This window comes from Chiloscyllium plagiosum, unplaced genomic scaffold (genome assembly GCF_037043375.1).
Source record: "Chiloscyllium plagiosum isolate Xiang-an unplaced genomic scaffold, Cpla_swu_hap1 HiC_scaffold_46, whole genome shotgun sequence".
Classification (NCBI taxonomy): Eukaryota; Metazoa; Chordata; class Chondrichthyes; order Orectolobiformes; family Hemiscylliidae; genus Chiloscyllium; species Chiloscyllium plagiosum.
This window is the reverse complement of record NW_028270184.1, coordinates 13,087,105-13,158,572: the sequence shown is the minus strand read 5'-3', so window position 1 is coordinate 13,158,572 and position 71,468 is coordinate 13,087,105. Positions and strand designations below refer to the sequence as shown.

General features: G+C 51.6%; 2 protein-coding genes and 1 long non-coding RNA gene across 3 annotated transcripts in view; 1 reads left to right on the top strand and 2 right to left on the bottom strand.

Annotated features, from left to right (window-relative positions):
• The first annotated feature begins 10,922 nt into the window (after positions 1 to 10,922).
• LOC148136212 (uncharacterized) lies at positions 10,923 to 24,699 on the top strand. Its single transcript, XR_015754540.1, has 3 exons — positions 10,923 to 11,031; positions 15,136 to 15,272; positions 24,424 to 24,699. It is a non-coding gene; the product is annotated as an uncharacterized LOC148136212 (long non-coding RNA).
• Positions 24,700 to 30,107: 5,408 nt separating this feature from the next.
• On the bottom strand, positions 30,108 to 40,709 carry tmed10 (transmembrane p24 trafficking protein 10). Its single transcript, XM_043686727.2, has 5 exons — positions 40,477 to 40,709; positions 35,751 to 35,871; positions 34,357 to 34,430; positions 33,816 to 33,942; positions 30,108 to 32,049 (listed from the first exon to the last, which is right to left on the bottom strand). The coding sequence occupies exons 1-5, from the start codon at positions 40,666 to 40,668 to the stop codon at positions 31,928 to 31,930; spliced, it is 636 nt and encodes a 211-aa protein (XP_043542662.2). The 5' UTR covers positions 40,669 to 40,709; the 3' UTR covers positions 30,108 to 31,927.
• A 30,149-nt stretch (positions 40,710 to 70,858) lies between these two features.
• The window catches only part of LOC122548178 (uncharacterized), a 9,894-nt gene continuing 9,284 nt past the window's right edge, over positions 70,859 to 71,468 (bottom strand). Inside the window, exon 2 of the mRNA XM_043686726.2 lies at positions 70,859 to 71,468. This exon is cut by the window's right edge and continues 1,460 nt beyond it. The gene's annotated coding sequence lies outside the window, so the exon portion shown is untranslated.

The following is a 71,468-nucleotide window of genomic DNA, read 5'->3' as shown; positions in this document are numbered from 1 at the left end:
TCACTGTCCCTCTGTCTCACACTCACTCTCTCACTTTCTCTCTCTTGTCCCTTTCCCTCACTCTGTTGCTCCCTGCTACACTAAAGGCCCACCTTCAATCCTACCTTTTCGGTGGGAATTATGTTAGTCCTCTAACAGAGGGTCGTCTTGGTTGGACTCCGAGATGTTGAGATGAGTGGCTGGCTGGTGTGGCACGGTGGGATCGTGCTGTGTAAGGGCCTGGTGTTGCACTGTGGGATCGTGCTGTGTAAGGACCTGGTGTTACACTGTGGGATCGTGCTGTGTAAGGTCCTGGTGTTACACTGTGGGATCGTGCTGTGTAAGGGCCTGGTGTTACACTGTGGGATCGTGCTGTGTAAGGGCCTGGTGTTACACTGTGGGATCGTGCTGTGTAAGGCCCTGGTGTTGCACTGTGGGATCGTGCTGTGTAAGGCCCTAGTGTTGCACTGTTGGGTCGTGCTGTATAAGGCCCTGGTGTTGCACTGTGGGATCGTGCTGTGTAAGGCCCTGGTGTTGCACTGTGGGATCGTGCTGTGTAAGGCCCTGGTGTTACACTGTGGGATCGTGCTGTGTAAGGCCCTGGTGTTACACTGTGGGATCGTGCTGTGTAAGGCCCTGGTGTTGCACTGTGGGATCGTGCTGTGTAAGGCCCTGGTGTTACACTGTGGGATCGTGCTGTGTAAGGCCCTGGTGTTGCACTGTGGGATCGTGCTGTGTAAGGTCCTGGTGTTACACTGTGGGATCGTGCTGTGTAAGGCCCTGGTGTTGCACTGTGGGATCGTGCTGTGTAAGGCCCTGGTGTTACACTGTGGGATCGTGCTGTGTAAGGTCCTGGTGTTACATTGTGGGATCGTGCTGTGTAAGGCCCTGGTGTTACACTGTGGGATCGTGCTGTGTAAGGCCCTGGTGTTACACTGTGGGATCGTGCTGTGTAAGGCCCTGGTGTTGCACTGTGGGATCGTGCTGTGTAAAGACCTGGTGTTACACTGTGGGATCGTGCTGTGTAAGGCCCTGGTGTTACACTGTGGGATCGTGCTGTGTCAGGCCCTGGTGTTGCACTGTGGGATCGTGCTGTGTAAGGGCCTGATGTTGCACTGTGGGATGGTGTTGCTGGAAAAGCGCTGCAGGTCAGGCAGCATCCAGGGAACAGGAGAATCGACGTTTCGGGCATGAGCCCTTCTTCAGGAATGAGGAAAGTGTGTCCAGCAGGCTAAGATAAAAGGAAGGGAGGAGGGACTTGGGGGAGGGGCGTTGGAAATGTGATAGGTGGAGGGAGGTCAAGGTGAGGGTGATAGACCGGAGAGGGGGTGGGGGCGGAGAGGTCAGGAAGAAGATTGCAGGTTAGGAAGGCGGTGCTGAGTTTGAGGGATTTGACTGAGACAAGGTGGGGGGAGGGGAAATGAGGAAACTGGGGAAATCTGAGTTCATCCCTTGTGGTTGGAGGGTTCCTAGGCGGAAGATGAGGCGCTCTTCCTCCAACCGTCGTGTTGCTATGGTCTGGTGATGGAGGAGTCCAAGGACCTGCATGTCCTTGGTGGAGTGGGAGGGGGAGTTGAAGTGTTGAGCCACGGGGTGGTTGGGTTGGTTGGTCCAGGTGTCCCAGAGGTGTTCTCTGAAACGTTCCGCAAGTAGGCGGCCTGTCTCCCCAATATAGAGGAGGCCACATCGGGTGCAGAGGATGCAGTAAATGATGTGTGTGGAGGTGCAGGTGAATTTGTGGCAGATATGGAAGTTTCCTTTGGGGCCTTGGAGGGAAGTAAGGGGGGAGGTGTGGGCGCAAGTCTTGCATTTCTTGCGGTTGCAGGGGAAGGTGCCGGGAGTGGAGGTTGGGTTGGTGGGGGGTGTGGACCTGACGAGGGAGTCACGGAGGGAGTGGTCTTTTCGGAATGCTGATAGGGGAGGGGAGGGAAATATATCCCTGGTGGTGGGGTCCGTTTGGAGGTGGCGGAAATGACGACGGATGATACGATGTATATGGAGGTTGGTGGGGTGGTAGGTGAGGACCAGTGGGGTTCTGTCCTGGTGGCGGTTGGAGGGGCGGGGTTCAAGGGCGGAGGAGCGGGAAGTGGAGGAGATGCAGTGGAGGGCATCGTCGACCACGTCAGGGGGGAAATTGCGGTCGTTAAAGAAGGAGGCCATCTGGGTTGTATGGTTTTGGAACTGGTCCTCCTGGGAGCAGAGGCGGTGGAGACGAAGGAATTAGGAATATGGGATGGCGTTTTTACAGGGGGCAGGGTGGGAGGAGAGTCAGTCCATGTTGAGTCGGTCGTCCGAGATAGAAACGGAAAGGTCTAGGAAGGGGAGGGAGGAATCTGAGACTGTCCAGGTGAATTTGAGGTCGGGGTGGAAGGTGTTGGTGAAGTGGATGAACTGTTCAACCTCCTCGTGGGAGCACGAGGCGGCGCCAATACAGTCATCGATGTAGCGGAGGAAAAGGTGGGGGGTGGGGCCAGTGTAGCTGCGGAAGATGGACTGTTCCACATATCCTACGAAGAGGCAGGCGTAGCTGGGGCCCATGCGGGTGCCCATGGCTACTCCTTTGGTTTGGAGGAAGTGGGAGGATTGGAAAGAGAAGCTGTTCAGGGTGAGGACCAGTTCAGTCAGTCGAACGAGGGTGTCAGGTGAGGGTGGATTGGCTAAGCTAAATTGTCCCATAGTGCCCAGGAATGTGCAGGTTAGGGTGGATTGGTCGTGCTAAATTGTCCCATAGTGCCCAGGAATATGCAGGTTAGGGTGGATTGGCCGTGCTAAATTGTCCCATAGTGCCCAGGAATGTGCAGGTTAGGGTGCATTGGCTGTGCTAAATTGTCCCACAGTGCCCAGGGATGTGCAGGTTAGGGTGGATTGGCCGTGCTAAATTGTCCCATAGTGCCCAGGGGTGCACAGGTTAGGGTGGATTGGCTGTGCTAAATTGTCCCATAGTGCCCAGGAATGTGCAGGTAAGGGTGCATTGGCCGTGCTAAATTGTCCCATAGTGCCCAGGAATGTGCAGGTTAGGGTGGATTGGCCGTGCTAAATTGTCCCATAGTGCCCAGGGGTGCACAGGTTAGGGTGGATTGGCTGTGCTAAATTGTCCCATAGTGCCCAGGAATGTGCAGGTTAGGGTGCATTGGCTGTGCTAAATTGTCCCATAGTGCCCAGGAATATGCAGGTTAGGGTGGATTGGCCGTGCTAAATTGTCCCACAGTGTCCAGGGATGTGCAGGTTAGGGTGGATTGGCCGTGCTAAACTGTCCCTTCGTGCCCAGGGATGTGCAGGTTAGGGTGGATTGGTCGCGCTAAATTGTCCCATAGTGCCCAGGGATGTGTAGGTTAGGGTGGGTTGGCCATGCTAAATTGTCCCATAGTGCCCAGGGAAGTGCAGGTTAGGGTGGATTGGCCATGCTAAATTGTCCCATAGTGACCAGGGATGTGCATGTTAGGGTGGATTGGCCATGCTAAATTGTCCCATAGTGCCCAGGGATGTACAGGTTAGGGTGGATTGGCCGTGCTAAATTGTCTCATAGTGTCCAGGGATGTGCAGGTTAGGGTGGATTGACCGTGCTAAATTGTCCCATAGTGCCCAGGGATGTGCAGGTTAGGGTGGATTGGCTGTGCTAAACTGTCCCTTCGTGCCCAGGGATGTACAGGTTAGGGTGGATTGGCCCTGCCAAATTGTCCCATTGTGCCCAGGGATGTGCAGGTTAGGGTGGATTGGCCGTGCTAAATTGTCCCATAGTGCCCAGAGATGTGCATGTTAGGGTAGATGGCCATGCTAAACTGTCCCATAGTGCCCAGGGATGTACAGGTTAGGGTGGATTGGTCGCGCTAAATTGTCCCATAGTGCCCAGGGATGTGTAGGTTAGGGTGGATTGGCCGTGCTAAACTGTCCCATAGTACCCACGGATGTGCAGGTTAGGGTGGATTGACCGTGCTAAATTGTCCCATAGTGCCTAGGGATTTGCAGGCTAGGGTGGATTGGCCATGCTAAATTGTCCCATAGTGTCCATGGATGGGCAGGTTAGAGTGAATTGGCCGTGCTAAATTGTCCCATAGTGCCCAGGGATGCGCAGGTTGGGGTGGATTGGCCGTGCTAAATTGTGCCATAGTGCCCAGGGATGTGCAGGTTAGGGTGGATTGGCCGTGCTAAATTGTCCCATAGTGCCTAGGGATTTGCAGGCTAGGGTGGATTGGCCGTGCTAAATTGTCCCATAGTGTCCATGGATGGGCAGGTTAGAGTGAATTGGCCGTGCTAAATTGTCCCACAGTGCCCAGGGATGTGCAGGTTGGGGTGGATTGGCCGTGCTAAATTGTGCCATAGTGCCCAGGGATGTGCAGGTTAGGGTGGATTGGCCGTGCTAAATTGCCCCATAGTGCCCAGGGATGTGCAGGCTAGGGTGGATTGGCCGTGCTAAATTGTCCCATAGTGCCCAGGGATGTGCAGGTTAGGGTGGATTGGCTGTGCTAAACTGTCCCACAGTGTCCAGGGATGTGCAGGTTAGGGTGGATTGGCCGTGCCAAATTGTCCCATTGTGCCCAGGGATGTGCAGGTTAGGGTGGATTGGCCGTGCTAAATTGTCCCATAGTGCTCAGAGATGTGCATGTTAGGGTAGATTGGCCATGCTAAATTGTCCCTTCGTGCCCAGGGATGTGCAGGTTAGGGTGGATTGGCTGTGCTAAACTGTCCCTTCGTGCCCAGGGATGTACAGGTTAGGGTGGATTGGCTGTGCTAAACTGTCCCTTCGTGCCCAGGGATGTGCAGGTTAGGGTGGATTGGCTGTGATAAACTGTCCCTTCGTGCCCAGGGATGTACAGGTTAGGGTGGATTGGCTGTGCTAAACTGTCCCTTCGTGCCCAGGGATGTGCAGGTTAGGGTGGATTGGCTGTGCTAAACTGTCCCTTCGTGCCCACGGATGTACAGGTTAGGGTGGATTGGCCGTGCTAAATTGTCCCATAGTGTCCATGGATGGGCAGGTTAGAGTGAATTGGCCGTGCTAGATTGTCCCATAGTGCCCAGGGATGTGCAGGTTAGGGTGGATTGGCCGTGCTAAATTGCCCCATAGTGCACAGGGATGTGCAGGCTAGGTTGGATTGGCCGTGCTAAATTGTCCCATAGTGCCCAGGGATGTGCAGGTTAGGGTGGATTGGCTGTGCTAAACTGTCCCTTCGTGCCCAGGGATGTACAGGTTAGGGTGGATTGGCCGTGCCAAATTGTCCCATTGTGCCCAGGGATGTGCAGGTTAGGGTGGATTGACTGTGCTAAATTGTCCCATAGTGCCCAGAGATGTGCATGTTAGGGTAGATGGCCATGCTAAACTGTCCCATCGTGCCCAGGGATGTACAGGTTGGGGTGGATTGGCCGTGCTAAATTGTGCCATAGTGCCCAGGGATGTGCAGATTAGGGTGGATTGGCCGTGCTAAATTGTCCCATAGTGCCTAGGGATTTGCAGGTTAGGGTGGATTGGCCATGCTAAATTGTCCCATAGTGTCCATGGATGGGCAGGTTAGAATGAATTGGCCGTGCTAAATTGTCGCATAGTGCCCAGGGATGTGCAGGTTAGGGTGGATTGGCCGTGCTAAATTGTCCCATAGTGCCGAGGGATTTGCAGGCTAGGGTGGATTGGCCATGCTAAATTGTCCCATAGTGTCCATGGATGGGCAGGTTAGAGTGAATTGGCCGTGCTAAATTGTCCCATAGTGCCCAGGGATGTGCAGGTTGGGGTGGATTGGCCGTGCTAAATTGTGCCATAGTGCCCAGGGATGTGCAGGTTAGGGTGGATTGGCCGTGCTAAATTGTCCCATAGTGCCTAGGGATTTGCAGGTTAGGGTGGATTGGCCATGCTAAATTGTCCCATAGTGTCCATGGATGGGCAGGTTAGAATGAATTGGCCGTGCTAAATTGTCGCATAGTGCCCAGGGATGTGCAGGTTGGGGTGGATTGGCCGTGCTAAATTGTCCCATAGTGCCCAGAGATGTGCATGTTAGGGTAGATTGGCCGTGCTAAATTGTCCCATAGTGCCCAGGGATGTGCAGGTTAGGGTGGATTGGCTGTGCTAAACTGTCCCTTCGTGCCCAGGGATGTACAGGTTAGGGTGGATTGGCCGTGCCAAATTGTCCCATTGTGTCCAGGGATGTGCAGGTTAGGGTGGATTGGCCGTGCTAAATTGTCCCATAGTGCCCAGGGATGTGCAGGTTAGGGTGGATTGGCCGTGCTAAATTGTGCCATAGTGCCCAGGGATGTGCAGGTTAGGGTGGATTGGCCGTGCTAAATTGTCCCATAGTGCCGAGGGATTTGCAGGCTAGGGTGGATTGGCCATGCTAAATTGTCCCATAGTGTCCAGGGATGTGCAGCTTAGGGTGGATTGGCTGTACTAAATTGTCCCATAGTGTCCAGGGATGTGCAGGTTAGGGTGGATTGGCTGTACTAAATTGTCCCATAGTGCCCAGGGATGTGCTGGTTAGGGTGGATTGGCCGTGCTAAATTGTCCCATAGTGCCCAGGGATGTGCAAGTTAGGGTGGATTGGCTGTGCTAAACTGTCCCTTCATGCCCAGGGATGTACAGGTTAGGGTGGATTGGCCGTGCCAAATTGTCCCATTGTGCCCAGGGATGTGCAGGTTAGGGTGGATTGACTGTGCTAAATTGTCCCATAGTGCCCAGAGATGTGCATGTTAGGGTAGATGGCCATGCTAAACTGTCCCATAGTGCCCAGGGATGTACAGGTTGGGGTGGATTGGCCGTGCTAAATTGTGCCATAGTGCCCAGGGATGTGCAGGTTAGGGTGGATTGGCCGTGCTAAATTGTCCCATAGTGCCTAGGGATTTGCAGGTTAGGGTGGATTGGCCGTGCTAAATTGTCCCATAGTGCCCAGGGATGTGCAGGTTAGGGTGGATTGGCCATGCTAAATTGTCCCATAGTGTCCATGGATGGGCAGGTTAGAATGAATTGGCCGTGCTAAATTGTCGCATAGTGCCCAGGGATGTGCAGGTTAGGGTGGATTGGCCGTGCTAAATTGTCCCATAGTGCCGAGGGATTTGCAGGCTAGGGTGGATTGGCCATGCTAAATTGTCCCATAGTGTCCATGGATGGGCAGGTTAGAGTGAATTGGCCGTGCTAAATTGTCCCATAGTGCCCAGGGATGTGCAGGTTGGGGTGGATTGGCCGTGCTAAATTGTGCCATAGTGCCCAGGGATGTGCAGGTTAGGGTGGATTGGCCGTGCTAAATTGTCCCATAGTGCCTAGGGATTTGCAGGTTAGGGTGGATTGGCCATGCTAAATTGTCCCATAGTGTCCATGGATGGGCAGGTTAGAATGAATTGGCCGTGCTAAATTGTCGCATAGTGCCCAGGGATGTGCAGGTTGGGGTGGATTGGCCGTGCTAAATTGTCCCATAGTGCCCAGAGATGTGCATGTTAGGGTAGATTGGCCGTGCTAAATTGTCCCATAGTGCCCAGGGATGTGCAGGTTAGGGTGGATTGGCTGTGCTAAACTGTCCCTTCGTGCCCAGGGATGTACAGGTTAGGGTGGATTGGCCGTGCCAAATTGACCCATTGTGTCCAGGGATGTGCAGGTTAGGGTGGATTGGCCGTGCTAAATTGTCCCATAGTGCCCAGGGATGTGCAGGTTAGGGTGGATTGGCCGTGCTAAATTGTGCCATAGTGCCCAGGGATGTGCAGGTTAGGGTGGATTGGCCGTGCTAAATTGTCCCATAGTGCCGAGGGATTTGCAGGCTAGGGTGGATTGGCCATGCTAAATTGTCCCATAGTGTCCAGGGATGGGCAGGTTAGAGTGAATTGGCCGTGCTAAATTGTCCCATAGTGCCCAGGGATGTGCAGATTAGGGTGGGTTGGCCGTGCTAAATTGTCCCATAGTGCCTAGGGATTTGCAGGCTAGGGTGGATTGGCCATGCTAAATTGTCCCATAGTGTCCAGGGATGGGCAGGTTAGAGTGAATTGGCCGTGCTAAACTGTCCCGGCGTGTCCAGGGATGTGCAGGTTAGGGTGGATTGGCCGTGCTAAATTGTCCCATAGTGCCTAGGGATTTGCAGGTTAGGGTGGATTGGCCGTGCTAAATTGTCCCATAGTGCCCAGGGATGTGCAGGTTAGGGTGGATTGGCCATGCTAAATTGTCCCATAGTGTCCATGGATGGGCAGGTTAGAATGAATTGGCCGTGCTAAATTGTCGCATAGTGCCCAGGGATGTGCAGGTTAGGGTGGATTGGCCGTGCTAAATTGTCCCATAGTGCCGAGGGATTTGCAGGCTAGGGTGGATTGGCCATGCTAAATTGTCCCATAGTGTCCATGGATGGGCAGGTTAGAGTGAATTGGCCGTGCTAAATTGTCCCATAGTGCCCAGGGATGTGCAGGTTGGGGTGGATTGGCCGTGCTAAATTGTGCCATAGTGCCCAGGGATGTGCAGGTTAGGGTGGATTGGCCGTGCTAAATTGTCCCATAGTGCCTAGGGATTTGCAGGTTAGGGTGGATTGGCCATGCTAAATTGTCCCATAGTGTCCATGGATGGGCAGGTTAGAATGAATTGGCCGTGCTAAATTGTCGCATAGTGCCCAGGGATGTGCAGGTTGGGGTGGATTGGCCGTGCTAAATTGTCCCATAGTGCCCAGAGATGTGCATGTTAGGGTAGATTGGCCGTGCTAAATTGTCCCATAGTGCCCAGGGATGTGCAGGTTAGGGTGGATTGGCTGTGCTAAACTGTCCCTTCGTGCCCAGGGATGTACAGGTTAGGGTGGATTGGCCGTGCCAAATTGACCCATTGTGTCCAGGGATGTGCAGGTTAGGGTGGATTGGCCGTGCTAAATTGTCCCATAGTGCCCAGGGATGTGCAGGTTAGGGTGGATTGGCCGTGCTAAATTGTGCCATAGTGCCCAGGGATGTGCAGGTTAGGGTGGATTGGCCGTGCTAAATTGTCCCATAGTGCCGAGGGATTTGCAGGCTAGGGTGGATTGGCCATGCTAAATTGTCCCATAGTGTCCAGGGATGGGCAGGTTAGAGTGAATTGGCCGTGCTAAATTGTCCCATAGTGCCCAGGGATGTGCAGATTAGGGTGGGTTGGCCGTGCTAAATTGTCCCATAGTGCCTAGGGATTTGCAGGCTAGGGTGGATTGGCCATGCTAAATTGTCCCATAGTGTCCAGGGATGGGCAGGTTAGAGTGAATTGGCCGTGCTAAACTGTCCCGGCGTGTCCAGGGATGTGCAGGTTAGGGTGGATTGGCCGTGCTAAATTGTCCCATAGTGCCCAGGGATGTGCAGCTTAGGGTGGATTGGCCGTGCTAAATTGTCCCATAGTGCCCAGGGATGTGCAGCTTAGGGTGGATTGGCCGTGCTAAATTGTCCCATAGTGCCCAGGGATGTGCAGCTTAGGGTGGATTGGCCGTGCTAAATTGTCCCATAGTGCCCAGGGATGTGCAGGTTAGGGTGGATTGGCCGTGCTAAATTTTCCCATAGTACCCAGGGATGTGCAGCTTAGGGTGGATTGGCCGTGCTAAATTGTCCCATAGTGCCCAGGGATGTGCAGGTTAGGGTGGATTGGCTGTACTAAATTGTCCCATAGAGTCCAGGGATGTGCAGGTTAGGGTGGATTGGCTGTACTAAATTGTCCCATAGTGCCCAGGGATGTGCTGGTTAGGGTGGATTGGCCGTGCTAAATTGTCCCATAGTGCCCAGGGATGTACAGGTTAGGGTGGATTGGCCGTGCTAAATTGTCCCATAGTGCCCAGGGATGTGCAGGTTCGGGTGGATTGGCCGTGCTAAATTGTCCCATAGTGCCCAGGGATGTGCAGGTTAGGGTGGATTGGCCGTGCTAAATTGTCCCATAGTGCCCAGGGATGTGCAGGTTAGGGTGGATTGGCCGTGCTAAATTGTCCCATAGTGTCCAGGAATGTGCAGGTTAGGGTGGATTGGCCGTGCTAAATTGTCCCATAGTGCCCAGGGATGTGCAGGTTAGGGTGGATTGGCCGTGCTAAATTGCCCCATAGTGTCCAGGGATGTGCAGGTTAGGGTGGATTGGCCGTGCTAAATTGTCCCATAGTGCCCAGGGATGTACAGGTTAGGGTGGATTGGCCGTGCTAAATTGTCCCATAGTGCCCAGGGATGTGCAGGTTAGGGTGGATTGGCTGTACTAAATTGTCCCATAGAGTCCAGGGATGTGCAGGTTAGGGTGGATTGGCTGTACTAAATTGTCCCATAGTGCCCAGGGATGTGCTGGTTAGGGTGGATTGGCCGTGCTAAATTGTCCCATAGTGCCCAGGGATGTACAGGTTAGGGTGGATTGGCCGTGCTAAATTGTCCCATAGTGCCCAGGGATGTGCAGGTTCGGGTGGATTGGCCGTGCTAAATTGTCCCATAGTGCCCAGGGATGTGCAGGTTAGGGTGGATTGGCCGTGCTAAATTGTCCCATAGTGCCCAGGGATGTGCAGGTTAGGGTGGATTGGCCGTGCTAAATTGTCCCATAGTGTCCAGGAATGTGCAGGTTAGGGTGGATTGGCCGTGCTAAATTGTCCCATAGTGCCCAGGGATGTGCAGGTTAGGGTGGATTGGCCGTGCTAAATTGCCCCATAGTGTCCAGGGATGTGCAGGTTAGGGTGGATTGGCCGTGCTAAATTGTCCCATAGTGCCCAGGGATGTACAGGTTAGGGTGGATTGGCCGTGCTAAATTGTCCCATAGTGCCCACGGATGTACAGGTTAGGTGCCTGTTCATGGCCTGTTTCCACACTGTCGGTATTCTATGATTCGCTGGAGCACTGCAGTCAGCCTGAGACAGCGATGTTGGCCAGGGAACAGGGTGGGCTGTAGCCTCAGCCTGAGCTGCTGTGAGTGCTGTAGCCCTCCGGAAATGCCGAGAGGGAAGAGGATTTTCTTTTCCACTGAAGACGGAGAAAATTCGATCGGACTTTGGAGCCTAATTCTGTCACGTGAATCTTTTCCAGTTGCGAACACCACGCAGCCCCAGAGTGAGGTGTCAGCAACACCAGACAATGAGACCACAGCAACATCACTGAAGCTCTGCTGCCAAACTGCAGCTCAAATCTCACTCACAGGTAACTGGCCAGGCTCAACATCCACCATTCAACAGCACGTACACTGTGGGAACGTCAGCCCCAGCTCAACCCCACTGTTCCACTCCTGACTGCGACTAACACAAGGAGTCAAGTTTACACTGAGGTGGAAAAGAGAGTGCGGGGCCGTGGGATTAGTTTGGGGATTGATACAGGGCTATGGGGAGAGAGTGTGGCAGTGGGATTAATTTTGGGATTGATACAGGCCTTTGAGGAGAGAGAGTGTGGCAGTGAGATTAGTTTGGGGATTGATACAGGGAAATGGGGACAGAGTGGGGCAGTGGGATTAGTTTAGGTATTGATACAGGGCTATGGGGAGAGAGTGTGGCAGTGGAATTAGTTTGGGTATTGATACAGGGATATGGGGAGAGGGTGGGGCAATGGGATTAGTTTGGGGATTGATGCAGGGCTATGGGGAGAGAGTGTGGCAGTGGGATTAGTTTGGGGATTGATACAGGGCTATGGGGAGAGAGTGGGGCTGTGGGATTAGTTTGGGGATTGATACAGGCCTATGAGGAGAGAGAGTGGGGCAGTGGGATTAGTTTGGGAATTGTTACAGGGCTATGGGGAGAGAGTGTGGCAGTGGGATTAGTTTGGGGATTGATACAGGGCTATGGGGAGAGAGTGGGGCTGTGGGATTAGTTTGGGGATTGATACAGGCCTATGAGGAGAGAGAGTGGGGCAGTGGGATTAGTTTGGGGATTGATACAGGGCTATGGGGAGAGAGTGGGGCAGTGGGATTAGTTTGGGGATTGATACAGGGAAATGGGGACAGAGTGGGGCAGTGGGATTAGTTTGGGGATTGATACAGGGCTAAGGGGAGAGAGTGGGGCAGTGGGATTAGTTTGGGGATTGATACAGGCCTATGAGGAGAGAGAGTGGGGCAGTGGGATTAGTTTGGGGATTGATACAGGGCTATGGGGAGAGGGTGGGGCAGTGGGATTAGTTTGGGGATTGATACAGGCCTATGAGGAGAGAGAGTGGGGCAGTGGGATTAGTTTGGGGATTGATACAGGGCTATGGGGAGAGGGTGGGGCAGTGGGATTAGTTTGGGATTGATACAGGGCTATGGGGAGAGAGTGGGGCAGTGGGATTAGTTTATGGATTGATACAGGGAAATGGGGAGAGAGAGTGAGGCAGTTGTGATGCCTGAACCACCACTGATGGACAGCATCACCCATTAACCCGAACTTTGTTCATACCCTCAGGCAATGTCCACTCTTTGATCCTCCAACTTAGACCCCACCCATTGTTTCAATTTGCCAGACATGACCTCTGACCCCTCTGTACCCCAAGTTGGACTGAAAGGTGTCCTGGGAAAAGCAGCCCGCACATTTGGCACCCCATGCCTCACCTTTTTTACACTCAGGAGCATTAGCAGCCTATTCAGCCTCTCCCTGTCGCTCAAATCCGTGTAAATCTTTTCTGAACCCTTTCAAGTTTCACAACATCATTCCCATAGGAAGGAGACTAGAATTGCACACAATATTCCAACAGTGGCCTAACCAATGTCCTGTACAGCCGCAACATGACCTCCCAACTCCTGTACTCGATACTCTGACCAATAAAGGAATGCGTTCTTCACTATCCTATCTACCTGCGACTCCACTTTCAAGGAGCTATGAACCTGCACTCCAAGATCTCTTTGTTCAGCAACACTCCCGAGGACCTTATCACTAAGTGTATAAGTCCTGCTAAGATTTGCTTTCCCAAAATGCAGCACCTCACATTTATCTGAATTAAACTCCATCTGCCACTTCTCTGCCTATTGGCCCATCTGGTCCAGATCCTGTTGTAATCCGAGGTAACCCTCTTCGCTGTCCACTACATCTCCAATTTTGGTGTCATCTGCAAACTTACTAACTGTACCTCTTATGCTCGCATCCAAATCATTTATGTAAATGACAAAAAGTAGAGGGCCCAGCACCGATCCTTGTGGCACTCCAGTGGTCACAGGCCTCCAGTCTGAAAAACAACCCTCCACCACCACCCTCTGTCTTCTACCTTTGAGCCAGTTCTGTATCCAAACGGCTAGTTCTCCCTGTATTCTGTGAGATCTAGCCTTGCTAATCAGTCTCCTATGGGGAACCTTGTCGAATGCCTTAGATGACGTCCACTGCTCTGCCCTCATCAATTCTCTTTGTTACTTCTTAAAAAATTCAATCAAGTTCATGAGACACAATTTCCTGCGCACAAAGCCATGTTGACTATCCTTAATCAATCCTTGTCTTTCCAAATACATGTACATCCAGTCCCTCAGGATTCCCTCCAACAACTTGCCCACCACCGAGGTCAGGCTCACTGGTCTATAGTTCCCTGGCTTGTCCTTACCACCTTTCTTAAACAGTGGCACCACGTTTGCCAACCTCCAGTCTTCAGGCACCTCACCTGTGACTATCGATGATACAAATATCTCAGCAAGAGGCCCAGCAATCACTTCACTAGCTTCCCACAGAGTTCTCGGGTACACCTGATCGGGTCCTGGGGATTTATCCACCTTTATGCATTTTAAGACATCCAGCACCTCCTTTGTAAGATTAACATTTTTCAAGATGTCACCAGCTATTTCCCCACATTCTCTATCTTTCATGTCCTTTTCGACAGTAAATACTGATGCAAAATACTCGTTTAGTATCTGCCCCATCTCCTGCAGCACCACACAAAGGCTGCCTTGCTGATCTTTGAGGGGCCCTATTCTCTCCCTAGTGTTACCCCTTTTGTCCTGAATGTATTTGTAAAAACTCTTTGGATTCTCCTTAACTCTGTTTGCCAAAGCTATCTCATGCCCCCCTTGTGCCCCATTGATCCCCCTTGTCAGTATACTCCTACTGCCTTTCTACTCTTCTAAGGATTCACCTGACCTCTCCTGTCTATACCTGACATATGCTTCCTTCTTTTTCTGAACAAAACCGTCAATTTCTCTAGTCATCTGACATTCCCTAACACCTACCAACCTTTCCTTTCACCCTAACAGGAACATACTGTCGACTTTAAAGGTACTTTTTAATCTTATTCCAGACTTTTAAAAACTCTGCCAGTCTTTTTGTTAACTATTTCTATTCTGTAACAACATTTAAAATATCTGTACCGAGGTACCCAGTATCTAAGATGGCGCTGAGAGGCAACATTACAGTCAGTCGAGTGCATGTAACAGTAAAGGCTACTCTATTCTATAAGGAGAGGCTGAACAGGCTGGGGCTATTTTCCCTGGAGCGTTAGAGGTTCTGGGGTGACCTTATAGAGGTTTATAAAATCATGAGGGCCATAGAGGGGGTAAATAGATAAGGTCTTTTCCCTGGGGTGGGGGAGTCCAGAATTAGAGGGCATAGGTTTAAGGTGAGAGGGGAAAGATATAAAAGAGACCTAAGGGGCAACTTTTTCACACAGAGGGTGGTACGTGTATGGAATGAGCTGCCAGAGGAAGTGGTGGAGGCTGGTACAATTGCAACATCTAAAAGGCATCTGGATGGGGACATGAATAGGAAGGGTTTGGAGGGATTATGGGCCGGACAAATGGGACTGGATGAATTGAGGATATCTGGTCGGTGTGGACCAGGTGGACCGACTGTTCCCGTGATGTATGACTCCACGATTCGTGTCTAGGCCGGTTGAATACTGGAACCTCACGATTCGAGTCTGTGGAACGCCTGTCTTTATTTCTGGGCAGGTAGAACAAAAGAGAAGTACAGAACAGGAACAGGCCCCTCCAAGCCTGGGATGATCATCCAACTCAACTAAAAAAACTCAGTCTGTATCCCTCCGTATTCATGTAACCATTTAGATGCCTCTTAAATGTGGCCAACGTGTCTGCTTCCAACACCTCTTCTGACAGCGTGTTGTCGGCACCTACCACTCTCTGTGTGAAAAACCTCCCTTGCGTGTTTCCCTGAAACATTCCCCCTCTCACCTTGAGCTTCTGCCCCCTTGTCAGTGAAGCTTCAACCTCTGGGGGAGAAAAGCCTCTGACTATCTGCCCTATCGACGCCTCCCATAATTGTGTAGACCTCTACAGGCCACTGTCTTCCCAAGTGAAAGCAATCCTCAGTCAACGTTCGATTGACCTCTTGTCTCTTTGTCTCTCCCCAGACCTGGGCTGGGAACATTGGATTCTGTACCCGGAACAGATTACCTACGTGGCCTGTGCCAGCTGCAGGCACACGCGGGACCTGGTATCCCCCCGCTGTCGCCAAGATCATCCGACCAAGGGATCGAAAACTGGCAGGGTAGGTACCAACTCGGCCAAGTGGGAAAGCAGGAGAGGGCAAGCGTAACGAGGTTCGATATGACTAGAGAGATTGGGAGTAGGCCATTCGGCCCTTCGAACCTGCTGCAGCCCCCCCCAAACACAACACCATCATCCGACTCCAAAGCCCACCCCTCCACTTTCTCCCCCTTCGATCCCAGCAGCCCTGAGAACTACCATTCAACTCTTCCTTGAAAACCCTCAATGTTGGCACCTCTGCCACCTTCTGGGGCAGACCAGCGCACGGGCTCCCCACTCTCTAGGTCAAGAGATTTCTCCTCACCTCAGGCCTGCCCCGTATCCTTCAGACTGTGACCACCCCCCCACCCCGCCCTGCCACTGGGTCATTAGGAACTGCCTTCCTGCGTTTCCAACCTGCTCCCGTCGGATGTCTGTAGCGGGGGGGGGGGGGGAAGGGGTGGCACAGGGATTCCAAAGACATGAGTGCCATCTCTGATGCCAGCCTACTGGCACGAGTGATGGCAGAACGTGGTCGAAATCCAGTCCGTGAAGGGAACATGCCTTACCTGTGGACGTGGACAGCAAGGGTTGGGATGCAAGGCACTGCCCTCTCTAGATGGGTCTCCGAGTGAACCGAGGTTCTCGAGTCCTGCCTGAGACACTGAAACTCCCCGGTGTGCCCTCCCGCCCAAGATAAGGAGTTACCAGCTGTGTTCACTCTCCTCTGCAGCTCACAAACATATTCCTGTATCTGCTTTGTTGACAAGGGGTGGGAGGTGAGATTCTGTCTGTCTGTCTGTCTGTCTGTCTGTGAAATTCTCCAAAACGCTAGGAATCAATCTGTCCTCCAGGCATTTTGTACAGGTTCTAGCCTGCACTCACCAACCCCACCTCAATTACATTGATAAAAAAATCCACCATAAAATATTACAGCACGATGGAGGGACTATCATTTGTTCCCTTCGTTCCTGGGTGCTGAGATTTGCTTCCGAATTAGTCCATTAAATAACCTAAATGAATCATTCCCCACCCAACCCATTAACTCAGAGTCACAGAAACCAGGGCCCGTACCCCTTTGTCCCTCCCTCTCCCTGTCTCCTGTATCCGGCGTTCCAATCCGGATATCTCTCCCCTTGTGGGGTACCGTCGAAATTCATTGCCAAGCCCCCCCCCCCCCCCCTTCCACGAGAGCGAGAGAGAGAGAGAGAGAGGCACCGCGGGCTGAGGTCCTGTGTTAAGGGCGCTACGGCAATGCAACCCTAACCAAGAGAGCGGCCATTGCAGGGATGCAGCGTGGGAGAAAAAAGAGCAGGTGGTGTCCTTGGAATGGGAAAAACAAGCCGGAGGGATCGAGTCAGCAGCTGTCAACAGCAGCAGGTGATTCTGGGAGAGTTCTCACGAAAAGCGTCTGACAGTATCACCCCTCAGGAATTCCCCAGGGCTTTCGTTCGTTCTTGGCCGGTCTTTCGAGGTAATTTTGAAACGGCAGTAGCTGTACAGAGGCTGGCGTTCCGTCACTTTCTATTAACACATGAACAGCCCCTGACTATAGCACTGCCTCATGTAGAGTCAGCATACCTCAGAACACACCTTCTTATATAAAACAGGGCTCCCGACTGGGACCAGAAAACACCCCAAACTCACATTCTATAAGGTCTCGCTGGCTGACCTCGTTACAATCACTACATCCGAAGATGTGCAGGTTAGGGTGGATTGGCCGTGCTAAATTGCCCCATAGTGCCCAGGGATGTCGGGGTAAGGGTGGATTGGTCATGATAAATTGTCCCATAGTGCCCAGGGATGTGCAGGTTAGGGTGGATTGGCCATGCTAAATTGCCCCATAGTGCCCAGGGATGTCGAGGTAAGGGTGGATTGGTCATGCTAAATTGCCCCATAGTGCCCAGTGATGTGCAGGTTAGGGTGGATTGGCTGTGCTAAATTGTCAAATAGTGCCCAGGGATGTGCAGGTTAGGGTGGATTGGCTGTGCTAAATTGTCCCATAGTGCCCAGGGATGTGCAGGGTAGGGTGGATTGGCTGTGCTAAATTGCCCCATAGTGCCCAGTGATGTGCAGGTTAGGGTGGATTGGCTGTGCTAAATTGTCCCATAGTGCCCAGGGATGTGCAGGTTAGGGTGGATTGGCTGTGCTAAATTGTCCCATAGTGCCCAGGGATGTGCAGGTTAGGGTGGATTGGCCGTGCTAAATTGCCCCATAGTGCCCAGTGATGTGCAGGTTAGGGTGGATTGGCTGTGCTAAATTGTCCCATAGTGCCCAGGGATGTGCAGGTTAGGGTGGATTGGCTGTGCTAAATTGCCCCATAGTGCCCAGTGATGTGCAGGTTAGGGTGGATTGGCTGTGCTAAATTGTCCCATAGTGCCCAGGGATGTGCAGGTTAGGGTGGATTGGCTGTGCTAAATTGTCCCATAGTGCCCAGGGATGTGCAGGTTAGGGTGGATTGGCTGTGCTAAATTGTCCCATAGTGCCCAGGGATGTGCAGGTTAGGGTGGAGTGGCCATGCTAAATTGTCCCACGGTGTCCAGGGATGTGCAGGTTAGGGTGGATTGGCCGTGCTAAATTGCCCCATAGTGCCCAGGGATGTGCAGGTTAGGGTGGATTGGCCATGCTAAATTGCCCCATAGTGCCCAGGGATGTGCAGGTTAGGGTGGATTGGCCGTGCTAAATAGTCCCATAGTGTCCAGGGATGTGCAGGTTAGGGTGGATTGGCCGTGCTAAATTGCCCCACAGTGTCCAGGGATGTGCAGGTTAGGGTGGATTGGCCGTGCTAAATTGTCCCATAGTGTCCAGGGATGTGCAGGTTAGGGTGGATTGGCCGTGCTAAATTGTCCCATAGTGCCCAGGGATGTGCAGGTTAGGGTGGATTGGCTGTGCTAAATTGTCCCATAGTGCCCAGGGATGTGCAGGGTAGGGTGGATTGGCCGTGCTAAATTGTCCCATAGTGCCCAGAGTTGTGCAGGTTAGGGTGGATTGGCCGTGCTAAATTGTCCCATAGTGCCCAGGGATGTGCAGGTTAGGGTGGAGTGGCCATGCTAAATTGTCCCACGGTGTCCAGGGATGTGCAGGTTAGGGTGGATTGGCCGTGCTAAATTGCCCCATAGTGCCCAGGGATGTGCAGGTTAGGGTGGATTGGCCATGCTAAATTGCCCCATAGTGCCCAGGGATGTGCAGGTTAGGGTGGATTGGCCGTGCTAAATTGTCCCATAGTGCCCAGGGATGTGTAGGTTAGGGTGGATTGGCCGTGCTAAATTGTCCCGTAGTGTCCAGGGGTGTGCAGGTTAGGGTGGATTGGCCGTGCTAAATTGCCCCACAGTGTCCAGGGATGTGCAGGCTAGGGTGGATTGGCTGTGCTAAATTGTCCCATAGTGTCCAGGGATGTGCAGGTTAGGGTGGATTGGCTATGCTAAATTGCCCCATAGTGCCCAGGGATGTGCAGGTTAGGGTGGATTGGCCGTGCTAAATTGTCCCATAATGTTCAGGGATGTGCAGGTTAGGGTGGATTGGCCGTGGGAAATTGTCCCATAGTGCCCAGGGATGTGCAGGTTAGGGTGGATTGGCCATGTTAAATTGTCCCATAGTGTCCAGGGGTGTGCAGGTTCGGGTGGATTGGCCGTGCTAAATTGTCCCATAGTATCCAGGGGTGCGCAGCTTAGGGTGGATTGGCCGTGCTAAATTGCCCCATAGTGTCCAGGGATGTGCAGGCTAGGGTGGATTGGCCATGCTAAATTGTCCCAAAGTGTCCAGGGATGTGCAAGTTAGGGTGGATTGGCCGTGCTAAATTGCCCCATAGTGTCCAGGGATGTGCAGATTAGGGTGAATTGGCCGTGCTAAATTGCCCCATAGTGTCCAGGGATGTGCAGGCTAGGGTGGATTGGCTGTGCTAAATTGTCCCATAGTGCCCAGGGATGTGCAGGTTCGGGTGGATTGGCCGTGCTAAATTGTCCCATAGTATCCAGGGGTGTGCAGGTTAGGGTGGATTGGCTATGCTAAATTGTCCCAAAGTCTCCAGGGATGTGCAGGTTAGGGTGGATTGGCCGTGCTATAATTGTCCCATAATGCCCAGGGATGTGCAGGTTAGGGTGGATTGGCCATGCTAAATTGTCCCATTGTGCCCAGGTATGTGCAGGTTAGGGTGGATTGGCCGTGCTAAATTGTCCCATAGTGCCCAGGGATGTGCAGGTTAGGGTGGATTGGCCGTGCTAAATTGTCCCGTAGTGTCCAGGGATGTGCAGGTTAGGGTGGATTGGCTGTGCTAAATTGTCCCATAGTGCCCAGAGATGTGCAGGTTAGGGTGGATTGGCCATGCTAAATTGTCCCGTAGTGTCCAGGGATGTGCAGGTTAGGGTGGATTGGCCGTGCTAAATTGTCCCATAGTGTCCAGGGATGTGCAGGTTAGGGTGGACTGGCCGTGCTAAATTGTCCCATAGTGCCCAGGGATGTGCAGGTTAGGGTGGATTGGCCGTGCTAAATTGTCCCATGGTGCCCAGAGATGTGCAGGTTAGGGTGGATTGGCCATGTAAATCACCCATACTGCCCAGGGATGTGTAGGTTAGGGTGAATTGGCCGTGCTAAATTGCCTCATACTGCCCAGGGATGTGTCGGTTAGGTGCACTCGTCAGGGGTAATTATAGAGTCATAGGGTGGGCCAATGGGTTTGGGTGGGTGACTGTTTGGAGGGTCAGTGTGGACTTGTTGGGTAAAAGGACCTGTTTCCACACTGTAGGGAATCTGTGATTCTGTAAATCCATCTCTGCAAAGTCTGCCCAGGATCCCCTTCCGTCGTGTCGGAATACCTTCTGTTGTAAAATGCCTGGTGTCAGGATTTGCGAATCGCTGAGAACCATAGAATCCCTCCAGTGTGGAAGCAGGCCATTCGGCCCATCGAGTCCTCACCGCCCCTCCGAAGGGCATCCCAACCATACACACCTCCCCCACGCTACCCTATCTACATAACCCTGCATTCCCCATGTCTAATCCACCCTAATCTGCACATCTTTGGACAGTGGGAGGAGACTGAAGCCCCTGGAGAAAACCCTGCTGACACGGGGAGAAATTGCAGTCCGAAAAGCAACCCTCCATCACCACCTTCTACCATCGAGTCAATTCTGCATCCAATTGGCTAGTTCTGCCTGGATACTTTGCTAAGTAATCTACCACGGGGAACCTTGTCGAACGCCTTACTGAAGGCCATGTCGACAAAGGCCACCACTCTGCCTTCATCCATCTTCTTCAAAAAACTCAATCGAGTTTGTGAGACATGATTTCCCACGCACAAAGCCATGATGCCTATCCCTAATCAGTCCTGGCCTTTCCAAATACATGTACATCCTGTCTCACAGGATTCCCCTCCAACAACTTGCCCACCACCGAGGTCAGGCTCACCGGTCTATAATTCCCTGGCTTGTCCTTACTGCCCTTCTTAAAAAGTGGCACCAACCTCCAGTCTTCCGGCACCTCCCCTGTGACTATCGCTGATCCGAACATCTCAGCTGGAGGCCCAGCAATCACTTCCCTCGCATCCTGCAGTGTTTTAGGGTACACACCTGATCTGCTTTCTGGAATTTATTCACCTTTATGCTTTTCCATAATGTTCAGCACCACCTCTTTTGTAACGTGGGACACTTTTCAAGATGTCACTATTTATTTCCCAAGTTCTCCAGCTTCCATATCCTTCTCCACAGTAAAAACTGATGCAAAATACTCAGTTAATATCTCACCCAGCTCCTGCATTACCACACGTAGCTGATCTTTGAGGGGTCCTATTCTCTCCCTAGTTACCCTTTTTGTCCTGAATGTATTTGTAGAATCTCTTTGGATTCTTCTGAACCCTATTGGCCAAAGCTATCCCATGTCCCCTTTTTGCCCTCCTGATTTCCCTCTTAAGTACACTCCTCCTTTTCTGGGAATTCACTCAATCTATCCTGTTTATTCCTGACATATGCTTCCTCCTTTCTCTCTTCGCCAGAGCCTCAGTTTCTCAAGTCATCCGGCATTTCCTACACCGACCAGCTTTCCCTTTCACCCTAACAGGAACGTACTGTCACTGGATCTTGTTGTCTCATTTCTGAAGGCTTCCCACTTTCTAGCCATCCCTTTACCTATGAACATCCACCCCACCCCCCACCCCCCCAATCAACTTTTGAAAGTTCCTGCCTAATATCATCAAAATTGACCATCCTGTAATTTAGAGCATTAAGTTTTAGATCCAATCTATCCTTTTCCATCACTACTTTAAAACGAATAGAATTATGGTCGCTGGCCCCAAAGCGCTCCCCCACTGACACCTCAGTCACCTGCCCTGCCTTATTTCCCAAGAATAGATCAAGTTTTGCACCTTCTCTGGTAGGTACATCCACACACTGCATCAGAAAATTGTCTTGTACACACTTAACAAACTCCTCTCCACCTAAACCCTTAACGCTATGGCAGTCCCAGTCTATGTTTGGAAAGTTAAAGTCATCCACCATTACAACCCAATTATTCTTACAGGTAATGGAAATCTCCGTACAAATTTGCTTCTTAATTTCCTTGCTGACTATTGAGGGCTGTGCCGTACAATCCCATTAAGGTGATCATCCCTTTCTTATTTCTCCGTTCCATCCAAATAACTTCCCTGGACATACTCCCTGGAATGGGAGAAAGTGAGGACTGCAGCTGCTGGAGATCAGAGTCGAGAGAGAGTGTGTTGCTGGAAAAGCACAGCAGGTCAGGCAGCATCCCGAGAGCAGGAGAAGTGACATTATGGGCATAAGCTCTTCATCAGGATCCTGACGAAGGACTTATGCCCGAAACGTTGATTCCCCTGAGATTGACCGGCTGTGCTTTACCAGCACCATACTCTTCAACGCATCCTCCTTGGAATATCTTCCATAATGTTATCAGAAACGCCTACTCCCGCTCCTCTCTTGCCCCTCTTTCCAATAGCGTCTATACCTCAGTCCTGTCCATCCTTGAGTCACAGTTCTGGAAAAGCTACGTTATCTCAGTCCCTACATTCGTCTGCCTTATCTGTCAGGCCTCGAGAATTGAAGTAAATGCTGTTTAATTCATCAGTCCTACCTCGTTCTCTGCTCTGCTCCGCTCCTACCTGCCCTGACCGTTTGACTCACTCCTTTTCCCAACTGCGCCAACCTCAGACTGATCTCTTTGCACCTCCTCCTTCCCTTGACTAGTTTAAATCCTCCTGAGCAACTCGGGCCAATCTCACCACCATTACATTAGTCCCCTTCCAATTCGGATGCAACCCATCCTTCTTATGCAGGACCCACAGAAGAGACTCCAATGATCCAAAAACTCCTCATCTCTCTCTTAAATCCCTTATCCTGAAATGATGAGCTCTCGTTTTGGATCGCCCCGTAATAGAAACCATCCTCTCAGCGTCTTCGTGGTCAACATCAGATATGTCTCCATGAGATTGCCTTCAATTCCCCAAAACTCCAGCCTATCCTCATAAATTAAGCCTTTGGCTTTTGGAATTGACCTGAGGAAGTTTCGGTTTGTACATATCAAGTTCCCACAGGGATGGGGAGTAATGTGTCCAGAACTGTGTCATCGGTTTCAACCGTGAAGGGTCAGGACCCCAAGAGGGGGACACATAGAATCCCTACAGTGCGGAAGCTGGCCATTCAGCCCATTGAGTTCACACGGACCCTCCGAAGAGCATCCCACCTAGTCAGGTCCACCAGCTCAACCCTTAATTCTTTCTCCACCTGCCTGGGGAATACCTCATTCAAAAGCCTGGATGGAGATGTTAGATGTCTCTGATGTGGAGGAGTTCTGGGCTCATTACCCTGTATCTAACCCCGTGCTGTACCTGACCCGGGAGTCATTTTTTTTAATGGGACTATGTAGAGGAATCTTCAATTCCAGTTTAAAAGAGTTCAGAGAGCTTTAAACTGTATCTAACCCTGTGCTGTCCCTGTCCTGGGGAATGTTTGATGGGGACAGTGTAGAAGGAGCTTTACTCTGTATCTAACCCTGTGCTGTCCCTGCCCTGGGAGTGTTTGATAGGGGACAGTGTAGAGGGAACTTTACTCTGTATCTAACCCCGTGCTGTCCCTGTCCTGGGGAGTGTTTGATGAGGGACAGTGTAAAGGGAGCTTTACTCTGTATCTAACCCCATGCTGCCCATGTCCTAGGGGTATTTGATGGGGCCTGTGTAGAGTCATAGAGATGTACAGCACGGAAACAGACCCTTCGGTCCAACCTGTCCATGCTGACCAGGTATCCCAACCCAATCTAGTCCCACCAGCCAGCACCCGGCCCATATCCCTCCAAACCCTTCCTATTCATATACCCATCCAAATGCCTCTTAAATGTTGCAATTGTATCAACCTCCACCACTTCTTCTGGCAGCTCATTCCATACACGCACCACCCTCTGTGTGAAAATGTTGCCCCTTAGGTCTCTTTTATATCTTTCCCCTCTCACCCTAAACCTATGCCCTCTAGTTCTAGACTCCCCAACCTCAGGAAAAAGACTTTATCTATTTATCCTATCCATGCCCCTCATAATTTTGTAAACCTCTATAAGGTCACCCCTCAGCCTCCGACGCTCCAGGGAAAACAGCCCCAGCCTGTTCAGCCTCTCCCTGTAGCTCAGATCCTCCAACCCTGGCAACATCCTTGTAAATCCTTTCTGAATCCTTTCAAGTTTCACAACATCTTTCCGATAAGGAGACCAGAAGTGCATGCAATTTTCCAACAGTGGCCTAACCAATGTCCAGTACAGCCGCAACATGACCTCCCAACTCCTGCACTCAATACTCTGACCAATAAAGGAAAGCATACCAAATGCCTTCTTCACTATCCTATCTACCTGCGACTCCACTTTCAGGAGCTATGAACCTGCACTCCAAGGTCTGTTTGTTCAGCAACACTGCCTCGGACCTTATCATCTTTATGACTGTGAACTTCTCTGGGCAACTTAAAGACTCAGTACATTGTCCCTTAATTCATCATCGTCAATTGAATATGTGTGTACCGTGTCCTAGTTTACAAATGCCCTCTCGGAAAGTCCTTGCCCAACTTAGACATAGCAGCCTGCCCCTGAACCCAGTTACTGGATCAGAGGGTGAACTGAGTTGCGGTAAAGGGGATAAACGTGGAACTTGTGTTGATTATTACCGAATGGCCTTCTCATTCTGGACCCCACAGAGGAGCTGCTGCAAAGCTGTGAAGACAGTATGGATCCCAATTGTCTACGTGGATGAAGATCTGTCTCTGGTCACGAGCAACATCCCCCTAACTGAAGAGTGCGGCTGGTAGACAGCGAGCAGAGACCTTGTGGGATGGACGGCTCCCCTCTTCACTAACAAACATCTACTCCCATGGCGGTCAGAGTGCCGACACAACCACCACGCATTTCAGAAATAAAAATATATATTTTTCACCAGGAGCGAATGTGCTAGTGCTGGGGAGGTGTGGAAAGTGACCAGGGGTGGTACTGGTGCTGGGTTGTTTTATTTTCCGGGAGGGTACGGGTTAACGTAATGGGGACAGAGGGGTGGTGAGGGTCGGCTGGCTGAGAGATGTATTAAAGAAATAGATGTGAGTTGGCAGAATACAAATTTTTAACAAATTCATGCCTGGAAAGTGAAATGAATTGTGTGCTTGGGGATTGGTTCTGTCGGGTGCGCTTGCACGGGTCAGTGTGACAGTCACTGACCCCATTCCCATCATCCTCTACCCATGCTTCCTTTCACATATCCCACCCGAGTCACTCACCATCCCCCTGCCTCATTCATCCCAAATCCCTAACCAGTCTCACCCCTCCACTCCTTTCACCAATTATCCCTGCTCTCCTTCCGTCTGGCGCTCCTCTTCGCCTGTACACATCCTTGTTCTGCCCTCCCGCCACCCCACTCCCCGTACCCATCCCTCCCCTCCCATACACCCTTACTCAATCCTCACACCCGACTCTTCCCCTCATACCCATCCCTTCTCTCCACCCATCTGCACTACCCTCACCCCACCCTGTACACCCTGGTCCTTCCCCCACTCCCCTCGTACTCGTGCCTGCTCTCCACGCCCTTGCCCCACCCTGCACGCCCCTACTCATTCGCACCCACATCCTGTCGCCTTCCACGCTGCCACTTGGCCCCTGTGCCCTCCCACCCGCTGTGTTGCTCCCTCCTGTCTCGCCCTGCCCGGTGCTCAGTCGTCACCCAGTGTCGCTGTCACCCAGTGTCGCTATCATCCACTCTCACTCCCAGAAGAATGTGCTCCTCCCAACCACATAGCACCTCTGGAGAACCCAGCTCCCTTCCGACTTGTAACTCGGAGGTCCGTCGAGGCTGAGGCAAGTCTTCAGCTCCAGGACACCTTTGATCGCACGCAAAAGCCATGAAGGATGGCGTCTAATCTCTTCAGAAGATGGTCTCTCGATCCTCAATATCATTCAGTCCTCTCAGTGGCAAACTCTTGCTCAACTTGCAGAAAGCTAACCTTTGACCAAGAAATTTCAGGTGTCCCAGTCAGAAGAATGCCATTCAGTGGGATCACAGTTGATTAACCATCTTCAGCTCCACGTACCTGCTTTCACCTTCTAATCGTTGGTTCCCTCACGGATTAGAAGTTTACGTCGGACTTGAATACACTTAATGACCCAGCCCCGACAGAACAATACCCTCCGAGGGAAAGAAATCCTCATCGGTATCTGGGACCTCTGATCTGGTCCTAGACTTGTAGAAATAACCCCTCACCTCACCCCGTGATAGTCCCAGAGGATCTGTTTCGGTAAGTCTTCGAAATCCAATGTGTACAAGCCCAATCTACCCAACTTCTCCTCATAACAGAACCCGTCCAACCCTAGGCACAGCCCAGTGGACATTCTCTGGAGGTCCTCCAATACCTTCCCTTCGCTAGAGGGCCCAGACTGTTCAGTGTTCCCGTTGGAATCTGACGGGCGCCGTGTGTCGATTTTTATACAGCCTTCCCATTTTGATATGCCATTCCCTTTTCGCACGGGGAACACTACAGGCCTGCCTGTCACCTTCTGAAATTAGGTATCGGCTTTTCGTGATTCACGTTTGAGGAATCTAAATCCCTCTGTGCTGCGTCTTTCTCCGTTTCAAGGGGGGGAGTTTCCGCGTATGGAGCGAATGCGATGACCACTACGCAACAGAAGCGCAATAGTCACTTTTACTCTTTCCGACAAAGAGCAGTCTGCCACATTATATTCCATTTGCCAGGTTTTCACCCATTCAATCTGTCTGTAATCCTAATCACAACCTATTGGGGTGGTACAAATACAATGGTTAGCACTGCTGCCTCAACGCCCTGGGTTCCACTACACCCTGTCCGCGTGGAGGTGGAACATTCTGGGTAAAAATGTTGCCCCTCAGGTTCCCTTTTATTCTCTCCCCTCTCACCTTAAACTGATGCCCTCTAGTCCTCGATTCCCCGACCCTGGGGAAAAGACTGAGTGCATTCACCCTGTCCATGTCTCTCATGATCTTATTCACCTCTATAAGGTCCCCCTTAGTCTGCTACACTAAAGAAAAATGTCCTGCCTTGTCCAACTTCTCCCTATAATTCAGTCCTTTGGGTCCTGGCAACATCCTTCTACACTTTCCAGTTTAATAACATCCTTTCTAATGCACAGGGACCAAAACTAAACACAATACTCCAAGTGCAGCCTCACAAAGGCCTGTACAACTGCTAGATAACTTCCCAACTTCTATCAGTGCCCTGACTGATGAATGCCAATGTGCCAAAAGCCTTCTTTACTGTCCGGTCTACCTGGGACTCCACTTCCAGAGAACTGTGCACCTGAGCTCCAAGGTCCCTCTGTTCCACTACACTCCTTAAGGCCCTACCATTCACCATGAAACTCCTGCCTTGAGGACTTGTAAGACCTCACACTTGTCCGTATTAAACTCCATTTGTCATTTCCTGGCCCACTTCCCCGGCTGACCAAGGTCCTGCTGCAATTTCTGAGAACCTTCCTCACTGCCCACGATCCCGCCTGTTTTAGTGTCATCTGCAAGCTTACTAATCATTCCTTGTGCATTCTCATCCAAATCACTGATATTGATAAGAAACAGCAATGGGCCCAGCACCGACCCCTGGGGCACTCCACTAGTCACAGGCCTCCAGTCCGACAAGCATCCTCCCACTATTACCCTCTGCTTCCTACCATCAAGCCAATCGTGTATCCAGTTTGCCAGCTCCCCCTGGATTCCATGTGATCTAACCTTCCAGAGCAGCCCGCCATGTGGAACCTTATCAAAGGCCTTACTGAAATCCATACAGACTACGTCTACCTCCCTCCCCTCATCAACCTTCCTGGTCACTTCATCAAAGATCTCTAACAGATTTGAGGGGCATGGTCTCCCACTCTCAAAGCCATGATGACTGCTTCTAATCAAACCCTGTCTTTCCAAACGCATGTATACCTTATTCCTCAGAATCTTCTCAAGTAACTTACCACACCACCGATGTTAAGCTGACTGGTCGAGAGTTCCCTTTGCAGCCCTTCTTGAATAAGGGCCCACATTCGCTACCCTCCAGTCTTCCAGGACCCCTCCCTGTGGCTAAAGATGAGGCAAAAACATCATCCAGCGATGATGTTGCCCCTCAGGTCCTTCTTAAATATTTCCCCTCTCACCTTAAACCCATGCCCTCTAGCTTTCAATTCCCCATCCCTGGGAAAAAGACCATATACATTCATCTGATTTATGCCCCTCATGGTGTTATACACCACAATAAGGTCACCCCTCATTATCCCATGTTCCAAGGAATAACGTCCTATCCTGGCCAATCACTCCCTGTAAATCAGGCCTACTAGTCCTGGCAACATCCTTGTAAATCACCTTTGCATTCTTTCCAGTTTAAGCATGCCTTTCCTATAACAGGGTGACCAAAAGTGTACACAATACTCCAAGTGCGGCCTCACCAATGACTTATACAATAACATAGCATCCCAACTCCTATACTCCTGCCTTGACCGATGAAGGCCAGCGAGCTAAATGCCACCTTCACCACTCTGTGACGCTGCTTTCAATGAACTATGTACTTCTCGGTCCCTCTGTTCCACAACACTCCACCTTCCCATTTACTGGATAAGTCCTACCTTGGTTTGACCTTCCAAAGTGTAACACCTCATTGACCTGAATTGAATTGCTGTTGTCAATCCTCAGCCCACTTGCTCATCTGATCAAGATCCCTCTGTAATTTTTGATAACCTTCCTCGCAACCGATGCCTCCAAATCTTGTATCATCCGCAAACTTAATAATCACGCCTCATACATTTACGTAAATAACAGATAACAAAGGTCCCAGCACTGACCCCTGCGGCACCCCACTAGTCACAGGCCTCCGGCCTGAGAAACAACCTTCACCCATCATCCTCTGCTTCCTACCATCGAGCCAATTCCGAATCCAATTAGCTAGCTCTCCCTGGATCCCATGTGACCTAACCTTCATGACCAGCCTGCTGTGTGGGACCTTGTCAAAGGCCTTACTAACGTCCATACAGACAACATCCACTGCCCTACCCTCATCTATCCTCCTGGTTACCGCGTCAAAAAGCTCAAAGATTTGTCAGACAAGATTTCCTGTGTACAATTCCACACTGACTAACCCTAATCACACCTTAACTATCCAAATGTTGGTTAATCCTGATCCTCTTCAACAACTTGCCTCCCCCTGATGTCAGGCTCACTGGCCTGGAGTTCCCCGGCTTGTCTTAAACAACATTAGCCACCCTCCAGTCTTCCGGAACGTCACTAGTGGCTAAAGGTGAAGGAAACATCGCTGCAAGGGACTCTCAAATTTCTTCCCGAGTCTCCCACAACATCAGAGGACGGACTTGATCAGGCCCCGGGGGATTTATCCATCTTAATGTGCCTTAAGGCTGCAAACACTTCCTCTCTGGTAATATGCACGTGGTCCAAAACATCCTCAGTGTTTACGGAGGAGAAATAATCATGAAAAATCTCCCCCCTCCCCTGTGGCTCGCTGACCTTTAAGGGGACCTATTTTCTCCCTTGCCACTCTTTTAATATAGCTATCAAACCTCTTGGGATTCTCCTTAGCCGTATTTGCCTGATCCAGCTCATACCCTCTTTCTGCTCTTCTGGTTTCCCTCATACTTTTTATCGTCAGCGAGGGATTCACTTGAGACCAATGGCTTAAACCCAACGTATACCTTTTTCATGAGCAGAGTCTTCATCAGCTGGGGATCCCCAAACCTGTCAGCTTTTCCCTAACAGAGACATACTGTCCCTGGATTCTTGATATCACACTTTTAAAAGCCTCCCATTTGCCAGTCGTTCCTTTTCCTTCAAAGGCACTTACCCCGTTGACCTCTGCTAGATTCTGCCTAAAGGCCCCAAAATTAGCCCTGCTGCATTTTAACCTGTGGACCTGTGCTACCTTTGTTCAAGACTAAGTTAAAACTAATAGAGTTGTGGTCACTGGACCCAAAGCGCACTCCAACTGACACTCCAGTCGCTCGCCTGATCTAGTTTTCTCATCTTTTGGTTTGCCAAACCTTCCATCTACGCTACTATCCCCAAGACCACGAGTGGCACTGGAATCCCTGATGCCATGTTTGGCCCAATGTCACCTCATCGCAAGCTCAGTCACTATCTGCCCTGGCAGCCGAGGACTTGGCACCCAATGAGCCAAGCTGCCCTGGAGCTTCAGAGAAAGAGAGAGAGAGAGAGAGAGAGATGTTGCAGCTTTGCTCAAACTGGCACCTGGCATGGTGACGGGTGGGTGCACAAGGTGATGCTCAGCACACCCTGCACTGGTGGCGTCTCCGCCCTCGGCCTAGTCAGCCAGGCCCTGACTGAGTCGCCCAGGCTTGGAGATGAAAGAGGCCGGACTCCAGGTTTCAATTACAAATTCTGTTTATTCTTAAAACCTCTGCACAAACAAAAAAAAAATTTCCAAAGGATTCATTGATTTTTTTTTTGTTGGTAAAGTGAAAGGGCTCTCCAGGGGGTGCTCAAAATGTCAGTCACAGGCCCTGGTCACTCTCTCAGGATGAGGGCCCAGATCACCAGTCACTCCCACACTGTACGGACACCAGACTCTGGTCACTCACGGGGAGAGGGCCCCAGATCACCAGTCACTCCCACACTGTACAGACACCAGACTCTGATCACTCTCACGGGGAGAGGGCCCCAGATCACCAGTCACTCCCACACTGCACGGACACCAGACTCTGATCACTCTCACGGGGAGAGGGCCCCAGATCACCAGTCACTCCCACAATGTAAGGACACAGACCCCGTGTCATTCGCACAGAGATTGGCGGGGGGGGGAGAAAGCGAAGGAAGCACAAGATAACCGCTGGGTAAAGAGGAGTTTAAATTATTTGATTTGAACACTCCCCTCCCACCCAAACACAGCACGATCTGCATCCTCACTGACTTGACCTTTCGAGGCAGACGTGACGGCGCTCACAGTCCACACCAGCCCTGGCTTTCCATCTCCTGCACTGTATGGTGGCAAAAGACGTGGGTCTGACTATGGTGGAGTGGCTCAGGCAGCTAATTCAGAGAGTGTACTTAAATCAACGGGGGAGACACTCAAAAGGAGGTGAAATGGACCCTCAATTAACCTCCTCCCCCAGGACGCTCGACAGACCAACCAGATTCACCCGCCCTTTTTCACACTTCAGAGGCAGCTCCAATGGGGATTGTGAAAAGAAAAGACGCTGGATGGTTAAGGGCCCATTTTAAAGCTCCAAACTCAGCCCTCTCCCTTACAGTTCCATCAGAATTTTCTATAGCCGCATCTAGAATGGATACTGGATGGACGTGGTCAGACTCCCTCCCTTTAAGTGCCTGTGGGGCTGCAGTCAAAATGTGCAGAGGGGATTTCCAAAGTGAGAAACAGACCAAATAAACAGACATCAGCTCATACATGTCACAGTTCACCAAAGCAAGGAAGGTCCATTTAAGAGGTGCCGGTTCAGAGGGGCATGGATCCGGGATCAGGAGGGAGGAGTTGGGGGCAGGAGTCAGTATGTGAGGTCAGAGGGGAACGGATTAGGGGCCGGGTCCTCTTACATTCAGTGGGCATGACTGAGTAGCCCCACGTTCAGCAGCATTAAAGAGGGATAAACCACTGAGAGACCAGCACCCCCTCTCAGTCACCAGATAGATGATGTGTGGAAAACTGGCAGAGACCACCACAAGCTGAGGAGAAAGCAACAGTGCTACGTTTTCAGAATCAAAAAGCCGTTTGCCAATCAGAAGCCTAAACTCAACCCCCCCCCCCCCCCCACCCCTGACAGCGCTGTTAAATTCAACCACTAATTGTCAGCTACAGACAACAGGAATTGGAACAAACATTACTGAGCCTTTGGAAAAACAAAATAACGAAAGGTTTGCCTTTCGGCCCATCCTTCGGGGAGTAACCCAACCTGCTGGAACAATGATTGCGGGCTCCTGGGTCCCAGCTCGAGCACTGACTTCCCCCACCCGCTCCCCCCGGACTCTGAAACAGGTCAATGACTCACAGAAAACCGCCACAAATTTTAAAAAAAAAACCACATCCCTCAATCCAAACAGCTGAAGCACCACATTTAATACACTTGGAAATTAATACCCACCCCCTCTGCACACTGGCGCACAATATTTCTCTCTCTCCCGTGCACACACACAAACACACACACTCTCGCTACTGCCTCTGTCAAACCCTCTCACTCAATCAGTTTCTTGGCTTTGAAGAAGCGACGAAGGTAAAACACCTGCCAGGTTGCCAGGCCGACGAGGCAGCACATGGAAAAGATGCTGAAATACAGGACTCGGGCGCTGGTCGACTCTGTACAGAAAGGGAGAGAGAGAGAGAGAGAGATTAGAGCATTGCAGCCTCTACTTTGGTATCTCCAAACAAGCGCTTTGCTCGTGAATTATCTACCTCTTGCCACAGAAGGATTCAATGGCCTCTCTTGAGGGATGTCCCAGACACTCACACCCCTCAGAATACAAAATCTTTGTTGCCGTCTGAAATGGGAGACCCCTCATTTTTAAAACCCGTATTCCTGCCCACCTCCCATCCCCGTTCTAGTCTATCCCCCTACATCCTTTCAGCATCCAGCCGACCGGAATCTTGCACGTTTCACTCAGTTCCAAACAGCCCTCAGTGAGGGATGGAGTATGTCTCGCCACTCTCTGACCGTGAGTAACTCCCCCCCCACCCCGGTGACATTGCTCCCTCACAGAGCACATGCCCGAGTGTGTAGGTGTCCAGTCACGGTTTGTAACTTGGAACCAAAACACGCAGTCGGCAACAACTTGGCGCCCAAGCCCCATCCGAAACAGGCACCAGTGCAATGCAATCGCTACAAAGGTTCGCTCAACACATTCCTGTGACAAAGGGCTCAATGCTCAAACAGGTTGGACCCTGAGCTGCTGCAGCTTACATGGTTTATCTTCATAAATTATTCCTCCGTGGGATATGGGCAACATTTACTGTCCATTCCCAATTACCCAGAGAGTCCAACCACATCACTGTGGGGTCTGTAGGCCCCGACTGGGTAACAACAGCAGATTTCTGCTCCCTGCAGGACACTGTGCACCAGATGTGTTGTTTACATCTATCAACAGACTGACTTGCTTAGAGACTTTAAGAAGAGCTTGAGAGGCAGGATGCCAAGGGGATGTTTATTCTTGTGTGAGAGCCACTAACATGAGGGGAGACAGTTTCACAATCTGAGGGCCCCACAGAAATAAGGAGAAAAGGTGCCCTCTCAGACCATAATAGCTCCTTACCTCGACAGCACTGGGAGCTGGGTCATTGAATTTCTTCATAGTGCAATTCAAGAGACAAGGATTGGAGGGGGTGGGGGGGGGGATGGGGTGGAGGAGTTATCAAGAAGACAGCCCAGATCTGGAACTCAATGGGATGTGGAGCAGGGTCGAGGGGCCAAATGGACTGCACCTATGTTCTTAACTGCCTCGACACGGCTCCTTTCACCCCACACGCTGCCAGCCCTCAGTCAACATTATTCCCACTCCTGCCATGGCTCACAGGTGCTGGCCTGAAGCCCATGACCCACAGGGCAACAAGACAACCACATGCACCCAGGGGCCAGTCCTTTTTTATGGAACGGGATAACATCAGGGATGTCTCCTTCCGAATCAGTTATCAACCCAAAGCTCCACAAGCTCTCTCAAGTTCATAGGCCTCGATCGACATCGCAAAACATGATCATTGTCTCGTGACTGTGCGAGGGAGCTGTCTGGAGAAAGCGAGGAGTCAGAGTTGAGAAGCTGGAGAAGGTTTCCGGCTCTTTAAAAAAAAAAAAGACTTTTCACACTGGGGATTAACCTTGAGGCCTGAATGCAAGGCCTCACCATTCCTGGAGTCCATGTGCCTAGCTGAGATATTTGTCTATGTATACTGACTGCCACACATTGAACAGGATAGCTGGCTCAACAAGGGGTGGCCAGGAAGGTGCTTTTAGGAGGCATTAAATCCATAAGCACGAGTTTCAGAACAGAGAGGGGCACCAACTGAAATAGGACAGCCCTGGGGATTCCCCCGAGCAGAAGGGTGCGCGAGTTCCAGAAAAGGAGAAGCTGTACCGTTGGTGTCCCTCATCTCCTCCTCACGCTGCTTCATGTAGGCAAAGTCATTGACAATGGATTCGGAGAGGTCCTCCAGCCGTCGCAGCTCCACCTCCAGGGGCTTCAGCTTCTCTGCCTTCGCAATCTGGATACAGAGAGAGAGAGAGAGAGAGAAAGACTGAAAAGGGAATCGCAGACGCTCTTACGGGATCCCCCTCACTGCCTCCGAACCCCCTCAGCTCTCCACACAACGGGCGACAGCGGCATGCATGGGCACAGGGAAAGTAGCAGGGGGGAGACAGCAGCTCCAGGGATCGGAGTCAGGAAACACACAGACAGGAGTTAGGGAACACAGAGGCAGGAGCTCACCTAGATGGGCAAGTACAACTCAACAGCAAAGAGCAAGGAGAAGGGGTCCAGCAACAGGAGGAGACAGGGCACAGTGGAATGAGACTGCTCTGGAACAGGATCACCAGGGAGGGATCGAAGGGTCTGTTTTTGCGCAGATACAGTCGCACCACCCCCCCCCCCCCCAAGAGGATAAGAGGTCAGAACTCACATCTTCGTAGTTCTTGGCTTCCACGCCGTGTTTGGTGTTGAGAATAATCAGCTGGTCTGGAACTCGGAAATGGCCTGGAGGCAAGGTGGGAGAAACGGCAAAAAACTCAACTTTGGACATTCAACCAAGCAATCTCCACCCGACCCCAGACAGAGGCTGCCTCTCCTGCTCATCCTGACCTGGAACCCCCTTACTCATTCCCGCAAACGCACCCCCCCCCCCCCCCCCGCCGCCTTGCCAATGCCGGTCTTTAATGCTGCATTCGGGTTCCCACCCAACCACGACTGGGGTAGGGTTGTCAGGGACAGGGTGGGCTGTATTAGAACAGAGTCAGCCCCGAGTTTCAGGAAGAAGGGGCTGGGAGTCAGGATAGAGGGAGCCAGCTCAGAATAGCAGGTAAAAGCCACTTATCAGCATGATGGCTCAATGGTTAGCACTGCTGCCTCTCAGCGCCAGGGACCCGGGTTCGATTCCAGCCTCGGACGACTGTCTGTGTGGGTTTCCTCCAACAGTCCAAAGTGCAGGTTAGGGTGGATTGGCCGTGCTAAATTACCCCACGGTGCCCAGGGATGTGCAGGTTAGGGTGGATTGGCCGTGCTAAATTACCCCACGGTGCCCAGGGATGTGCAGGTTAGGGTGGATTGGCCGTGCTAAATTGTCCCATAGTGCCCAGGGATGTGCAGGTTAGGGTGGATTGGCCACGCTAAATTGTCCCATAGTGCCCAGGGATGTGCAGGTTAGGGTGGATTGGCCGTGCTAAATTGTCCCATAGTGCCCAGGGATGTGCAGGTTAGGGTGGGATTGGCCGTGCTAAATTGTCCCATAGTGCCCAGGGATGTGCAGGTTAGGGTGGATTGGCCGTGCTAAATTGTCCCATAGTGCCCAGGGATGTGCAGGTTAGGGTGGGATTGGCCGTGCTAAATTGCCCCATAGTGCCCAGGGATGTGCAGGTTAGGGTGGGATTGGCCGTGCTAAATTGTCCCATAGTGCCCAGGGATGTGCAGGTTAGGGTGGATTGGCCGTGCTAAATTGTCCCGTAGTGTCCAAGATATCTGTTTTAAAAAAAAAACTCTGGATATAAAAACCTCAGATCTAAAGCCTCCCCAGTTCACAAATACCTCTCAGGGAGGAGAAATCTGCTGCCCTTATCCGGTCTGGCCCACAGTAACGTGACCCAGAAACAGCCGAAAGCTGCTCAGTTCGCGGGGCAACAGGGACGGACGACTTTCGCTGTGTCTTGCCAGCGACACCCCACAAAGAAATGCAGAGTAAAACACAGAGCCACACCTCCCTGTTCTTTTATTCCGTTACTGGGCTCTGCCTTCAACCTCTTTCTGTTCCTCAGTCACCCGGAAGCCTGTACCTCAGCGATCCCCCCCCCCCCACACACACACCTGCAGGAAGGCGGCTCTCGAAGCAGATCTCAAACATGTCATAGTCGTCGGTTGTGAAGGCAAACTTGCCCTTACTCGCCTCCTCCTTGGAGTACAGGATGTGGCCGGACGAATCCGTCACCTGGAGGGTGAGGAAACAAAGGGGTTGAGAGCCTCATACCCAATGACTAGGCCCAGACCAGCCATGGTAACCAAACAGCGGCTGAGATTTCCCATGTGCCCAGCCCCAGCGTGGTGACCCTTCAACCTGGAATGGTGGTAACCGCGGAGGTCGAGGGATCACAGCACAGATATCAGCAATTCTGCGCGTGCGTGTTGGGAGGGGAACAGGCAAACGAAATGACCTCACTGCAAACAGCATGTTCAGAATCGACCCCAAACAGACTGGATTACGAAAGGTCAGGAGTTACCCAGTTACTGCACAGCCGCTAAGTGTGGATCAATAGAAAGAGCAGGGAAATCAGAGGAGATTGGAGTCCTGGGAGGCTTGACAGAGATAGGGAAGAGACGGAGTTCGACCCCAGGGTGTGCAGAGTTGCGGGTGGCCCCCCCCACTTGTAGCAACCTAGTTCAGCCCTTGCACCTCAGCAGGAGACAGGCCTTTCAGTCCAACCAATCCATAATGACCTTGTTCCCAAACTAAACTGGTCCCTCCCAGACTGTAACTGGACCCACTTCCACCACATTCTACACACGAATCACTGTGTATAGGTTACCCCTCATGTCATTTTTTAAAAAATCTTTGTCCTCTCACCTTAAAAACACCCCCCACCCCCGTCTTGAAATCCCCCACCCGAGGGAAAAGACAGCTGCTGTTCACCTCATGATTTTAGAAAGCCCTAGAAGGTCACTCCTCAACCTCCTACTCTACAGTGAAAGAAGTCCCAGTCTATCCAATCTCTCCCTTTGCCTCAAACCCTCATTCCTAGCAACATCCTGGCAAGGCTTTTCTGAGCTCTGGCCAATTTAATAGTATCCTCCCATCAGCAGGGCGACCAGAACTGGGGACACGACTCCTGAAGAGGCCCCACCAACTTCAACATGACTTGCCAACCCCTCGACTCAAACGCATCTGAGGAACAAAGGCAAGCATCAGAAAAACCTGCTTAATGACCAGCTCAGTGCACTGTCCAGGGTCAGGTGTGACCAGGCAACAGCTACAGAAAACCCAGATCATCCCGGCAGGTCTTCGGAAAGCCCGCACTGAGCAGCGATCGCCTCAGTCTAGACACCACGACTGAGACAGCTATCATGCACTGGGTTAAACTGACCCACACCACCCTTTATCCCTGAATGCATTCTACTTATCCTCCCCACCCCCAAACCCAGTTCCTCTCCTGTGTATATATCCATCTGCACCAGCCACCTCCTCTCTTCCCAAAAACAAAGACCCATCGCCCCTCTGCCCTCACTGTACACTCATCTTCAAACTCCCCTTTTCTCAACAAAGCAGCATTTTGACAATTTTCCCCATTCTTCCTGGAGCTCCACAAGCCCCCAGGCCTGCAGTGGGGGTAGGAACAGGGAATATTAAGCTCCCCACTGCCTTTTCCAGGGTAATAAAGGCTGGGCCTAGCCAACAGCACCCCCACTGCCTTAGACAAGCATTAAAATGTGTCCCGCCCCAGCTCTCTGAATTCACGAGTGACACGCGACGTGGCTCTGACTCTCCTCCTCACCACCATCCCCCCATCACCTTCCCCAACACAGGCCAGCTAGATGAGGCCACTCTCAGCCAATTGTGTTCCCACCTTCCCCGGGGATTTCCCATTCCGGCAGCAAATCCTCTTAAGGATCCATCAGCAGCTCTCCGCCCTCCTGAACCACCATGCGTCGCAACAGAAGACCCACCACCTGGAACCACAGCAGGATCTTGACACCTTTGCTCCTGCAGTGGTTTCACTGTCGCTGCAGCTGTTATCCTGGCCTCATGGGAGTGGCAATCACCCTCCATTAAAGAACAAATCCCCAGGCCCGAAAGAGACTCAGGCTCTATCCCAGAGACTAGCCACAACATCTGCATCAAGTCAGACCCGGAGAGGAGCTTTCAATTAATTATGATTAGATATGGTTAGGTTACTTACAGTGTGGAAACAGGCCCTTCGGCCCAACTAGTCCACACCGACCCGCCGAAGCGCAACGCACCCACACGCATTCCTCTACATTAACCCCTTCGCCTAACACTACGGGCAATTTAGCATGGCCAATCCACCCTAACCTACACATCTTTGGACTGTGGGAGGAAACCCACGCAGACACGGGGAGAATGTGCAAACTCCACACAGACAGTCGCCTGAGGCGGGAATTGAACCCGGGTCTCTGGCGCTGTGAGGCAGCAGTGCTAACCACCGTGTCACCCATTATCGAACCATACTCCCACATCCGCAGCACCCTGCTGTCTGACCATTTCCCTCAGCTCCAGGGATTCCCGGTTGCATTATTTGTGAACTCAATCTCACCCAGCTGTCCCACTGAGGTACAGTTCCTGGAAACAATGCTGCAAGTTACAATTCCACAACTGTGCGTGGAAATGGCCAATTTCCTCCCCCTCCCCTCCACACTCCCTCCCCCCCTCCCCACACACTCCCCCTCCCCCCCCCTCCCCACACACTCCCCCTCCCCCCCCCTCCCCACACACTCCCCCTCCCCACACACTCCCCCTCCCCCCCTCCACACACACTCCCCCTCCCCCCCCCCTCCCCACACACTCCCCCCTCCCTCCCTCCACACACTCCCCCTCCCTCCCCCCCTCCACCCCCCTCCCTCCCCCCCCCTCCCTCCCCCCCCCTCCACCCCCCGTTCCTCCACACACTCCCCCTCCCCCCCCCCCGTTCCTCCACACACTCCCCTCCCTCCCCCCCGTTCCTCCACACACTCCCCCTCCCTCCCCCCCTCCACCCCCCGTTCCTCCACACACTCCCCTCCCTCCCCCCGTTCCTCCACACACTCCCCCTCCCTCCCCCCCCCGTTCCTCCACACACTCCCCTCCCTCCCCCCCCTCCACCCCCCGTTCCTCCACACACTCCCCCTCCCTCCCCCCCCTCCACCCCCCGTTCCTCCACACACTCCCCTCCCTCCCCCCCCCCGTTCCTCCACACACTCCCCTCCCTCCCCCCCCCGTTCCTCCACACACTCCCCCTCCCTCCACCCCCCGTTCCTCCACACACTCCCCCTCCCTCCACCCCCCGTTCCTCCACACACTCCCCCTCCACCCCCCGTTCCTCCACACACTCCCCCTCCACCCCCCGTTCCTCCACACACTCCCCCTCCCTCCACCCCCCGTTCCTCCACACACTCCCCCTCCCTCCACCCCCCGTTCCTCCACACACTCCCCCTCCCTCCACCCCCCGTTCCTCCACACACTCTCCCTCCACCCCCCGTTCCTCCACACACTCCCCCTCCACCCCCCGTTCCTCCACACACTCCCCCTCCCTCCACCCCCCGTTCCTCCACACACTCCCCCCCCCTCCCCCCCCCCCCCCCCCCCCCTCCCCCCCCCCCCCCCCCCCCCCTCCCCCCCCCCCCCCCCCTCCCCCCCCCCTCCCCCCCCCTCCACCCCCCGTTCCTCCACACACTCCCCCTCCACCCCCCGTTCCTCCACACACTCCCCCTCCCTCCACCCCCCGTTCCTCCACACACTCTCCCTCCACCCCCCGTTCCTCCACACACTCCCCCTCCACCCCCCGTTCCTCCACACACTCCCCCTCCCTCCACCCCCCGTTCCTCCACACACTCCCCCTCCCTCCACCCCCCGTTCCTCCACACACTCCCCCTCCACCCCCCGTTCCTCCACACACTCCCCCTCCCTCCCCCCCCTTCCACCCCCCATTCCTCCACACACTCCCCCTCCCTCCCCCCCCCTCCACCCCCCGTTCCTCCACACACTCCCCCTCCCTCCCCCCCCCCCCTCCACACACTCCCCCTCCACCCCCCGTTCCTCCACACACTCCCCCTCCACCCCCCGTTCCTCCACACACTCCCCCTCCCCCCCCACCCCCCGTTCCTCCACACACTCCCCCTCCCCCCCACCCCCCGTTCCTCCACACACTCCCCCTCCCCCCCCACCCCCCGTTCCTCCACACACTCCCCCTCCCCCCCACCCCCCGTTCCTCCACACACTCCCCCTCCCCCCCCACCCCCCGTTCCTCCACACACTCCCCCTCCCCCCCCACCCCCCGTTCCTCCACACACTCCCCCTCCCCCCCCACCCCCCGTTCCTCCACACACTCCCCCTCCCCCCCCACCCCCCGTTCCTCCACACACTCCCCCTCCCCTCCCACCCCCCGTTCCTCCACACACTCCCCCTCCCCCCCCACCCCCCGTTCCTCCACACACTCCCCCTCCCCCCCCACCCCCCGTTCCTCCACACACTCCCCCTCCCCCCCCACCCCCCGTTCCTCCACACACTCCCCCTCCCCCCCCACCCCCCGTTCCTCCACACACTCCCACTCCCCCCCCTCCACCCCCCGTTCCTCCACACACTCCCCCTCCCCCCCCTCCACCCCCCGTTCCTCCACACACTCCCCCTCCCCTCCCTTCCCCCCCGCTCTCCCCCTCCCTCCACCCCCCGTTCCTCCCTCCTCCCCCTCCCCTCCCTTCCCCCCCGCTCTCCCCCTCCCTCCCCCCCCGTTCCTCCACACACTCCCCCTCCCTCCACCCCCCGTTCCTCCCTCCTCCCCATCCCCTCCCCTCCCTTCCCCCCCGCTCTCCCACTCCCTCCCCCCACCTTCAGGTCCGTTCTCCCTCCCGGCTGCTCGCTCAGCTCATACTCCCCGGTCACCAGGACGTCTTTGTGTATCTCCTCGCGGAGACACTTCCTGGAGTTGGCGGGGAGCTGGAAGGAGATGGAGCCTGCCCGGGGGACCAGGCTGACCGAGGCCGCCAGCAGCAGCAGCGCGGGGACGACGAGCGGGGCCATGGCCGGGGCGCACTGGGGAGTCGGGCTGTCCGCGCGGCCTGCACTTCCGCTTCCGGCCGAAGGACGTGGCGCGCGCTCGCTGAAGCCGCGGGAAACTCCTTCCGGGTCAGTGACCGGGCCCCTCCCCCCTTCCCGGGACCACCTCGCGGGAAGGCAGACCGGGCATGCGCAGCGTCTCTCTCTCGCTCTCGGTGGTGTGGGTGGAGCCAGCCTCAGGGGCATTGTGGGATCGGGGAGGACCAGGAGCTCAGGGAGGAGGGTGAGAGATGGGTGGAGCCAGCCTCAGGGGCATTGTGGGATAGGGGAGGACCAGGAGCTCAGGGAGGAGGGTGAGAGATGGGTGGAGCCAGCCTCAGGGGCATTGTGGGATAGAGGAGGACCAGGAGCTCTGGGAGGAGGGTGAGAGATGGGTGGAGCCAGCCTCAGGGGCATTGTGGGATAGAGGAGGACCAGGAGCTCTGGGAGGAGGGTGAGAGATGGGTGGAGCCAGCCTCAGGGGCATTGTGGGATAGGGGAGGACCAGGAGCTCAGGGAGGAGGGTGAGAGACACATGATGATGTGGTGGTGGTGAACTGGGATGGATCAAGTTAAAAATCACACAATACCATTTAAAAGGCATCTGGATGGGTACATGAATAGAAAGGGTTTAGAGGTATATGGGTGAAATGCTGGCAAATGGGATTAGATTAATTTAGATATCTGGTCAGCAAGGATGAGATGGACCGAAGGGTCTGTTTCCGTGCTGTCCATCTCTATAACCAGGTTATAGTCCAACAGGAAGCACGAGCTTTCAGAGCAGTGCTCCGTCATCACAGGGTAAGGTTAATAAGACACAGTTTCAGGCAACTGAAATGACATATTGAACAAACTTGCTAAGTCTTTCATCTTTTAGAATGGGTTGCAGGTTCCAGTTCGCTAATATGTCAATTCTCAGCGCTTCTTTTAAGTCGCCTTCTTGAGATAGCTTTAGGTTTTATAACAAAAGGTGACATCTCGGCTCAGACAGTGCATTAAAGGTGTGAGGTCAGAGTCCGCCTGTGTCCCAGTCTTGAGTCAGACTGGTTCTATTTCCAAAGTGGAATATATGAAATGTTACATTTGTTGAGCAAATTAGAATGTGTCCACGAATATAATTTGTCCAGACAGAGGGATGGACGGAGGGACGATCCCTATGGTGTGGAAACAGGCCCTTCGACCCAATAAGTACACAACGACCTTCCGAACAGTAACCCACCCAAACCTATTTCCCTACCCTATTACTCTATATTTACCCCTAACTATGCACCAAACCTACACATCCCTGAACACTATGGGCAATTTAGCTTGGCCAATTCACTGAACCTGCACATCTTTGGTTGGGGGTGGGAGAGAGGGTGGGTGAGGAGTGAGAGAGGAGAGAGGATGATGGGAGACAGCGGGTGAGGGGTGGAGAGAGGATGGGGGAAAGAGGGTGAGGTGGGAGGGAGACGGTGAGAGGGAAGAGGTGAGGGGTGGGACTGGGGGGAAGGGATGATGGTATGGGTGCGAAGGGAGAGGTGTGACCAGGGGGTGGGAGAATGAGGGGATGGAGGGGAGAAGGGAGGGAGAGAGGATGGGTGGTGGTAAGAGGGACGTGGGGGTAGAGGAAATGGAGGTGAAGAGGGCTGTGGGGCAGGAGAGGGAATGGGGTGAAGTGGGAAGGGAGAGGGTGAGAGCAGATGGGGGAAGGAGAGGGTGGTAAAGAGTGGGGGGATTTGGAAGGAGAACGCAAGAGGGGAGGGATTTGGGGTGGGAGAGGGTGAGAGGGGATTGGGAATGAGGGGGTTGAGAGAGGAGGGAGGGGGAGGGTGAGAGGAGAGGGAGTGGATTGGGGAAGTGGGAGAGAGTAAGGGTGCAGTGAGAGGGGAGGAGGATGGGAGAGGGAGGAGGGGGTTGGGAGGAAGAAGGTGAGGGTGGGGAGAGAGAGTGGAGGGTGTGAGAAGTCTGGGAAGGAGGGGGTTGAGAGGTGAGGGAGGCATAGGGTGAGGGGGAAGGAGGCGGGAAAGGGGAGGTTGTGTAATGGGGAAGGGAGAGGGTGAGAGAGGAGGAGGAGGGTGGGGAGGGATGAAGAGGTTGAGTGGAGAGGTGAGAGTGGTGTGAGGGAGAGAGAGGTGGGTGATGGGGGAGGGAACCGAGAGAGGGAGGAGTGTGAGTGGTGTGGGAGAGGGGGAGGGTTGTGAGGGGCAAGGGAGGGTTGTGAGGGGCAAGGGAGGGGGAGGCTGAGGGAGAGAGTGGGCGTGGACTGAGGGGGAATGTTCGATACTGTGGGTTGGCCCTGAGGGGGCCGGGGTGAGCCGTATTGTCTGAGGCTGGGAGGATACTGAAGAAAAGGTAGCGGGAGAGTGATGGAGAAGTGGTTGACTGAGGGCGATGCAGGGTATTGAGGGAGTGGGGAGTAGACTGAGGGGGTAATGAGGGACAGAGGGGACTGAGTGAGGGGGGGGGAGCATTTTCACTTATTCTGCTTCTGATTTCTGATGCCCCCGTCTGAATACATCCTTCTGCTACTTCTCCTTACCCTGTGATATTATTTGCCTCTTCACTACCCTGCTCTATTTTTCATTTTGATTTTTTAAAAGTCAGCTTCAGTTGAACTACCCTACCCTACAAATCGCAGGTATACAGTTTCATCAGGTTATTGATCCCAGTATAATTGGAATGAATTCCATCCTAATCCACCTGCTCTCTCTTTCCCCAGGCCTGGCACCCATTTCTCTCCCCACACCGGTCTTTGAGACCAGCGTTTGGCCTCTCTAATCTTATTTGTTGCACGCTAATTTGCACAAGGTCATGTCGTAATCTGGAGATTATTAGCTTTATGGCTGTGTTTTAATTTAGCGCCTAGTTTACTCCTTCCTCGTTGTATCTACGTCATTCACACTAATGTGGAACGTGATAACTGAATCCTTCCCCTTCAACTCCCGCGTTCCTCTCCAGTGAACAAGAGCTGGTCTGAATTGGAACATGGATTTAATCGTGATCAGTGGGAGGTGATGCGCTTTGGAAGGAAGGACCAGATGAGGGACCAGTCAAGGAAATTCAGAGGGATCTCAAAGTGCTTGTCCACAGGCCCCTGAAGGTGGCAGAGCAGGTTAATGGGGTTGTTAAGGGCGGCATGGGGGATACTTGTCTTTGGATGTAGGTTTTGCTCGCTGAGCTGGAAGGTTCATTTCCAGACGTTTCGTCACCCTACTAGGTAACATCTTCAGTGGGCCTCAGGCAAAGCAATGCTGAAAATTCCTGCTTTCTATTTATATGTTTGGGTTGGTGATGTTATTTGCTGTGGGGAAGTCATTTCCTGTGGTGAAGTCACTTCCTGTTCTTTTTCTCAGGGGGTGGTAGATGGGGCCTAACCCGATGTGTTTGTTGATAGAATTCCTGTTGGAATGCCATGCTTGTCTTTGTCAGTCATGGCACAGACTTAGTTAAAATCACATAACACCAGGTTATAGTCCGACAGGTTTATTTGGAAGCACTAACTTTTGGAGCACTGCTCCTTCATCAGGTGGTTGTAGAGTTTAAGATCGTAGGGCACAGAATTCATATGGCAGACGGCATAGACTACAAGAGCAGGAAGGTTATGTTGGAGCTGTGAGGAGGTGAGGACTGCAGATGCTGGAGATCAGAGTCGAGGAGAGTGGTGCTGGAAAAACACAGCCGGTCAGGCAGCATCCGAGGAGCAGGAGAAATCGACATTTCGAGCATGAGTTCTGGGCTTACGCTGGAAACGTCGACCCTCCTGCTCCTCGGATGCTGCCTGACCGGCTGTGTTTTTCCAGCGCCACACTTTTTGACTGTGTTGGAGCTGGACTGAACTTGGGTTACACCACAGCTGGGGTACTATGTACAGTCCTGATCGCCGCATTAACGGAAGGATGTGATGGCACTGAAGGGTGCAGAGATGATTTACCAGGACGTTCTCTGGGTTGAAGCTTTGCAGAGGCTGGATAGGCTGGGGAGAGTAGACAGGGCTGAAAGGGGACCTGATTATGAGGGGTACATCCAGGGTGAACAGAAAGTGGCCATTCCCCTTAGTCAAAGGGTCAAGAACAAGGGGAGTTCTGGAGTGAAAAGCAGGAAGTTTAGAGGGCATTTGAGCTAGCAGAAGGTGGTGTGGGTCTGAATTGGGCTGCCAGGGAGGGTAGCTAAGGTCGGGAAACCTCATAATCCTTAAAACCTACAGGACCAGTGTGGGACTGATGTAGGCAGTAGCACATTCTTAATGGTATACATTTACAGTAATCGTCCAGTAAACTGCATAATTCTATGAATCTTGATGTAGGTAGGCAACACCTTAATTTTTTAAAACATGCTTACAAAGGGCAGATCTCAGAACCAGGGAATACAATCAGTGGGATTCAGGACTGAGATGAGGAGAAATGAATTATTCAGAATGGGGTGGGTCCGTTAACACAGGCCACTCAGTGAGTATGTTCGAGACAGAGAGGAAGGCTTGAGCTATAGGGAAAGGCCGAAAGGCTTAGGTTATGTTCGCTGGAGCGTCAGAGGCTGATGTTTCTAAAATCATGAGGGACGCAGAGAAAGTGAATAGGCAATGTACCCCCCCCCCCCAACCCCCATCCCGGGATAAGGAAGTCCAAAACGAACGGGGGCAGACCTGCGGGCAATTTTTCTCATGCAGAGGGTGGTGCACGTATGGAACGAGCCGCTAGAGGAAGCAGGTGCAATTACAGCAGTTAAAAGACATTTGGACAGGTACGTGGATAGGAAATGTTCAGAGGAATACAGGCCACATTACAGGCAAATGGGACTAGATCAGTTTATGATGCCTGGTCAGCACTGGTGAGTTGGACCGAAGGGTCTGTTTCCATGCTGTCTGACTGTATAAGCAGTACTGTAGGGTAGAGAGTCAGCCATGTTCTAGTTGAACGGCAGAGCTGGCTCGAGGGGCCGAATGGTCTTGGTCCGGCTGTTGCCCTCGCGGTCTTAGCCCATCACCCCTGGACCGTTCTCCTCAAGACGGCCCCTGAGGCCTTGACTGAAGTGCGGGGCCCAGAATAGAACAAAGACACTGCAGCTGAGTCTTAATCTGTGTTTTTAAAATGCTTGGCAAGTCTCCCTGCTTTCGTTCTCTGTGTCTCTATTAATAAAGTCAAGGTTACCATTGAAATCGTTTCTGAACTTCATGTTTTCTCCTTCACGAATACCACAATCCCCAGCTAACCTCCCTCCTCCACAAATCTCCGTCGCCGTTCCTCTGAAACCTGACCAAACTTGGACGTGATGCTTCTCATCCGTCTCCCTCTTACGGCACTTATCATTGTCAGGTGTATTTTTAACCATCCAAATTACAATAAATTCTAATTCCCTGCCAGAGTGCGATTGCCGGTTTCTCACTGGCCTCTTCACAACGCAAGAGCAAGGCCGTTGGGCCCCACTGACTCTTTGTGCTGGCCCTCCAAGGTGATCAGTTTGCCTAGCGCCGCTCTCCTGCTCCCTCCCTTGGCTGGCTTTATTTCCCATTAAACATCCCGTCCCCCTCTTGATCGAACCCTGTGCTCTCAGCGCATTCCAGATGCCAACCATCCGCTGGTAAGACCTTTCCAGTGGTTGGAGAGACTAGAAAAGTTTAAAACAATTTTAAAATAAGATCAACGTCATTTAGCACCGCAATGAGGAGATTTTTTTTTCCTTTCATACTCAGGACAATGGACCTTTGGAAATTTCTACCCCAGAAGGCTTTGGAAGCTCAGTGTTTGAGTTTCAGGTAGTATTTGTTCGATTATCAATGGTGTAAAGGGTGAGGTTGAAGGTTTCCATCAGCCATGATCACATTTAAATGGAGCTGGCTTGATGGGCTGAATGGTCGACTTCATTCAGCAGGTCCTCCTTTGACAGCACTGTCAATGACATGTTCCATCGATTTACTGATGATTGAGGGAGACTGATGGGGCATTAATTGGCGAGTTGGATTTAGAAGCAAAGAATCCCTACACCGTGAAAACGGGCCATTCAGCCCAACACGTCCACACCAACCCTCTGAAGCGTAACCCTCCCAGACACATTCCGCTACCCTATTCCTCGACACTTACTGCTGACTAATGCATCTAACCTGCACATCCCTGGACACTATGGGACAATTTAGCACGGCCAATCCACCCTAACCTGCACATCCCTGGGCACTATGGGACAATTTAGCACGGCCAATCCACCATAACCTACACATCCCTGGACACTATGGGACAATTTAGCATGGCCAATCCACCCAAACCTGCACATCCCTGGGCACTATGGGACAATTTAGCACGGCCAATCCACCCTAACCTGCACATCCCTGGGCACTATGGGGCAATTTAGCACGGCCAATCCACCCTAACCTGCACATCCCTGGGCACTATGGGGCAATTTAGCATGGCCAATCCACCCTAACCTGCACATCCCTGGGCACTATGGGACAATTTAGCATGGCCAATCCACCCAAACCTGCACATCCCTGGGCACTATGGGACAATTTAGCATGGCCAATCCACCCTAACCTGCACATCCCTGGGCACTATAGGGCAATTTAGCACGGCCAATCCACCCTAACCTGCACATCCCTGGGCACTATGGGACAATTTAGCATGGCCAATCCACCCAAACCTGCACATCCCTGGGCACTATGGGACAATTTAGCATGGCCAATCCACCCTAATCTGCACATCCCTGGACACTATGGGACAATTTAGCACGGCCAATCCACCCTAACCTGCACATCCCTGGGCACTATGGGGCAATTTAGCACGGCCAATCCACCCTAACATGCACATCCCTGGACACTATGGGACAATTTAGCATGGCCAATCCACCCTAACCTGCACATCCCTGGACACTATGGGACAATTTAGCACGGCCAATCCACCCTAACCTGCACATCCCTGGACACTATGGGACAATTTAGCACAGCCAATCCACCCTAACCTGCACATCCCTGGGCACTATGGGACAATTTAGCACGGTCAATCCACCCTAACCTTCACATCCCTGGGCACTATGGGACAATTTAGCACGGCCAATCCACCCTAACCTGCACATCCCTGGGCACTATGGGACAATTTAGCACGGCCAATCCACCCTAACCTGCACATCCCTGGGCACTATGGGACAATTTAGCACGGCCAATCCACCCTAACCTGCACATCCCTGGGCACTATGGGACAATTTAGCACGGCCAATCCACCCTAACCTGCACATCCCTGGGCACTATGGGACAATTTAGCACGGCCAATCCACCCTAACCTGCACATCCCTGGGCATTATGGGACAATTTAGCATGGCCAATCCACCCTAACCTGCACATCCCTGGACACTATGGGACAATTTAGCACGGCCAATCCACCCTAACCTGCACATCCCTGGACACTATGGGACAATTTAGCACGGCCAATCCACCCTAACCTGCACATCCCTGGACACTATGGGACAATTTAGCACGGCCAATCCACTCTAACCTGCACATCTAGTTATTTAGATGTTATCTCAGTAAAAGAGTTTAGCTTGCAACATTTCCAAGCCAGGTGCGTTTGGTTGGAACTCTGCAGAGGTGGTGGCACGGTGGCTCAATGGTTAGCACTGCTGCCTCACAGTGCCAGGGCCTCGGGTTCAACTCCACCCTCAGGCAACTGTCTGTGTGGAGTTTGCACATTCTCCCCACATCTGCGTGGGTTTCCTCTGGGTGCTCCAGTTTCCTCCCACAGTCCAAGGATGTGCAGGTTAGGGTGGATTGGCCGTGCTAAATTGCCCGTAGTGTTAGGTGTAGGGGAATGGGTCTGGGTGGGTTGCTCTTCGGAGGGTCGGTGTGGACTTGTTGGGCCGAAGTGCCTGTTTCCACACTGTAGGGAATCTAATTCTAATATATTTTTAGACTGGCGCTGTGAGGCAGCAGTGCTAACCACAAAGTCACTGTACACGTTCGGGTGGATTGGCCATGCTAAATTGCCCCACTGTATTCAGGGATATGTAGGGTTAGGTGCATTAGTCAGGGGGAAATGTAAAGTAATACAGTAGGCGAATGGGTCTGGGTGGGATACTGTTCGGAGGGTCGGTGTGGACCTGTTGGGCCAAACGGCCTATTTCCACACTGTAGGGAATCTATGAACTGTTTTAAAACCAGGAATGTGCAAGGATTGCTGCATGTTCTGAAAAGCAAGCAAACTGACACCCATGGCCAGGATGGTTTATAGAACAGCTTAAACAAACAGTAATTAAAGACTAGTTTGCAGGAGCTGAGGGGTTGTGCCAACAAGCAGAGATTGGTCTATGGACTAGTGGCCAGTTATCAATGCCTTCTGCCTGCCAACGACGACATAATAATGGTCGGGTCTCTGAATAGCTCGGGGCCTCAACAAACCAGGGCCTCTTGCTGTCAGTTCTCTGCAGTGAAGATGACTTTAAACCTGAAGACACCAGTCTATCCTTCCTTCAAGGAGTTTGATATAGTTTCTCAGGCTAAAGTTTCCAAGAAGAAGTTTGATACGGTTGTTAGAGCAAAAAGGGTCACAGAACATGGGGGCGAAAGTGGGAACAATGTATTGATTTGGGTGATGTTAGATGGTGGAGCAGGCTCAAAGGGATGGATGGCCTACGCCTCCTAGTTTTTGCATATTTCTATGCATCTCTATGTTTCAGCAGACGCTATACATTGGAACTTTTTAACTGGTAAGTGTGATGCTCTCCACAAGTGAAGCAGGCACTCTCGGCTACATTGCAACAGGAAGGCCGAGAAGCAGGATTCTGATTGGCTGGGAAGTAGCATCCTGATTAACGAGAAGCAATATTCTGATTAGCTGAGAAGCAGCATTCTGATTGACTGGGAACCAGCATTCTGATTAGCTGAAAAGCAGCATTCTGATTAGCTGAAAAGCAGCATTCTGATTGGCTGAGAAGCAGCATTCTGATTGGCTGAGAAGCAACATTCTGATTAGCTGAAAAGCAGCATTCTGATTGGCTGAGAAGCAGCATTCTGATTGGCTGGGAACCAGCATTCTGATGAGCTGAGAAGCAGCATCCTGATTGGCTGAGAAGCAACATTCTGATTAGCTGAAAAGCAGCATTCTGATTGGCTGAGAAGCAGCATTCTGATTGACTGGGAACCAGCATTCTGATTAGCTGAGAAGCAGCATCCTGATTGGCTGAGAAGCAGCATCCTGATTGACTGGGAACCAGCATTCTGATTAGCTGAGAAGCAGCATCCTGATTGGCTGAGAAGCAGCATCCTGATTGACTGGGAACCAGCATTCTGATTAGCTGAAAAGCAGCATCCTGATTGGCTGAGAAGCAACATTCTGATTAGCTGAAAAGCAGCATTCTGATTGGCTGAGAAGCAGCATTCTGATTGACTGGGAACCAGCATTCTGATTAGCTGAGAAGCAGCATCCTGATTGGCTGAGAAGCAGCATCCTGATTGACTGGGAACCAGCATTCTGATTAGCTGAGAAGCAGCATCCTGATTGGCTGAGAACCAGCATTCTAATTAGCTGAGAAGCAGCATCCTGATTGGCTGAGAAGCAGCATTCTGCTTAGCTGAGAAGCAGCATCCTGATTGGCTGAGAACCAGCATTCTGATTAGCTGAGAAACAGCATTCTGATTAGCTGAGAAGCAGCATCCTGATTGGCTGAGAAGCAGCATTCTGCTTAGCTGAGAAGCAGCATTCTGATTGGCTGAGAAGCAGCATCCTGATTAGCTGAGAAGCAGCATTCTGATTGGCTGAGAAGCAGCATCCTGATTGGCTGAGAACCAGTATTCTGATTAGCTGAGAAGCAGCATCCTGATTGGCTGAGAAGCAGGATTGTGATCGACTGAGAAGCAACATTCTGATTTGCAAAAAGCAACTTGACTGATCCTGTGAACAAAGACCACTGAACCGCATGTCCCGTTTCCCTTCCATCCGTTTGTTTTTGCTTTCCTATATTTGTGAGTGAAAGAGACGGAGGGGAGACTTTGAGGGGCTTCGAGTTTAAATCAGCAGAGCTATATACCGATGGTTCATAATGCTCTGCGATTCCACCTACTAGTACTAAGTAATGTTCTGTTAAGTACAGAGGCCTGGTCTGTGGCTTTCTGTCAACCCAGGTCCGAAAGGTAAATTGGGGGATTCTGCGGACTTCCTAAAATCCTCACATTTTGTGACAATTCTGGGAGTCACGGTTCTCGGTTTCCAGCGCCTCAACACAGTGAGGGTGTGACACCTCGAATAAAAGCAAAACCCTGCGGGTGCTGGAGGTCTGAATCGAACGCAGGGAACGCCAGAGATGCTCAGCAGATCTGGCAGCATCTGTGGAGACAGAAGCAGAATTAATGTTTCGAGACTCTCACAACAGCCTGAAGGGTAAAATCCCATAGGAGTTGCTGCAGTGGCGAGACATTGTAGATGTATCTGTGTGCAAACCATTGGAAGAACATAGAACAATACAGCACAGAACAGGCCCTTCGGCCCTCGATGTTGCGCCGACCTGTGAACTAATCTAACCTCATCCCCCTGCACTGTCCCATCATCATCCATGTAGTTATCCAGGGACTATTTAAATAGACAATAGACAATAGGTGCAGGAGTAGGCCATTCAGCCCTTCGAGCCTGCACCGCCATTCAATATCAGTAATCCTGTTCCTAATCAGTATCCTGTTCCTGCCTTATCTCCATAACCCTTGATTCCACTATCTTTGAGAGCTCTATCCAACTCTTTCTTAAATGAATCCAGAGACTGGGCCTCCACTGCCCTCTGGGGCAGAGCAACCCACACAGCCACCACTCTCTGGGTGAAGAAGTTTCTCCTGAGCTCTGTCCTAAATGGTCTACCCCGTATTTTTAAGCTGTGTCCTCTGGTTCAGCACCCATCAGTGGAAATATGTTTCCTACTGCCAGAGTGTCCAATCCTTTCATAATCTTATACGTCTCAATCAGATCCCCTCTCAGTCTTCGAAACTCAAGGGTATACTAGCCCAGTCGCTCCAGTCTTTCAGCATAAGGTAGTCCCGCCATTCCAGGAATTGACCTCGTGAATCTACGCTGCCCTCCCTCAATAGCCAGAATGTCTTTCCTCAAATTTGGAGACCAGAACTGCACACAGTACTCCAGGTGTGGTCTCACCAGGGCCCTGTACAGCTGCAGAAGCACCTCTTTGCTTCTATACTCAATTCCTCTTGTTATGAAGGCCAGCATGCTATTAGCCTTCTTCACTACCTGCTGTACCTGCATGCTTGCCTTCATTGACTGGTGTACAAGAACACCCAGATCTCTCTGTACTGCCCCTTTACATAAATTGATTCCATTGAGGTAGTAATCTGCCTTCCTGTTCTTGCCACCAAAGTGGATAACCATACATTTATCCACATTAAACTGCATCTGCCAGGCATTTGCCCACTCACTTAACTTGTCCAGGTCACCCTGTAATCTCCTAACATCCTCATCACATTTCACCCTGCCACCCAGCTTTGTATCATCAGCAAATTTGCTAATGTTATTGCTGATACCATCTTCTATATCATTAACATATATTGTAAAAAGCTGCGGTCCCAGCACGGATCCCTGCGGTACCCCACTGGTCACTGCCTGCCATTCCGAAATGGAGCCGTTTATCACTACCCTTTGTTTCCTATCAGCCAAGCAATTTTCAATCCAATCTAGTACTTTGCCCCCAATACCATGCGCCCTAATTTTACTCACTAACCTCCTCTGTGGGACTTTATCAAAAGCTTTCTGAAAGTCCAGATACACTACATCTACTGGATTTCCCTCGTCCATCTCCCTAATGTGGCTGAGTTAACTACTTTGGCAGGCATGGCATTCCACGCCCTTACCACTCTCTGAGTAAAGAACCTGCCTCTGACATCTGTCTTAAATCTATCGCCCCTCAATTTGCAGCTATGCCCCCTTGTACAAGCCGACCTCATCATCCTAGGAAAAAGACTCTCACTGTCCACCCGACCTAATCCTCTGATCATTTTGTATGTCTCTATCAAATCCCCTCTTAGCCTTCTTCTCTCCAATGAGAACAGACCCAAGTCCCTCAGCCTTTCCTCATAAAACCTTCGCTCCAGACCAGGCAACATCCTGGTAAATCCCCTCTGCACCTTTTTCCAATGCTTCCCCATCCTTCCCGTCTTTGGGGCAGATGAAGCAGAACTGGTTGAAATAGTGTTCTTAAAGCATGCAGCACCCCTGGTCTTAATTGTTGTTCTGTCGCCATAGTCTTACCAGATCCTAGGAGCTGCTGTCTTATTAGAGAGAAGCGACTGGTGGTGATTTAGCCTGAGGGTCACCAGACCACAGGCGAGCAAAGAAGTTGAGAAGGAATGTCCTTCATGGGTAACATCAAACTGCTGGTGGGAATTGACCCCACGCTGTTGGCATCACACTGCTCCACAAACCGGTGATTCAGCCAACTGAGTGTGAATTGAGTGTATAAACAAGGAGATTACAGTGAATGTTGAAGGGTTGGTTCAGTCTCAGTTGGGATATTGTGTCGGGTTCCGGGTGACATACTTCAAAAAACACGTGAAGGCATGAGTGAAGACGTCGATTGAGTCAAAGAGATGTACAGCATGGAAACAGACCCTTCAGTCCAACCCGTCCATGCCGACCTGATATCCCAACCCAATGTAGTCCCACCTGCCAGCACCCGGCCCATATCCCTCCAAACCCTTCCTATTCATATACCCATCCAAATGCCTCTTAAATGTTGTCATTGTACCGGCCTCCACCACATCCTCTGGCAGCTCATTCCATACCCGTACCACCCTCTGTGTGAAAAAGTTACCCCGTAGGTCTCTTTTATATCTTTCCCCTCTCACCCTAAACCTATGCCCTCTAATTCTGGACTCCCCGACCCCAGGGAAAAGACTTTGCCTATTTATCCTATCCATGCCCCTCATAATTTTGTAAACCTCTATAAGGTCACCCCTCAGCCTCCGACGCTCCAGGGAAAACAGCCCCAGCCTGTTCAGCCTCTCCCTGTAGCTCAAACCCTCCAACCCCGGCCACATCCTTGTAAATCTTTTCTGAATCCTTTCAAGTTTCACAACATCCTTCCGATAGGAAGGAGACCAGAATTGCACGCAATATTCCAACAGTGGCCTAACTTTGAGTGAAGGAGTTGGGATGTTATGTTGAGTTTGTACTTGACATTGGCGAGGCCTTGTCTTGAGTACTGCATCCAGTTCTGCTCGCCCTGTTACAGAAAAGATATCATTCAGCTGGAGATTTACCAGGACGTTGCTGGGAGTGGAGGGTTTGAGTTGGAGGGAGAGGCTGAGGCATTTTTCACTGGAGCGTCGGAAGTTGACAGGACACCTTTATAATGTCTTGAGGGGTATAGATAAGGTGAATGGCTGGTGTCTTTTCCCCAGGGTGGGGGATTTCAAGACTAGAGGGCATATTCTTAAGGTGAGAGGAGAAAGATTTAAAGACATGAGGGGTCATTTTTAAAAAAAATAAAGTGTGCAATGAACTTCCAGAGGATGTGGGAAAAGTTACAATGTTTAAAAGTCATTTGGATAAGCACATGAACAAGAAATGTTTGGAGGGATGGGGGCCGAGTGTAGACAGATGGGACTAGTCCAGTTTCGGATTATGGTTCACACAGTTAGACCGAAGGGTCCTCTGTGACTCTGTAATGAGGATCTCCCGTTCCAAGCAGAGTCTGGAGAAGCTGGGTTGTTCATGGACCAGAGAAAGTCCAGAGGAGATTTGATAGAGGGTGACAAAGCCATGAAGGTTCTGGACGAGGTCGACAGCGAGAGACTGTTCCCATTCCTTGGCGGGTGAAGAACGAGAGGACATTGGTGAAAGAAGCCTTGGAGACATGAGAAAGGTTTCAGGGGTCTGCTCCTGGAATACATTGCCTGAGGGGATAACGGGAGTCACGTTCAATCGAGGGGGATCAAAGGGAATTTGGTCAGAAGCCGAACAGTGCAAGTTTGTAAGACCAAAGCGGGGGGGGGAAACGATGGAGAGAGAAGGGCGAGGTGATCTTGTAGAAGCTACACAGACATGACGGGCCGAATGGCCTCACACTCTAACGATTCTGTGCTTGAATGGAACATGGTGGTTTGCTGCCCCTTCCTGCTTTCTGACCCTTTGCTGATTCTGTGCGACTGCTGCCATTCCATTCGTAAACAGCATTTGCAGGGAAACGGCGGGTTTCTCCGCCAGGATTTGGCGAAAATGTCCAGGATATTGGGAGCTGCTGAGCAGCGGGCACAATATCTCCCTGAACGCGCTACATGAAAGTCAGATAGCAGGAGCACAGACATCGAGAGGTTGAGAACCAGAAAAAAAAATACAATGGACTTGTTGGGCCGAAGGGCCTGTTTCCACACTGTATGGAATCTAATCATTAGCAGCCGAATCAGACCATTTGCTCTTCCACGGCTATATGTTACTCAATCCCATTCTCCTGCCTTCTCTCATGACCCCTGATGCCCTTACAAATCAAGAACCGATCCTTCTCTATCTTAAAGGCAATTGACCTCCAAGGCCTTTGATGGCAATGAGTTCCACAGATTCTGGCTGAAGAAATCCCTCCTCATCTCCGTTCTAAAGGGTGGTCCCTTCCCTCTGAGGCTGTGCCCTCAGGTCTGAGTCTCTGCGACTGGTGGGAACACCTTCTCCAAGTCCACTCTCTCCGGGCCTCTCAGTATTCTGTAAATTTCAATCAGATTCCAATCCCCTCTTTCTGAAACTCCATTGAGTACAGACCCAGAGGCCTGAACTGCGGCCCTTACAACGAGCCCTTCAGCCCCGGGATCACTCTTGTAAACCTCCTCTGGGTCCCATGCCAGCACGTCTTTCCTTAGAGGCCGAGCTCAAACCTGCTTCCAATACTCCCGATGTGGTCAGACCACAGCCATTTATACTGCACCTCTGTGTTTGTATCCTCGCCCTCCTGAAAACCAATGCCAGCATTGAATCCAGCTTCCTAACTGCCAATTGAACCTGTGTGTTAACTGTAAGAGAATGGTAACCCAAGTCCCTTTGTGTTTTAGGTTTCTGTGGTGTTTCTCCATTTAGTAAATCATCTCTGCCCCTACTCTTCCTGCCAACGTGCATAACCTCACACCTTCCCACATGGTATTCTATCTGCCAACTCTCTAGCCTGTCCGAGGCCTTCTGCAGCCTCCCTGTTTCCTCACCTGCTCCTCCCCCTATCTTTGCAACATAGCAGCGACGCCCTCGGTTCCTTCCTTTGAGTATATACAATAGAGATAGTTGCGGTCCCAACGCTGACCCTTACGAAACTCCACTAGTCACCAACTGCCATCCTGAAAAGAAAGTTTGACCCTTACCCCCCCTCCCAACTCTCTGCCTTCTGCCAGTCAGCCAATCCTCAATCCACGCCAATACCTCGCCCCCTCTTCTGGGCAGAAAGCGGCCCAGAAATAAAGCCGTGCGCCGAAAGAGATGTCACATGTAGATTTGCCAATGCAGTTAAGACCCTGCGCAGCTGAGTGCCCAAAGACCTCCCCACTGAGACGTCAGAGTGAAATGGCACTCCTCAAACATGGAGAGCCAGGCTGCCAAAATTGAAAGGAACATGTCGAGAATCTTCTCAATCAAGACTGATTGATTGTTCAGTGGAAGTCCTCCCCCTTATCATGATAAGTTATCTACCACCATCTCAGCACAACCCCAGCCTGACACGAAGGGGTTGCTGCTATGACCCTTTATCTCAAACCTATCCCGTCCTTGCTTTGGATAAACGTCTTTGAGAAGGTGGTACACACAGCTCCCACCACACTGAGCTCATTGGGCCCGTGCACTGCCCCACCCGCCTGTTTCTACCTCAGTGCGACCGCCTAGCTACGTCCTGCCGAGGATTGGCCCCAGGGCTCGACGACTCCAATGGGCAGGCCGCCCAGATTGTGCCCCCTCTGAGACCATCCACCCCTCCCTTTCCCCCATTCCCCCGAACCCCCCACCCCCTCCCCGGTGCTCGCATCGGCTCTCATGTCTGGCCATTCCAGCCTGGACGTTTGACTTCCCAGGCTTGTTTTCAAATTCCCACCTCCCCGCGGCCTCGGTTCATCATCGAAGACAAAGCAAGCGCGGGTGGCCGACTGCCAGAAGTCAACTGTTTTCTGACCTTGTGCCTGACTGCAGTGCAATTCCTGAGCGCTGGGGAGGTTATTTTAACGAGCCAAAGATTTGGATAAAAGCTCTGAGGATCACTCCCTGCTAGCTGCGGTCTAAATATACATACATAAATAAACACACCATCCTCTGGAACATGTACTGCCGAGGGAGTCAGCTTTGATCTGTAGCCAGCTGAGAGAGAGACCCCTTGCTAGGCGGTTCCATTCCCTGAATCTCACTCGTCTGTTTAGCCAAGTCTAGAAACGTAGGAATTCAGAGTCGCGGTGGGCAATTTAACATGATCGTGGCTGGTCTGAAGTCCGCTCTCCTGCCTGCTCGCCATTAGCACTTTTCATCAGGAACATACCTATTTCTTGTTTGATTGATTCTGCCTCTTGAGTTCCACAGATTCACAAACCTCTGAGGGAAATCGTTCCTCCCCATCTCGGTTTTCAACTAACCTCCTCTGACTCTATGACCTCTTGCCCAAGACTCTCCCACAAAGGGGGGAAATCATCTGCTCGACGTCGCTTTGTCAGTCTCCTCTATACACGTCTCGATCAGCTCATCCTTTGTTCTCCTGAACTCCAACGAGTCCAAAGGATATCCAACCGCTCATTGTAGGATAGCTGTTTCATCCCTGGATTCAACCAGGTGAACCTCCTCTGGAATTGAACTGGATTGAATTGAATTTATTGTCCCGTGTACCGAGACACAGTGAAAAGCTTTGTTTTGCGAGCGATACAGGCAGATCACAGAGTTAAGTAGCATAGACAGTAAATAACAGGTAAACAGCGGCAAAAACACAGGTACAGGCGAATGTTTGTGAGTCTAACAACAGTAGGGTAGAAACTGTTGTGAAGCCGGCTGGTGCGTGTGTTCAGGCTTCTGTACCTTCTCCCTGATGGTAGAGGTTGTAGAAAAACATTGCCAGGGTAGGATGGATCTTTGAGAATGCTGGCGGCCTTTCCTTGACAACGGGCCTGGTGGATGGAGTCTATAGATGGGAGGTTGGCCTTTGTGATTGTCCGGGCCGAGTTCACCCACTCTCTGTAAAGTAAGGAGTCTAAAACTGGACACAATACTCACCAATGCCTTATGTCATTGTCCGGCACCAATTAGGGTCGGGTGAGAGAAGGCGTAAATGGCAAGGGTTACTGGGATGATCAACAGCGAACACGTCAGTGGGGAAAATCCCTTTCCCCAGAAGGGCGGCACGTTGGCTCACGCAGTTAGCACTGCTGCCTTACAGTGCCAGGGACCCGGGTTCGATTCCAGCCTCGGGCGAGTTTGCACATTCTCCCCGTGTCTGCGTGGGTTTCCTCCGGGTGCTCTAGTTTCCTCCCACAGTTCAGAGATGTGCAGGCCAGGTGAATTGGCCGTGCTAAATTGCCCGTAGTGCATTCGTCAGGGGTAAATATGCGGTAGGGGAATGGGTCTGGGCGGGTAACACTTTGGAGAGTTGGTGTGAACTTGTTGGGCTGAAGGGCCTGTTTCCATGCTGTAGGGAATCTCAACTGCAGACATGTATGATGAAAGTCTTGAACGACGTCACCGGGTGAATGAGTGCGCGGGAAGGCGGGTGCAATTGAGCCTGTGGGAGCTGCTGAGCATCGGGGGTGGAGGGAGTGGATGCTTGTGGATGTGGTGCCAATCGAGCGGGGGCTGCTTTGTCCTGGATGGTGTTGAGCTTCTTGAGTGTTGTTGGAGCTGCCCCCCCCACCCTGGCCGAGTGGGGAGGTTTCCATCACCCTCCTGACTTGTGCCTTGTCGATGGTGGACAGGCTTTGATGAGTGACGCGCTGAGTTTCCCCCAGTGGTATTCCTCACCTTTAACATGCTGTTATAGCTGCAGTGTTTATCCAGTTCAGTTTCTGGTCAATGGTAACCCCCAGAATGTTGACGGTGGGGGATTTAATGACAGTAACGCCATTGAATGTCAAGCAGTGATGGTTAGATTCTCTCTTGTTGGAGATTGTCACTGTCTAGCACTTGTGTGACACATATGTTACTTGCCACTTGTCAGGGCATTGTCACTGTGGCCTAACCAATGTCCTGTACAGCTACAACATGACCTCCCAACTTCTGTACTCAATACTCTGACCAATAAAATAAAGCATACCAAATGCCTTCTTCACTATCCTATCTACCTGCGACTCCACTTTCAAGGAGCTATGAACCTGCACTCCAAGGTCTCTTTGTTCAGCAACACTCCCTAGGACCTTACCAGTAAGTGTATAAGTCCTGCTAAGATTTGCTTTCCCAAAATGCATCACCTTGCATTTATGTGAATTAAACTCCATCTGCCACTTCTCAGCCCATTGGCCCATCTGGTCAAGATCCTGTTGTAATCTGAGGTAACCCTCTTCGCTGTCCACTACACCTCCAATTTTGGTGTCATCTGCAAACTTACTAACTGTACCTCTTATGCTTGCATCCAAATCATTTATGTAAATGACAAAAAGTAGAGGACCCAGCACCGATCCTTGTGGCACTCCACTGGTCACAGGCCTCCAGTCTGAAAAACAACCCTCCATCACCACTCTCTGTCTTCTGCCTTTGAGCCAGTTCTGTATCCAAATGGCTAGTTCTCCCTGTATTCCATGAGATCTAACCTTGCTAATCAGTCTCCCATGGGGAAACTTGCTGAACAAGGAGACTTTGGAGTTGCAGGTTCATAGTTCCTTGAAAGTGGAGTCACAGGTAGAGAGAGTATTGAAGAAGGCGTTTGGTGTGCTTTCCCTTATCAGTCAGTCATGAACTGGAAGTTGGACTAGGGTTCACCAGGTCAGAAGTCACATGACACCAGGTTATAGTCCAACAGGTTTATTTGAAATCACAAGCTTTCGGAGCGACGCTCCTTCATCAGATGAAGTGGCTTTGTTACTTGATGCATTGAGTACAGGAGTTGAGAAGTCATTTTGTGGCTGTAAAGGACATTGGTTAGGCCACTTTTGGAATGTTGTGTGTAATCCTGGTCTTCCTGTTGTCGGAAAGATGTTGTGGAACTTGAAAGGGTTCAGAAAATATTCACAAGGACGTTACCAGGGTTGGAGGGTTTGAGCTGCAGGGAGAGGCTGAATGGGCTGGGGCTATTTTCTCTGCAGCATCGGACACTGAGGGGTGACCTTCGAGAGGTTGATAAAGTCATGAGGGATATGGATAGTGAATACTCAAGGTCTTTTCCCAAGGGTCGGGGAATCCAAAACTAGAGGGCATAGGTTTAAGGTGAGAGGGGAAAGATTTAAAAGGGACCCAACTTTTTCACCCAGAGGCTGGTACGTGTATGGAATGAGCTGCCAGAGGAAGTGGTGGAGGCTGGTACAATGACAACATTTAAAAGGCATCTGGATGGGTATATGAATAGGAAGGGTTTGGAGGGATATGGGCCAAATGCTGGCAAATGGGACTAGATTAGGTTAGGATATCTGGTCACCAAAAGGTCTGTTTCTGTGCTGTACATCTCTGTAACTTTAACTGTGTAAAACTGGCCGTAAATTCTTGTTTTTTTGTAAATGAGTGATATTTGTATGTATTGGAACAGCACACCATTAGAACCATGTTTTATTTGGGAATAGTTCGGAGTTAGAAGGGCCTCATTCTAGTTTCTCCCACAAGGGGGAAATACCCTCTCAGGTCAAATGTCCAGAGGATTTTTTTTTTGTCTTATTGAAAGCAACCCCCCCTCAGTTTCCAAAATTTCCAAAGGATGGGGAGCCAAGCTCTCCAGTCTTGCCTTGTAAGAGAAGCCCCTCATCCCAAGAAGTAGTCACGTGAGCCTTTTCCGAACCAATTCAAATGGGATAATCTCCTTTCTTAAATACAGAGACCAAGTCGTGATGGGCTGAAGGGCCTCTTCCTGTCCCATACCATTCTATCCTGATCTGTACGGTATTCGAGATGTGATCTCAACAGTACTGTTATCCCTGCTGCTCAACATGCTTAACTTTACGTTCCAACCACCCCTCGCAATAAATGGCAGTATTCCATTTGGCTTTCCAACAGCTTCCTGTCCCTGTGCACTCACTTCTTGCGACTCATGCGCCAGGATCCCTCTCCCCCTGCAGTTTTCCGCAGTCTCCCTCCATTTCCAGCCAAGTTTCCACACAATATCCCACCTGCCATGATCCCAAACTAAACTGGTCCCACCTGCCTGCACTTGGCCCATGTCCCTCCAAACATTCCTTATTCATGCGCTTACCTAAGCGGCTTTTAAACATTGTAACTGTACCTGCACCCTCTGGAAGTTCATTCTACACATTCCACTCTGTGTGTAGAAAGGTTACACCTCGTGTCCTTTTTAAATCTCTCTCCTCTCACCTGAAAAGGTATGTCCTCCTCGTCTTGAAATTTTCCGCCATAGAGAAAAGACACCTTATCTATGCCCCTCATGACCTCCATTAAAGTCACCCCTGAACCTCCTCCGTCCCAGTGAATAAAGTCCCAGCCTATCCCTCCTCTCTCCACAACTCAGGCGTTCCATTCCCCGCAACATCCTGGTAAATCTCTTCTGAACTCTCTCCAACTTGGTAATATCCTTCCTGTAACTGGGCGACCAGAACTGGCCACAGTATTCCAGAAGAGGCCTCACCAACGTCCTGTACAAACTCAAAATGACGTCTCAGCTCCTATACACAAAAGGTCTGAGCGATGAAGGCCAGCATGCGAAACCCCTTCTGAACCCCACAAACACCAAAGAATTGTGTCCCTGAACCCCGAGGTCTCTCTGTTCTACAGCACCACCCAAGGCTCTATTTTTAAATTTGAAAATCACACAGTGTCAGGTTATACTCCAACAGGTTTATTTGGATAAACCAAGTATAGGTTCACGACAACCTGGTGTCGTGTGATTTTTCACTTTGTCCACCCCAGTCCACCATCCTCACCTCCACAACATGGCCACGTTTAATTAGTTAAGCCCTGCCCTTGGATGAGGGAATACTGGCCATTCCTTGACATTTGTGCGGTGTGAATTTCACCTGATGCTTACCAGACCAAAGCTGGGGGTGTCTTCTGACTGGGGGCCATGGCAGCTTCCGAACCTGAGGATTTGCTCAGGCACTGTACAATCGGCCGCTGAAGAGAACCGCGCCAAAGACACTTCCTTTCGTCGATCTTTCACCACCGGGCTCTCTCGTCTCGCGTCGGACTCCTGTTGACGCCAGATTCACGAGAGTGTCGCTCCCCCAGGTTAGATTAGCCCTGTGTTTTGTTTTATTTGGACAGGACATGCCTGGGCATTGTTCGGGTAAATGGCAGTGGTGGAGGGTGGTCAGTGGGCTGGTTGGTGACCTCAACAGCGCAGGTTCGATTCCTGCTGGGCTGAGGCCCCAGCGAGGTCGCAGTCTGTCCCCTCGCCTGAGGCCATCAGGTTAAGCCACCATCGTCTCTCTCGCTCTCTCGAAAGAAGTTAAAACAAAAATCACACAACACCAGGGTACAGTCCAACAGGTTTATTTAGAAGCAGTAGCTTTCGGAGCGCTGCTCCTTCATCAGGTCGCTGGTGGGGCAGGATCGTAGGAGTTTATCGGAAAAGGTCAAGGCGTCATACAACTGATGTGATTAGATTAGAATCCCGACAGAGTGGAAACAGGCCCTTTGGCCCAACAAGTCCACACCGATCCTCCAAAGAGTAACCCACCCAGACCCAATTCCTCTACCCTATAATTACCCCTGACTAATGCACCTCCCTTAAACTTTATACCCTCTCACTTTAAACCTGCTAGCATTTGACATGTCCACCCTGGGAAAATGAATTGCAATTTTATTTTTGCATCTCATCAGTATTTCTGTGCAATTTGGATAATGTGGCCAGTATTTCATGGCTTATGCCTGGAGGCGATCTAAGGGGAGCAGATTTCCTTCCCTAAGGCCTTGAGAAAGAAGGTAGTCTCAGTGTAACCATTGTCATAAAAACCTGTCTGGTTCACTAAAATGCCTAAGGGAAGGAAACCTGCCCCCCTTAGATCGCCTACAGGCATAGGCCATGAAATACTGGCCACATTATTCCAAATTGTACAGAAATACTGAAGAGATGCAAAAGAAAAACAAAAATTGCAATTCTTTTTCTCAGGGTGGACATGTCAAATGCTAGCAGGTTTAAAGTGAGAGGCATAAAATGAAAGGGAGGTGTGGGCGTGAGGCACACTTTTTGCACAGTGGGTACCTGGAACGCGCTACCAGGGATGTGGAATAAGCAGATACACTGGCAATGTTTATACAGGCAGGGAACAGAGGGATACAGACCATGGGCAGGCAGATTGGATTAGTTGAGAATGGCGCTGTAATCAGCATAGCCATGGTGGGTCTAAGGCCCTGTTCTTCTGCCATACTGTTCCGTCTTCTCTGATACTGGACTCAGTGTACTTACGAGGAGAGTGAAAACAGACCAGCACTCTGAGCCAAAGAGAAGCCTGAAATAAGGATGATCTGATCAGAGGAATATCGGTAATAAAGGGGTTCAATCGAGTGTGTTGGAACCCATCATAAGGGGCCACCAGTCATAGACATAGAACGTGAAACATAGAACAATACAGGGCAGAACAGGCCCTTCGGCCCTCAATGTTGCGCCGACCTATGAACTAATCTAAACCCCTCCCCTACACTATCCCATCATCATCCATATGCTTATCGTAGGACTGTTTAAATGCCCCTAATGTGGCTGAGTTAACTTCATTGGCAGGCAGGGCATACCACGCCCTTACCACTCTCTGAGTAAAGAAGGGTTGGAGGGTCTGAGCTACAGGGAGAGGCTGAACAGGCTGGGGCTGTTTTCCCTGGAGCGTCGGAGGCTGAGGGGTGACCTTATAGAGGTTTACAAAATTATGAGGGGCACGGATAGGATAAATAGGCAAAGTCTTTTCCCTGGGGTGGGGGAGTCCATAACTAGAGGGCATAGGTTTAGAGTGAGAGGGGAAAGATATAAAAGAGACCTAAGGGGCAACGTTTTCACACAGAGGGTGGTACATGTATGGAATGAGATGCCAAAGGAAGTGGTGGAGGCTGGTACAATTTAAGAGGCATTTGGATGGGTATATGATTAGGAAGGGTTTAGAGGGATATGGGCCGGGCGCTGGCAGGTGGGGCTAGACTGGGTTGGGTCGGCATGGGCAGGTTGGACTGAATAGTCTGTTTCCACGCTCTACATCTCTATGACTCTATAGCCTGCCTCTGACATCTGTCTTAAATCTATCACCCCTCAATTTGCAGCTATGCCCCCTCGTACAAGCCGACCTCATCATCCTAGGAAAAAGACTCTCACTGTCCACCCGATCGAATCCCCTGGTCACCTTGTATGTCTTGATTAAATCGCCTCTGTTAAATCGAATCGGGAATCAACTTTACCCAGAGAGCGGTAAGGAGGGGACGGTTGTGGGGAATGATATGGAGATGTTTCAGAAGGTGTGGAGGGAGAAAGGAAGAGAGGGATACGGGAGAGAGGCCGGGAACCCGGAGCACGTTTGTGTGGAACATACAATTACCACGGTAGGCAGGACATAGGACTCGGATGGGCAGTAGCTGTGCTTTAGGTTCAGTAGAGATGTGGTAAGCAGTGCTCTCAATGGGGGTCTCCTTAGAATCTGCTCCTGCTGTTAGTTACGTAACTGCTACACAGAGCAGGCTGCTTGACCTTTGACCTGATGTGTTGGCTGAAAGATCGACTCTACCTTTCACTGTTTGTCGGCATGGCCCTCCGACGCTGTGGCTCCACCTGGTCAGCAACGCCATTTCGGGGCCCATCCCTTCAGGGGTGACTGCCTGGGAGATGATGAATTGGGGAAACTGGATGGAGTGGGTCAGGGTAGCAATGTTGGGGGAAGTCTTCAGTTGTTGAGTTGGGGAGAGTGGATTGGAGGACTGGGGTTGAGCTGGAGGGGGTGGGGGCGGGGGGCGGTGGATGGGGAGAGGACATTAGCAAGATAATGGAGTTAGTCAAATGCAAAAAAATATCAAAGACCTCCCACTCGATTGTGCTGCCCCATCCGCTGACAAAAAAAACAAAGCAAGAGTTTCAAGAAGCTGTTCAGGAATCAAGTTGTAGAGACAACGATCACCATCTCCCAGCCCCAAAACCCTGATCCCATTGGAAGGGTCACGGCCCGCAGTTTTGGCTACTGGGTTACACAAAGCAGCATTGAGCATCCAGCTCAGCACTGGCAGAGCAGCGAGTGATTGAGGTGGACCAGGAGCTTACACGAGTGTGGGAGGAGGCCACTCAGCCCCTTTGTGTCTGCACTTGTGCAGATTTACAGAAAGCAGTAAAATGCACGGGTGGTGATTCCTCCTCCAAGGACAGCCCACCTCTCACTCTCTGTGATTGTTGCAGGCTAAAGCTCACCAATGAATGTGATTCCAGCCAGTTTCCAGCACATTTTACTGTTGTGCAAAAGAGCTCTCAGTTTGACAAATGCCAGACGTGTAAATATTTTATACAGGTTTTGTATTTAGCATCTGACAGCTGCACATGCACACACACGCACACACAACACACACGCGCACAACACACACACACAACACACACAGACACACACGCACAACACACACACACACAACACACACAGACACACACGCACAACACACACAGACACACACGCACAACACACACACACGCACAACACACACAGACACACACAACACACACACACAACACACATGCGCACAACACACACACACAGACACACATGCGCACAACACACACATACACTCAACACACAGACACACACAACACACACACAGACACATACAACACATACACAGACATGCACACACACATGCACAACACACACACACACACAACACATACAGACACATACACACACAACACACACAGACATGCACACACACATGCACAACACACAACACACACAGACGCACACACAACACACAGACATGCACACATAGACATGCACACACATAACATACACACATACAGACAGACACAGATATACATGCACACACAATGCACACATACACACACATGTGCACGCGCACACACACACACGCGGTTTCCCCCATTATAAATCACTGCGTGCACATCTATAGTGGGAACGATAAGCAGAATATGTTGGAGGAAGAGGCCTGTTGTCAAAGTTCACCATCTTGCACAAAGGAGGCCAAATTTCAAACTCTCACAACAGTTTGTCCCACAGGAGAGAGGAGTGCCAATTGGTGGGCAAGTCAAATTGGATTGACCAAGATATTGCTTGGAGAAATCCGAAGCAATCATAGGCTCCCCAAGCTCCAGTGGGATTCAAAAAAGGGGGGAGGCTGCTAGAACTTCACGTTGCTGTGGTGCCCGTGTATGAATATACGTCACCTGGAGCAAGCAGAAATGAACCATATTGTGAGCCCCACTGATTCACTCAACTAAAGTCAATCACCAGTCCCATCTCCTGCAGGAAACGTTGAGGTCAGCTGAAATGTTTTGGATTTTCTCCTGCTCAGTACGAGACACAAATTCTCAGCGACGCGGCTCTCTTTCCAATGAAAGAAGCAACACGTTCAGATGCTGGGCGTCTGAGAGAAATGTAATGTGAGCCCTCTCTCTGCCTTCACAGTTGCTGCCAGGGTTGGCTGGGGTAAGGCAGCATTGTCTGTTTTCATATTGAGGGCGACCTGTGTCAACGCGTAAAGCTGCAATTACTTGGTAGCGTCAAAGTGAGGCGCTGTCACACTGCTAATGGCAGAATGGCGTTCAGGACAAGTTAAGCTTCATTTGTGAAGCTGCATTTGGGAAACTGTAATCGCAAACTCCTAACTAAGTGTTATAATTGCATTATGTAATGTCCAAATGTATGATTTTCAAATGGGGACCAGGTTATAACTGAACATATTCCCCCCACTGTTCCCATACTCATCCAAGTGCCTCCCTCTGCAGGCATCGGAATCGAGAATAGAAATTCTACTCGTAAAAAGATAAATTAGCCCTCAGTAACACAATGTTTATGTCCGTGTCACTGCTCCCTGGATCGAGTCATTGGTTCAGCTTCTCCCAGAGTGAACCTTGCTCCTTTCTGTCTATAGACGTCAGCTGCCAACTCGCCCCCTATGGGGCCAAATGTTGGAAATTGGGAGCAGGTTAGGTGGGTGGGATTGACAAGAGCGTATCTGATGGAGCTTTTATGACGCTGGTGATCTCTATGACTCTAAACCACGCTGACTACCTAAAACCCAAATCTGCTGCTGCACCCCTCACCCAGTCTAAACTACCCTTCACTCACACCTATCGCTGCACCCCTCACTCACTCTAAACTACCCTTCACTCACACCTATCGCTGCACCTCTCACTCACTCTAAACCAACCTTCACTCACACCAATCGCTGCACCCCTCACTCACTCTAAACTACCCTTCACTCACACCAATCGCTGCACCCCTCACTCACTCTAAACTACCCTTCACTCACACCAATCGCTGCACCCCTCACTCACTCTAAACTACCCTTCACTCACACCAATCGCTGCACCCCTCACTCTAAACTACCCTTCACTCACACCTATCGCTGCACCCCTCACTCTAAACGACCCTTCACTCACACCTATCGCTGCACCCCTCACTCACTCTAAACTACCCTTCACTCACACCAATCGTTGTACCCCTCACCCAGTCTAAACTACCCTTCACTCACACCTATCGCTGCACCCCTCACTCACTCTAAACTACCCTTCACTCACACCAATCGTTGTACCCCTCACCCAGTCTAAACTACCCTTCACTCACACCTATTGCTGCACCCCTCACTCACTCTAAACTACCCTTCACTCACACCAATTGTTGTACCCCTCACCCAGTCTAAACTACCCTTCACTCACACCTATCGCTGCACCCCTCACTCACTCTAAACTACCCTTCACTCACACCTATCGCTGCACCCCTCACCCAGTCTAAACTACCCTTCACTCACACCTATCGCTGCACCCCTCACCCAGTCTAAACTACCCTTCACTCACACCTATCGCTGCACCCCTCACCCAGTCTAAATGACCCTTCACTCACACCTATCGCTGTACCCCTCACCCAGTCTAAACTATCCACACGCACACCCATCACTACTCTTTCACCAGTAGAAACGAGCCCCCACTCACCCATCGCTAACCCTTACCTAGTCCAAACTACCCTTTCTCACTCCTATCGCTACCTCCGCACCCATTCTAAGCTACCCCCACTCACCATTCGCTATCCCCTCACCCAGCCTAAACTACCCCCACTCACCCATCACCAGCCCTTCACCTATTCTAGACTACCCCCACTCACCCATCGCCATCCCCTCACCCCAGTCTAAACTACCCCCACTCACCCATCACCATCCCCTCACCCAGTCTAAACTACCCCCACTCACCAATCACCAGCCCTTCACCTATTCTAGACTACCCCGAATCACCCATCACTAGCCCCTTACCCAGTCTAAACTACCGCCACTCACCCATCACTAGCCCCTTACCCAGACTAAACTACCCCTACTCACCCATCACGAGCCCCTTACCCAGACTAAACTATCCCCACTCACCCATCACCATCCCCTCACCCAGTCTAAACTATCCCCACTCACCCATCACCATCCCCTCACCCAGTCTAAACTATCCCCACACACCCATCATCATCCCCTCACCCAGTCTAAACTACCCCCACTCACCCATCACCATCCCCTCACTCAGGCTAAACTACCCCCACTCACCCATCATCATCCCCTCACCCAGTTTAAACTACCCCCACTCACCCATCACCATCCCCTCACCCAGTCTAAACTACCCCCACTCACCATTCGCCATCCCCTCACCCTGTCTAAACTACCCCCACTCATCCATTGCCATCCCCTCACCCAGTCTAAACTACCCCCACTCACCCATCACCATCCCCTTACCCAGACTAAACTACCCCCACTCACCCATCACCATCCCCTCACCCAGTCTAAACTACCCCCACTCACCCATCACCAACCCCTCACCCAGACTAAACTACCCCCACTCACCCATCACCATCCCCTCACACAGTCAAAACTACCCCCACTCACCCATCACCATCCCCTCACCCAGTCTAAACTACCCCCACTCACCCATCACCATCCCCTCACCCAGTCCAAACTACCCCCACTCACCCATCACCATCCCCTCACACAGTCAAAACTACCCCCACTCACCCATCACCATCCCCTTACCCAGACTAAACTACCCCCACTCACCCATCACCATCCCCTTACCCAGACTAAACTACCCCCACTCACCCATCACCAACCCCTCACCCAGTCTAAACTACCCCCACTCACCCATCACCATCCCCTCACACAGTCAAAACTACCCCCACTCACCCATCACCATCCCCTTACCCAGACTAAACTACCCCCACTCACCCATCACCATCCCCTTACCCAGACTAAACTACCCCCACTCACCCATCACCATCCCCTTACCCAGACTAAACTACCCCCACTCACCCATCACCATCCCCTTACCCAGACTAAACTACCCCCACTCACCCATCACCATCCCCTCACCCAGTCTAAACTACCCCCACTCACCCATCACCATCCCCTCACACAGTCAAAACTACCCCCACTCACCCATCACCAACCCCTCACCCAGTCTAAACTACCCCCACTCACCCATCACCAACCCCTCACCCAGTCTAAACTACCCCCACTCACCCATCACCATCCCCTCACCCAGTCTAAACTACCCCCACTCACCCATCACCATCCCCTCACACAGTCTAAACTACCCCCACTCACCCATCGCCAACCCGTCACCCAGTCTAAACTACCCCCACTCACCCATCACCATCCCCTCACACAGTCTAAACTACCCCCACTCACCCATCGCCATCCCCTCACACAGTCTAAACTACCCCCACTCACCCATCACCAACCCCTCACCCAGTCTAAACTATCCCCACTCACCCATCACCATCCCCTCACACAGTCTAAACTACCCCCACTCACCCATCACCAACCCCTCACCCAGTCTAAACTACCCCCACTCACCCATCACCATCCCCTCACCCAGTCTAAACTACCCCCACTCACCCATCACCAACCCCTCACCCAGTCTAAACTACCCCCACTCACCCATCACCATCCCCTCACACAGTCTAAACTACCCCCACTCACCCATCACCAGCCCCTCACACAGTCTAAACTACCCCCACTCACCCATCACATCCATCCTTCTCCTGAATGTTTCCTACACTCCCAGCTCCAACCAGGGTACCCGGTAATGTAATATTTCTCACTTAATTTCTCACAACCTTGGAATAAATGCAGAAAGGCATCTACCAGCAAGTTGGAAACAAAGGCGTACACACACACACACAACCAGCCACTCCATAGTTTTTCTCGCTGATTTGGCGCACTCGGATATTCTGTGAGAGGTGTTCCTTAATTCATTATATTTCAGAGCCTGAAGGTGACAGGAAGTACTGGCAGTGAATAGGTGTAAGAAATGACAGCAGCAATAGCTCACTGTATATGTGCCCTGTCCCAGATCCCTAGACATCTCACCATTCCCCCACTTACTGCAAGAATTAGATTACTTACAGTGTGGAAACAGGCCCTTCGGCCCAACAAGTCCACACCGCCCCGCCGAAGCGCAACCCACCCATTCCCCTGCATTTACCCCTTCCCTAACACGAGGGACAATTTAGCATGGCCAATTCACCTAACCTGCACATCTTTGGACTGTGGGAGGAAACCGGAGCACCCGGAGGAAACCCACGCAGACACGGGGAGAATGTGCAAACTCCACACAGTCAGTCGCCTGAGGCGGGTATTGAACCCGGGTCTCTGGCGCTGTGAGGCAGCAGTGCTAACCACTGTGCCACCGTGCCACCCACAAATTTTGCACCCCTATCTTTCTCAGGGCGATGCAACCAGAATCGCTACAGTGGGGAAACTGACAATTCGGGCCACACTGACTCACCAAAGAGCCTCCCACCCAGACCCAACCCTCTTCCCCAATGAACCTGCAATTCCCACAGCTAATCCATGAAGTCTGCACATCCCTGGGCACTATGAGACAATTTAGCACGGCCAGTCCACCCTAACCTGCACATCCCTGGGCACTATGAGACAATTTAGCACGGCCAGTCCACCCTAACCTGCACATCCCTGGGCACTATGGGACAATTTAGCACGGCCAATCCACCCTAACCTGCATATCCCTGGACACTATGGGATAATTTAGCACGGCCAATCCACCCTAACCTGCACATCCCTGGGCACTATGAGACAATTTAGCACGGCCAATCCACCCTAACCTGCATATCCCTGGACACTATGGGATAATTTAGCACGGCCAATCCATCCCTAACCTGCACATCTTTGGACTGTTGGAAGAACCCCCATGCAGACACAGGGAGGAATGTGCAAACTCCACACAGACAATCGCCCGAGGGTGGAATCGAACCCAGGACCGTGGTGCTATGAGATGGTAGCGCTAACCACTGAGCCACTGTGCCACCTGAACTCATCATAAGTATCTTCCACGGTTAAGTGTGTCAGAGTGAGATCGTATTAGACTATTAGAAGTTTATTTTGTTTCACGTGGGTCTCGGGAGCTCGACATAGAAGGAGTTGCACTTGGAAGGGTTCGCACGAGAGGTCCACTTTGCGGGATATGAGACTGTGACCGTCACTTATAAGGCTGAGAGCTACCAACCGTGTTGTAGCCCTGAACATGAGTTTCTGTGAGCATGCAGGGTTTACTTCCACCAGTAAGCTCAG

Coding starts and splice junctions, on each gene's coding strand:
- tmed10 (XM_043686727.2), bottom strand. CDS start 40,668: ATGGCCCCGCTCGTCGTCCCCGCGCTGCTGCTGCTGGCGGCCTCGGTC. Junction 35,872..40,476: donor GAGGGAGAACGGACCTGAAG/GTGGGGGGAGGG, acceptor CTCACCCTCCAG/GTGACGGATTCGTCCGGCCA. Junction 32,050..33,815: donor GGAGATGAGGGACACCAACG/GTACAGCTTCTC, acceptor CTTTCTGTACAG/AGTCGACCAGCGCCCGAGTC.